This window comes from Peromyscus maniculatus, chromosome 12, assembly GCF_049852395.1.
Source record: "Peromyscus maniculatus bairdii isolate BWxNUB_F1_BW_parent chromosome 12, HU_Pman_BW_mat_3.1, whole genome shotgun sequence".
In the NCBI taxonomy this organism is placed as follows: Eukaryota; Metazoa; Chordata; class Mammalia; order Rodentia; family Cricetidae; genus Peromyscus; species Peromyscus maniculatus.
Window position 1 is genome coordinate 7790906 of NC_134863.1, and position 72089 is coordinate 7862994.

General features: G+C 43.2%; 1 protein-coding gene and 1 pseudogene across 4 annotated transcripts; both read right to left on the minus strand.

Annotated features, from left to right (window-relative positions):
- Positions 1-7866: 7866 nt before the first annotated feature.
- On the minus strand, positions 7867-52660 carry Senp2 (SUMO specific peptidase 2). Of its 4 annotated transcripts, none has more exons than XM_006987727.4 (17): positions 52037-52660; positions 50269-50327; positions 46639-46772; positions 45088-45154; positions 43155-43245; positions 36563-36731; positions 34426-34526; positions 33370-33464; positions 32819-32870; positions 29988-30048; positions 27768-27941; positions 26178-26309; positions 24208-24411; positions 23374-23453; positions 13332-13416; positions 11549-11644; positions 7867-9139 (listed from the first exon to the last, which is right to left on the minus strand). In XM_006987727.4, the coding sequence occupies exons 1-17, from the start codon at positions 52135-52137 to the stop codon at positions 9077-9079; spliced, it is 1764 nt and encodes a 587-aa protein (XP_006987789.1). In that variant the 5' UTR covers positions 52138-52660; the 3' UTR covers positions 7867-9076. The 4 variants fall into 4 exon arrangements, with proteins under 4 accessions (XP_006987789.1, XP_015861749.1, XP_076404652.1 ...); XM_016006263.3 differs by lacking the exon at positions 52037-52660 and adding an exon at positions 51661-52011; XM_076548537.1 differs by lacking the exon at positions 52037-52660 and adding an exon at positions 51817-51997.
- Positions 52661-62980: 10320 nt separating this feature from the next.
- Positions 62981-63093, minus strand: LOC121821854 (U6 spliceosomal RNA; annotated as a pseudogene).
- Positions 63094-72089: the final 8996 nt, after the last annotated feature.

Genomic DNA, 72089 nt, shown 5'->3' on the forward strand with positions numbered 1-72089 from the left:
CTCCCACAAGAACCATTGGCAGCCTGACCTAAGAGCCGCTCTTTCCTCGGGGGTTTCCAGGGACAAGTGGCTTGCCCACCTCCCTGGTACTCGCCATGGGGCCTGGGCACAGCAGGGTGAGCCGCCTTGTGAAATGGTATTTCTAGTTATGGAGGGAGTGGACAGCTGTCCCTCTGTCTGTGGGCAGGTGTGTTTGGCTGGCCAGGCCAACTTTCAGAAAGTGTCTCCTCCCACCATGGGTTCCAGGGATCAGACCATCAGGCTTGAGTGACAAGCACTTGTTAATCCACTGAGCCACCACAACCATTCTGGTCTCGGATGAAGGCACAGGAAACATACATATCAAATCTGTGTATGTCAGAGAACCCAGGCTGCCTGTGCCCAGCAAAGGACCCAGAGGGGATTGTAGGCCCATGCAATCCCGCTTGGGTTCATGTAGAGAGCACCAGGTCACACAAAGATCCACCATGCCGTGTTGGCCATCTCCCTGGGTAGTGAGGCCTTCCCATACTCTTACGGTACTTGGCTGGGCTGTGAGGTGCCCAGTGAGCATGACAGTACGCACGTGTTCTTTTCTAGTACCCAGAGCAGGAGACTGTGAATCTCTTCATCCCAACCCAGGCTGTGGGTGCTATCATCGGGAAAAAGGGGGTGCACATCAAACAGCTGGCTCGATTTGCTAGTGCCTCTATCAAGGTAAGATCATTGCTGCCAGCTGCCTGTCCTCTTGGTCTCCTGGTCAGTGCCAAACAGTTCTTACACCACCCAGAGACAGAATCTGCAGAATGTATTTCCAGGACCCTTCCTGTCTGCTCCCATTCTTCATCATAGTCCTTTCCAGTTCCACCAAACAACTACGTTAGAAGAAAGATACTAGTACTGACCATGGACCCGGTTTGGTCAGTACTAGTATCTTTCTTCTCAAGAGGATAAAAGAAGGCTGAAGATTCCCCCTGCCCCCAGCTGAGGGGATGCGCTCGAGTGGAAGGAGCATTTGTGCTAGCACTCAGCACACCGGTGCGTCATTAGTCCATGCTTCAAGGACTTACAGACTATGAGAAAACAAATTGAATGAAGACCTTTCTGGAAGGTGCTGATAAAATCATAGGCAGACAAGAGCTGATGACATCACCTATTAAGAGGCCAGGACTGAGCAGAAGGCTAGGGACGTCCTCTTTGCTTGCCTCTCTCGGTTGTCAAGGATTGTTTGCCGTGGGCCTGCTTCAAGCCCGGCTGTCAGCTCTGCTGAGATGCTGAACACTGCCGGGAACACTTCCCACTGCTGTGGAAGACAATTTGCTACCATGAGACAACCCCAAATTATGAAACCGAGTCTCATGACTTGGAGAGAAAGAATACTTACACTTTCTCCCTAAGAGCTGGAGTTTCTCCCGCAGCAAGTACGACAGAGAAAAAAATAAACAAACAAACAGGAAAAACCAGAACATTCTGAATTGTGCAGAATGAGGACTGCAGTGCCATTGGCAAAGAACTGCACCTTGCTGCACCCTCAGCCTGCATCTGTCTGCTTGCAGTCAGAGACTCGCACTCACACAGGGTGAAGCCTAGACCGGGCGGCTGTGATGCGGACATGTGGTCCTCTATGCCCAGTGGCCTGACACAGGTAGCATCCTGGCCTAGACAGTGGAGAAAGCGGGTTAAGGTCTTTGATCTGTTGGGAGTTTGTTTTTGTGCAAGGTGATAGATACAGATCTAATGTGTACTGTATGTGGACATCATTTTCCTAGCACCATTTGTTGAAGATGCTTTCTTGTTTCCAAGGTTATTTTTTTGTTTTGTTTTTGTTTTTGAGTCTTCATCAAATAATAAATGGCTGAATTATGTGTGCTCATGTTTGGATCTTTAATTTTGTTCCTTTGGTCTACATGTCTGGATTTTTGCCAATACACATTGTTTTTATTACTATGTCTCTGTAATATACCTTATGATCTGGAATTGTAATCCCTCCAGCATTAATTATTCTTTTTGCTGAGGATTGTTTTGTCTATCCATGGTCTTTCGTGGTTTCATATGAATTTTAGGATACCCTTTTCTATTTCTGTGAAGAATGAGGTACAGATTTTGATTGGGATTGAACTTATAAATAGCGTTTGGTAGAATGGTCATTTTTACAATGTTAATTCTACTAATCCACAGACATGGGTGTCTTTCCATTTTCTTGTGTCTCTATCTCTTTCTTCAGCAGATTTAAGTTTTCATGTAGAAGTCCCTCCCTTCCTTGGTTAGGTGTACCACTAGATACTGTATTTTCTTTGAGGCTACTGTGAATGAGTGTGTGTCTATAACCACCTTCTCTGTATATGTTATTGATATAGAATACCAATAGAAAAGCTACTGATTTGTGCAATTTGATTTTTTTTCTTTTTTTCTTTCTTTTTCTTTTCTTTTTTTTTTTTTGCCATTTGATTCTTTATCCTACCACATTGCTGCATTTATTGTCTCCAAAAGTTTTCTGGTAGGATTTTGGGGATCTCTCATATATAGTGTGTCATCTGCAAATGGATAGTTTGACTTCTCTATTTGTGTCCCTTTAATTTCCTTCTCTTGCCTTATTGCTGCAGCTAGTGCTTCAAGCACTATGTTGAGAAGGAGATGGATAGTGGACACCCTGTCTTGTTCCTGACTTCAGTGGGATTGCTTCAAGCTTTTCTCCATCGGGAAGGATGTTGGCTGTGGGTTACTTGTATATAGCTTTTACTCCCTCTAGCTTTCTCTTCGCTAGTACTTTTATCATGAATGTTGGATTCTGTCAAGTATTTTTTCTGCATCTATTGAGATGATCATGTGATTTTTGCTTTTAAGTCCACTTATGTCATTTATTTATCAACTTGCATGTGTTGAGCCATCCGGGCTTTCCAGGGATAATTCCAACTTGATGGGTAATCTTTTTGATGTTATGTCTGTATTCTGTTTGCAAGTATTTATTATTTTGAGTCTATGTTCATCAGGGATATTGGCCTGTAGTTTTCTTTTTGTGTTTTGCCTTTACCTGGTTTAGGTATCAGAGTGATACTGACTTCTTAGGAGGAGTTGGAGCACTCTTTTGAATGGTTTAAGAAGGATCTTCTTTGAATGTCTAGAATTCTGCTGTAAATCTATCTGGTCCTGGACTTTTGGGGTTTTTTTGTTTTGTTTTTTGAAACAGGGTTTCTCTGTGTGACAGCCCTGACTGTCCTGGAACTCACTTTGTAGACCAAGCTGGCTTCAAACTTGTCTCTGCCTCCCAAATGCTGGGATTAGAGGCATACACCACCACTGCCCAGTATCAATTTTTAAGTTTTATTGCTTTTTTAGGATACAAGAAGTTATTTCAATCTTTTTGAATTTGTAATCATTTGTGTCCCAGGATGTGGCCTATTTTCAGAAAAGCTTCCATGTGCTGTTTAGTAGAATGCATATTCTTTGGTGTTTGGATAGACTAGTCTGTAGATATGTTAAGTCCATTTAACGTATGATGTCAATTAATTCAGATGTTTATTTTTTGTCCAGATGATCTACTGGAGAAAGTGAGCCAGTGAAATTGCCTACTATGAATGGGTTAGTGTATGGTGTGGGGTGATGCAGGCAGGGCAAAGGGTCTTGTGAATGGATGTAGGTAGGGCAGGTCTTAGTGGACATCTAGAGGTTGACTTCAGAAGAGGAGATGGTGGTGGGACTCGCTGTGGGACCCTGGAAGATGTGGGAAGTCTGGGTTTGGAGTGGGGTGGTAGGTGGCCAGAATTTTTATTCTTTACCTGAGATTATAAAAGGTGTCAGATACTTAGGAATCACACTTTGACTGCCATACGTGTGTATAACATGTTTGACATATGACATGTGTGTGTCTGCAGAAGGGGTGGTAGAACTTTTCTTTATATATTTGAATTGCATACCCCCAAGAACTCTGTAGTTCTAACAGTTTCATGTAAACAGTTCCATAGGAGTCTTGGAGACAAGGACTCAATATCTACACTTGAAAGATGCTAGGCTAAGACATTTAGCTAGGCGTAGTTGTGCGTGTCTGTAATCCCAGCACTCAGGAGGCAGTAGGTTTGAGGACAGTCTGGACTTTAAAGTGAGTTCCAGGCCAGCCTGAGTTATAGAGACCTTTCTCAAAACAAAATAAAAACAAAGACATAATTTGTTAATGTAAAACATTCGTGTGTTGGCTATGCATGTTCAGAAAGAAGACACACTCCTCACATTCACTCAGCCAGACTCCTTTGTGTTTCTAAATCTGAATGTGTGTGTGTGTGTGTGTGTGTGTGTGTGTGTGTGTGTGTGTGTGTGTGTTGGCGTTGCATATGGAGGTCTGAGAACAGCTTTTGGATGGTGGTTCTCTCCTTCCCCCGCAGGTTCTAGGGAGTGAACTCAGCTGCTTGTTGGGCCATCCTGTCAATCCCAGATTCTGTCTTATCACCTATGTAGAGAAGGAACAGGACTTCTACTGGAAATGCCAATGTACAAACCAGAGTGATTACCCTACAGATTTCCATTAAGGATCTGGAAGCTTCTAGCCTGTTTGCCTAGGTTTAGATGGATCATTCAAATCAGCCTGTGCCTCTTTCACCCTCTTTCCCTCCCTCCCTCTTTGCCCATTTCCTGTCTTTAAAAACCTTTCATTTTTGCTTTCCCGTCATTAAGAGCAGTGTTTTCAACTATGGCTGGTGAGTCTATTCTGTGATAGCAAACTTGCCCAGCACACCAAAGCCCCTGGATTTGCCCCCAGTGCTTCGAAATGAAAAAAACTTAAAAAGAAAATTTAGAGCTAGACATCCTGGTGCATGCTTTTCATCCCAGCACTGGTGAGGAAGAGGTGGGCAGACCTCTGTGGATTCGAGGCCAGCCTGATTTATATATTATAGCACAGGTGGGGCCCTGTCTCAAAATATTTATTTTTAATTATCTGTGTGTGGGGTTTGTGCATGGGTGCCAAAGGAGGCCAGAAGAGAGCACTGGATCCCCAGGCTCGAAGCAGGTGCTCTTTAAGAACTGAGCCACCTCTCCAGCTGGTCCGACTGTGTGTTTGTCTATGTGAGTGTGTACCATGTATGATTGTGCAGGGCCCAGAGAGGGTGGTGGATTCCCTGGAGTCAGAATTGCAGGCCCTTCTGAGCTGCCCAGTGTGGAGGCTGGGATTTAAGTTTATGGTCCTCTAGAAAAACAGCAAGGGCTCTAACTGTTGAGCCCCCTCTACAGCCCGAAAAAGCAAGCGTTTCACAAAATAATTGTGTACATGCATCATATATTGACTAGAAGATAAAATATATTGCATTTCAATACAAAAATCTAAAAAGCCACTTAATAATTTACTCATAAATTAGTATCTATTCCAACACATCCAAAATCATCCGAGCGTGCGCATGTGTGTGTGGGTTTTTTTTTTTTTTTTGGTTGGTTTGTTTGTTTTTGATTTATCGAGACAGGGTTTCTCTGTGTAGTTTTGGTGTCTGTCCTGGATCTCACTCTGTAGACCAGGCTGGCCTCAAACTCACAGAGATCTGCCTGGCTCTGCCTACCGAGTGCTGGGATTAAAGGCATGGGCCACTGACACCTGGCTATCCCTGTGTATATTAATTAAAACAATAAGTTAGCAAGCCAACTGTATCTCTACCTTACAAATAAGTTCTAAAAACTTATTTGATATGGAGGTCTTCTCAAAATTAGTTCACAAAGCCATTTAAATAATGTGGCTTGACTGTGGTTGATATATTGTGCACCCCAATAAACTTATTTGGGGGTCAGAGAACAGAACAGCCATAATATTAAACATAGAGGTTAGGCAGTGGTAGCACATTCCTTTAATCCTAGCATTCCAGAGGCAGAGATCCATCTGGATCTCTGTGAGTTCAAAGCCACATTGGAAACAGCCAGGCATGGTGACTCACACCTTAATCTCAGGAAGTGATGGCAGGAAGCAGAAAGGTATATAAGGTGTGAGGACCAGGAACTAGCCTGGTCAAGCTTTTAGGCTTTTAGCAGCCATTCAGCTGAGATTCATTTTGGTTGAAGACTCAGAGGCTTCCAGCCTGAGGAAACAGGATCAGCTGAAGAACTGGCAAGGTGAGGTGGCTGTGGCTTGTTCTGTTTCTCTGATCATTCAGCATTGATACCTGGCTCTAGGTTTGTTTTTATTAATAAGAACTTTTAAGATTTGTGCTACAGGTTGACTACAGTATTTTACGTTGTTTATGTATTTGGGGTTTACTGTATCTTCAGGAAGACCACACACACACACACACACACACACACACACACACACACACACACACACACAAAGGCCCCAGCATATGCATCTTCTCGGTGTAGGTGAACACCCAGCATCCCCTCAGCAGTCCCCACGTTGTGTCCAGGACTCGGAAGAGGAGTGAGGGTTCTAACAGCCTTAACCAACTTGGGTAGGATACAAAATCTGCAGGGGTGGTTGGACAGCTTTCCTCCACCCCAACTCCAGGTCAAGCACAAGCATAAAGCAGTCGACTGCAGAAAGAGAAGTCACCAACACTGTGAACTTCTTAAAATTTACTCATTTTCAGAGACTGTGGGCTAAACAGAACAATGCAACACTTTTTCAGGTCCCAAAATTGAAATTTCACACACACACACAAATCCCTGGCTTTAGTTTTGCTGACTCACTAGTTATACCAATAGCTGTTTTATCACCTATTTTTATTTCATAATCTGTTTGACTGTAACACTTCTATTACCCACACACTTCTCACAGAACCATGGGTTGTGGTGCCTTAGCCTGGATTCCGGAATTCAGGCAGAGCAGTGCAGCTGCAGCTTCACATCTGTACTCACTACTTTGCTGTTGTGTAAAGATTCACTGTGTGTCTGCACGAGTGTGGTGTGTGCACATGCCTGCAGATGTGTGCACGAGGCGGCCGGAAGAGGGGTCAGTGTCCTCCATCACTCCTCCTGCTCCTCAGGGTCTGGTCCTCCTGCCCCTATTCCCTCAGAACTGGGATTACAGATGTGAGCAGCTGCCCAGCTTATGACATGGGTGCTGGGCTGAGACTGGGAGTGAATTCTCTCTAGCTTCCTGTTCTGAATTAAGAATAGCTCTCAGGGGCACACATGGGTGAGAAGCTCAGAGGATGCCCCTCAAACACCACATCAACCACAGCACCACTCACCTGAGTGGAGAACAAATCACCATCCAAGAGAACAAAGCCAACAGAAACAAACCTTATCCAAGGCCCTCAATTCCTTTTAAAATCTACTTATTACTATTATGGTGCACCTGTTGGTGTGTGCCAGTGTGCAGGTTAAAGGACAATTTGGAGAGTCAGTTTTTCCTTCCATGGTGGGTGCAGGGGATTAAACTCAGGTCAGGCAGCCATCTTGGTATGTCTGTGCCATAAACTCTCAGGTAGAATTCTAGCATCCAATTTTCAGCAGTGTAGACACAGTCAACGTCTGAGCTCCTTTGGTTATAGCTGGATCCCGGCATCACTGGCACAGCTCCTGGGGGGGGGGGGGGGGCAGGAAAAGGGTCTAGGCTAAAGGAAGGGATCTCTGTACAGTCTGTCCTATGGAGGAAGAAGCACAAACAGTTCACCCATGAACCACTGGACCACATGCTCTCAGGTCTGGACAGGCCACCAGGTCTCATTGGGTAGGCTCAGTCATTTGGTCTACATCACAGGCCCAGCTTCCATACCAAGGCCACTTCAAGTCTCAGAAAAAGCAGATTTCAACTGTTACAAACTCTAAGCAGCTTGCCCAGGATTCTCAAGAGCAGATATGTGCATCTGTATCTAACATGCGTGCAACTTTTCCGAGTTTATCTCTTCTTTTTGTTTATTTCCAGAACAAGTTTGGAAAGTTGAAGCCAACAAAAGAGGAGAAGTTATCAGCATATTCTAGGTTCTGCCAGACAGTCTTTTATTACATGATAAAAGCAACACTAGGCACTAGATCTTGTAAAATATGCTCTGACCAACTTTCTGAAATTAAAAATGCATAACCACATCTGTAGGATTTTTAATGAACAAAAAAGTTAAATACAAACTTTCATATGCAAAATAGATGACTGTAAAGATGACCTCAGAGCCAGGTACTAAATCTCTCTCCGGAGGCTCAGTGGGACTGGAGTAGGGCATGCTAATGAGCCAAGAACTTAATTTCAGCTTTATATATATTTATATATTAAAAAAAAAAAAACTCTGAGGAAAAATAGGCTTAAATTGAGGAGCATCTTCTGAAATAGACGGTTCAGGCCAGCCCTTTACCATTGTGAGGGTCATACTCAACCACACCTAGGATGAAACATTTATGGTCACAGTTACTTTGAATCCAGTTTCGAGAGGAAGCCAAGCTACTTCAGTTCTAAAAAAGAAAGTCTCTAAGATGAGCACGCACTGCTCTGAGGACGCAGAGACTGAGGTCCTTGGCCACATTTCCATGAACTGTGCCTGTGTCAGAGCGGCAGAGCCTCTAAGAGGCAGCCAGATCCCCACAACACAGCAGCATCATTTCTTCTGGCATTTTCAAGCCTCAAAAGGGAGAACGTTAACTTCATGTCGGCAGTTCCTACTCCAGCATTAGAGAAGCTAGTCAACACCCCCTCCCTCCCCCTGCTGAGGCCCCTCTGCAGCAGGGGGTGGCAGTTTGATTACATTCTTTTCAGAAATAAATAGTCCAAACAAATTATTATAGTTAATTATAAAAGAGCAGTGAGAAAAGGGCACTGCCCAGTGTTTGCAAATGAGTGAGTGAATGAATGCATGGGAACAAATACACAGAAAAAACAATTCATAGAACAAAGCCTGCATTTCCCACATTCATATGGAAATAACTTTAAAACAAACAACATTAATTAGCATTTGTTCTTGTTTGGGGTGAACAGTCCAGGGCTCTGGGCAGGCACAGCCTTGCAAACAGGGCTGCAAGCAGCCCCTCCACACCTCAAGTCAGGGCTACTGTGGAGAGGCCTTCATGCACTCTTGATAGCCCAGTACCTGTGAAAGAACAGAAATGATACGGGGACTTTTAACCCATAATGCATGAGGTATATGGAAACATCCATGAAAGAACCACCAGCAGCTAGAAGACCCAGGGCAGGGCATTGTCACAGCAACTGCTGGTGGAGGATTTCCCACACCATCTTCTTCCGGAAGAGAGGCATCTGGTGCTGAAAGGAATCCCACAAACAACAGTATTACACACTTCTGCACACAATATCACAGCATGACAGCCTTTAGGTGTCATCACATACATAAGATAGGATGCACATGTCTATCAATTAGCTTTACATCATGTATAAATTTCTGAAGCACAATAGGATTTAGTTTTAGCCAAGAAGGCTTTCTTGTCCTAATCTTCCCACCTATACCTCCAGTGTTGGGATTATAAGGCATGTGTTGCCATGTTTGACAAAGGTTCTTGTTTTATTTTGTTTGTTTGCTTGAGAAGGGTCTTGCTAAACAGCCTAAGCTGCTATGGTCAAGAGTTTCTCCTGCCTCAGCCTCCCCAGTTCTGGGATTATAAGTGTCCCACACCCGGCCTATATACATACATTATGTGTGATTACACATACATATATATGCACTTACAAGTTAGAAAAACCAAAGCTGAATATAGAATTATATACTACAGGGACAATAATAAAAATAGCAGAAAGAAGGAGAAGAAGAAGAAGAAGAAGAAGAAGAAGAAGAAGAAGAAGAAGAAGGAGAAGGAGAAGGAGAAGGAGAAGGAGAAGGAGAAGGAGAAGGAGAAGGAGAAGGAGAAGGAGAAGGAGAAGGAGAAGGAGAAGGAGAAGGAGAAGGAGAAGGAGAAGGAGAAGGAGAAGGAGAAGGAGAAGGAGAAGGAGAAGGAGAAGGAGGAGAAGGAGAAGAAAGCACCAAATGGGAATGTCTAAGCAGTGGCACAATAGGAAACTTTTCTACATTCTAAGTAAACATCACTTTAAAAAAATAACTCGTGCCAGGCAGTGGTGGCGCACGCCTTTAATCCCAGCACTCAGGAGGCAGAGCCAGGTGGATCTCTGTGAGTTTGAGGCCAGCCTGGTCTACAGAGCAAGATCCAGGACAGGCACCAAAACAACACAGAGAAACCCAGTCTCGAGGGGAAAAAAAAATCACTTTTATATTAAAAAAATGACCTTAGGGCATGATGGTATGGCTCCCTAGGAGAGGTCTTGCCTAGTATTTTTGAGGCCCTGGTTTCAATTTAAATGACCTTTATTTAAAAAGCAGGAAAAAGACAGGTGGTGGTGGTGCACCCCTTTAATCCCAGCACTCCAGAGGCAGAGGCAGGTGGATCTCTGTGAGTTCAAGGCCAGCCTGGACTACAGAGTGAGTTCCAAGATAGCCAGGGCCACACAGAGAAATCCTCTCTCAAAAAATTAAAACAAACAAACCAACCCCAAATAAATAGAGGGTCTCACCTTTGGCCTATTTGCGGTGCATCATTATACGTAGGGGGAGCTAGCTCTCTATCACACACTACTGGGTTTCCGGAGGATGCGTGTGGCAAAAGTCTTAATACATGATCATACTTTTTTTTTTTTTTTTGGAGACAAGGTCTTTCATTATGTAGCTCTGGCTGGCCTGGCATTCACTATGTAAACCAGACTGGCCTGAAACTCACAGAGACCCTCAGGTCTCTGCCTCCCTAGTGCTGAGATTAGAGGTATGTACCATATGCCCAGCCTTAACATGATTCTTAAGTTATTTTAAATAGTTCAAGACATCCAAGGGCTCAGCAGACTATATGCCTAATATGCACAGTGGTGCACACTTATAATCATAGCAATCAGGAGACAGAGGCAGGAGGATGAGAAGTACCAAGGTCATCCTTGGCTACATAGTGATTTCCAGGCCAGCCTGTGCTTTGGGAGACCCTGTGTCTCTCAAAAAAAAAAAAAAAAAAAAAACCTCACGTAAAACATTACTAAACATTACTTTATTCCTAGTAAAGCTGAGAGTGTATTCTCTGAGATCAGAAAGATATGAATTCAGCAGGGCAGCCCTGGTTACTTCATGTTCCTCCAAAGCATTTAGTTCTACTAGTCAATGAACAGTTTGTTTGGCATACAGGAGCTATCCAACAGAGGTCTATGGATGAGAAATATTTCTGATTGGGGTTCACTCTGGCTGTAGAAAGATTGAGAGTCCACTATCAAACAGGAACTTAAGGGTTCCTGATGTACTTGAATTTCCTCTCAAGTCTGACGTCTTTCAGAAAGGAAAGCACGTTCATTTATGCTTCCATCTTAGACCTGGGGCTGAAGTCCTCACAAGGCGGGGCTTCTCCTCGCTGTCATCTATCCTCACATGCCTCCCTTTAGCTAAAAACAGTAACACACTGGAACCAATCAAAAATGGAGTTCAAGGATAAGCAAATTATACCACCCGTCATCAAGAATTCTTGGTCAAGTCCAGGAATACAGCCCATGACGAGCATGCACATCACTGATTCTGAGTGGGGCCTCACCTAAGGTTCCTAGGACAGTCTGTCTGTGAGAAGAGCCTGTCGTGGGCCAGGCACTGCGAAAGGACAGGAACAAGCAAGGACATGAGAAGCAGCTTGGACTCACCTGAGTAAATGTGATAGGTTTGTCCCTAGAAATATAATCTGCATATTTACAAGTAAACATTCCACAATCACTCCCATTCAACTGTTGAGGAATCTCCTAAAACAAAACAAACAGAAAGGAGGAAGAGGTAAAATATTACATACATACCCTTAGTCTCTCTCTAAACATCACTGTGGAAAAACAGTACGACAAAGGTGGATAAATCTGGTGTTGCACACACACAGATGCACACACAAACACAATCACTCTTACTCTTTGTGGTATAAAAACCCTAATCATGACAGCATATGAGGCCCCATAGAAACATCTGACAGAAAAAAGAAGTAAAGCAAGTGAGAGTTCTAAGTTCTGCGGACTAACACTACTGGGACCGGGCCTCACCATTACAATAACCAGGAAAAGTCACAAACTTTACCCTGTGGGAGACCAATCAGAATTGAGACAAACAAGCACTAAATGCTCTAGAACATGAAGGACAGCTTACACAATCTGTCTATAGATTGCCAGTTTCCTTGCAGCAAATGCCAGTACCAGTCACTGTTTGATACAACTGAGCGCAACGCTCTCCCTGGTCCAATAGCTGTGTCGGAACGGATGGGAAGTCCAAGCTCGAGCTTGCAATAAAGGTTCTTTGCTTTTGCATGTGAACTCTGACTCCTGGTGGTCTCTGGGGGCTCATGACACAGGCATAACAAATACTGCAGAGGTTACACGGTTTTAACAACCAGGACAACTGCCTGTTGCTTAGGATCCCTAAAGTTTCAAGTGAGATGAGAAAACCATCTCAGAGGTTTTAACCAACTAGGATCACTCCTTGAGTTATGTCCCTGAGGCAGAAACAACTAGGAGCAAGCAGCTCTAAGAACATCAGAAGATAAACTCATATGGAAAAAGCTGTGTGCCCAGGTCTGTATCATCCCCATCTTGGCTTGACATGACTGTGGCCATCTTGAAATGTGACCCTAACTGAGCCTGAGTTGAACCTGGTCAGTATTCTCAGCATATAGTTTCCTAGTATACTGTGGCAGGTAAAACCATTGAAGTGGTATGTATGGGAGCTGCAGGACCAGACTTTGACACTGAGAATACACAGAATGTGCCTTTAGTCTCTAATATTAGTTCAAGAAAAAAAAACAGAAAATTATTGTTAGATGGGGCCATTTCTATTGTGACCTAACCTTCTGAGCCAATCAGAGGTAGCCACTGGGCCTGCTGCCACTTTGTGCCATGCTTCTGTCCACATGGACTATAAGCTGCAGTCTGTAGTCAGGGGTCTGCCTGCCTTTGATCTCACAGTACCCTGGGTCCCATTTTCAGACACGAGACTGGACTTTCCCAAAACAGTTTATATTTAAAGCAAGATAAAAGACAAGAAGCAACTATCTTGGCTATACTGAATGGCTATAGGTTCAGAAATAGGCCACTTAAATATAAGCTGGGGCTGGAAAGATGGCTCAGCAGTTAGGAGCACTGACTTCCAGAGGACCCAGGTTCAATTCCCAGCATCCACATGACATTTCACAACTGTCTGTAACTCCAGTTCCAGGAGACCTGACACCCTCACACAGACATACAGGCAGGCAAAACACCAATGCACATATTAAATTATTATTTAAATATATAAACCTTAGGACTGAGATTGTATCCACAGAGCCTAAATTTAATCTTTAGTGTCACACACACAGAGACACACAGACACACACACACCCCAACCACACTTCTGGAAATTGTGTGCTTACAGAATGAGTGAAACAAGAAAGAAACACAGACAAGTGTCACTTACATGTGGCTTCATGCTGTAGTGGGTCCACTCTAAGAGATTGAGATCTGTATTTCTTTTGGTCTTACTTTCATCCTGCAAATACTGACTAAAGAAAACAAAAACAAATAATGAATGTATCACTGAAGGCCCAGGAGACCACTCTCTGTGATTAAAAAGGACTTGGTGATGTTCAGCAGGGATGTCATTCTCAAATCTGGATCTACTGGCCTTTTAGAAATGTAATATTTTGATTTTGAGTTTTAGGTTTTCCTTTCCTGCTAGTAAAAATTAATTAAATAAAAAAAATTAAGTAAGTAAGCAAAGAAATAACACCAGATGTGTAAACCCCAATGCATTAATGAGGAACAGAAAAAAAAAATCAAGACAGCAGAACTCCTCTAGAAATGATTAACCATACGGTAATGGTATCTAGTGAGAGTGAGCTACATGAAATCCCAGAAAATTCAAGAGAATGATAACAAACGTCTTCAAGAACACAAACAGATGAATAAAATAAAGGTGATGGATGTTATGAAAGAAAAAGAAAATCAACAAAGAGACACTGAAGAAAGCCAAACAGAAATGCTGGCAAGTCAAAATTTAAAACTGTGGGAGTCTCAGCAACAGAACAAGTCAAGGAGAGGACAGAAGAGAAATGAAACAATCCCACAAGGCTAAAGATCAAACAATAAAAAGGTACTGGTGGGAAGTACAAGATATATGTGACATTCTGAAAAGATCTAATTTATGGGTTATAAGCATAAAAGGAGAAATCTCATTCTAAAGACACAGAGGCCATTTTCAAAAGAATCACAACAGAAAATTTCCTAGCGTTAGGAAAACAAATGCCAACCTCGATACAGGAGGCATATAGCATTGAACAAACCAGAAAAGTCCCTCCCTGGTCACGTTACAGTTAGAACGCTACAGACATAGACAGGAAGTATACTGAAGGTGGGCGGCAAGAGGGAACACCAAGCCGCAGCCCATCTGAGTAACTGTGGGAGCCCACAGAGGCTTCCTTAGTGAGAACTTACTCAGGATCAGAGAGTCTGAGCTGCTTCACCCAGCAGGGCTGCATGATGGGATGATTTCACCACGGGTGTGATTACACTTGGCTGGACGGTGTGCTTTGATCTTGCAAGCAGGTGGTCTTTTGCTTGGCCCATGGCATGTTATAAAAGCCCTTTTCAATGAAGGACAAGGCTGGTGGGTATTGACCAGGCCCTCCCGAAGCTATCCTGTGTTTCTGTCTTTCTTCTTGTCATCTAGGTCTCTCTTTCCTTAATTCCTCTCTCCTCTACCTAAGAACCCTTCAAAAGGTAGGAGCTGGACCCCCCCAAATAATATCGATTAATCAACAAATTTTAAAATCCAGAAAGGCTTGGGATATTTTATCAAGTTCTGAAAGTTAACTGCCAGTGTGGAATAATATACACAGGCAAAGTTACTTGACATCATTGAAGGAAAAATAAAAAATTCTGATAAAGATAAAAGTAATTTATGACTATACCAAGCCAACTCTGCAGGTGATAGTTAAAGGGATCCTGACTAAAGAGAGAAAAAAAATCTACCCATGAGGCTCAGGCCAGATGAACCATGCTAGAATTAAATACTAAGGAAGGACAACCCCAACCAGTACAAAACAAATAAAATGGCAGGAATTCGATACCCTGGTTTAGTCTTAACAAACCTAGGAAAACAGAAGTAATTCCTTGTATCCTATTCATCACAATGGAATATGTCTACAGGTGAACATCAAGAGAAACCCTAAGGCACACACAACTGATGTTGATGAAGCCAGTGGAATATGTCTACAGGTGAACATCAAGAGAAACCCTAAGGCACACACAAACTGATGTTGATGAAGCAACAGACTATTGAACAATGAATGGGTCCTGGAACTAAATGACAGTGAAAACAATGTCTCAGAACCTCTGGGACACAATGAAAGCAGTCCTACAGGGACCTTTACAGCTCTACATGTTGATGAAGAAATCAGAGACATTGCAAATACTATGAATGATATACCTTAAAGGATTTTCGTAAAAAGGGAAAAAAAAAGAATAAGCCAAACCTCAAGTAAGTAAATGAAAAGAAATCTTTATGATCAGTCTAGAAATTAATAAAATAGAAATGAAAAGAAAAACATAATCATTGAAACTAAGAGTGGGTTCATTGAAAAGATAAATAAGATTGACAAACCAAACTAACCAAAAGAAAGAAGACACCAACTTATACAATTACAGGTGAAAAGGGAACCATCACACCAGATACCAGTGAAATGAAAAACATCAGGTCTGGAGGTTAGAGACAGCTCACTGGGTAAAAGCACTGGTTGCTTTTCCAGAGGACCTGGGTTCAATTCCCAGCACCCACATAGTAGTTCACAGCTGGTCTATAAGTCTAGTCCCAGGGATCTGATGGCCTCTTCTAGCCTCCTTGGGCACTGCAAAATATGATGCACAGACATACATTCAGGCAAAACACCCATACACATCAAACTAAAACATATAAACAAAAACATAACTTATACAAAACACCAGGTCATGTGTTGAAAATATATATTCCACTAAGTCAGAAAATCAAAAAGAAATGGATGAATTTCTAGACAATGTGACTAACCAAAATTGAACCAAGATGAAATGAAAAGCTTAAAAAGATCTATAACATGCAATGGGATTTAAGCAGTGATTAAAGCTCTCCCAACAAAAAGCAGTCCAGGCCCAGATGGAGTCATGGTGATGTTTATGAAGCCCTCCAATGCTTCTCAAGCCACTCCATAGAAATGGAAGAAACACTTCCAAACCAAAGGCAGATAAAGACATGGAGTGAGAGAATCAACAAACTAATTCCCATGATGAACTTAAACTAAATACTTGCAAATACATCAAAAAGATCATTCACCATGATGAAGCTGGTGGTGCTACTTGATCAGAGATACAGGAACGCAACAGGTGTGAGCCAATAAATGTTCTAAGTCACACAAATGGAGCAGAGGACAGAAACCCCATGGACATCTGGACAGATGTAGAAAAAGCGCAGACAAAACCTTCCATTCCTTTATGGTAAAGGTTCTAACTTGGATTAGGAAAAAAAATCATAATATAATAAAGCCTACATATGACAGCCTACAGCCAACATGATATTAAATGGGTGGAAAACCCTCAAAGCATTTCCACTAAAATAAGGAACGAGACAAAGGTGTCCAACTTTTCCACTCTTCTTCAGTACAGTCCTAGAAGCCTTAGCTAGAGCAAGACAAGGGGAGCACATAAAAGGATACAAACAGCAAAGGAAAGATGCCAAAGGCCCCTATCTGCATCTGCTATGATTGTATACACGAGCCCCTAAAGACTAACCAGAAAACTATTAGAACTGATACACACGTTCAGTGGCAGGACACAAAAGCAACACACAAATCCTTCCTATATATCAATGACAAAGAAACTGAAATCTTGGAAGTAATCCGATTTTTTTTTTTTTTTGGTTTTTCAAAACTGGGTTTCTCTGTGTAACAACCTTGGCTGTCCTGGAACTCACTCTGTAGACCAGGCTGGAGTCGAATTCATAGAGATCTGCCTGCCTCTGCCTCCCGAGTGCTAGGATTAAAGGCATGTGCCACCACTGCCCAGCAGTGATCCAATTTTTAACAGCCTCAAAAAAAAAAAAAAAAAAAAAAAAGTACCTTGGAATAAACCTAATTTCAGCATTTGGGAGGCAGAGGCCAGCCTGCTCCACGGAGTGAGTTCCAGAACAGCCAGGACTATTACACAGAGAAACCCTGTCTTGAAAAAAAGAAATGTGACACACTGCCCCCCACCCCCCACCCCCCCATCCACCCCACCCCACCCCACCCCCACCAAAAAAAAAAAAAGCATTTTAAAGTCTATATGGAAACACAAGAGACCCTGGAGAGGCAAAGCAATCCTAAGCAAAAATCAAGCCATTGAAGTTATCACCATACCTGATTTGAAGTTATATTACAGATCCATATTAATAAAAACAGCGTGGTACTGATATAAAAACAGATTCAATGAGTAAATGGGATACAATAGGGAACCCAAACATAAGACCATGCAACTTCAGCCACTGGAGTTTTGACAAAGATGCCCAAAATACATAGAGAAAAGACAGCATGTTCAACAAATGGTACTGGGAAAACTGGCTATCTACCCACAAAAAAAGAAAAGAAAATCAACTAAACTAAAAAATCAATTCCAAGTGGATCTAGGGCCTCAAGCTAAGCCCTGAAACTGCCAGGGGTAAAAGGAGTACACTGAAATATAGGCATGGGTAAGGACTATCTAAACAGTACTCTGACTGCTCAGGAAATAAGGCCAATCATCCACAAGTGTGGTCTCATGAAATTAAAAAGCTTTTGACAACAAAGAAAGCTGTCAATTAAGTGAAGAAACAGTCTACAGAATGAGAGAACAATCTTCAGAGGATTCTAGAAAACACAAGGAATCCAAGGACTACACATTGAGGAAAGCCAGTTATTAGAATGGGACTGGACAGAGAATTCTCAAAGGAGGACAAACGGCTAGTATGCACTGAAGAAGTAAGTGTTCAACATGATTAAAACTACTCTGAAACCTCACCGTAGTCAGAACGGCTATGGTGAGAAACAAATGCTGGTGTGCACGCAAGGAAAGAAGGCCTGATATACTGTTGGTGGGAATGTAAATGGTATAGCCACCATGGAGTTTCTCAAACTGCTAAAAACAGAACTTCCATGTGTCCCAGCTAGACCACTCTTGGATGCACCCTAACGACTCCATATCCTCAGAGAAACTTGCACATTCGTGTTCATTGCTGCTCTCTTCACAATAGCCAGGAAGCAGAATCAGCCTAGATGTCTATAAACTGATGATGATGATGATGTGCTACACATACACAATGGAGTTTTATTCAACTGTAAGGACAAATGAAATTGTGAAATTGACAAGCAAATGGATGGGACTAGACTCACCTAGACTCAAAAAGACAAACACTGTATATCCTTTTTCACATGTGGATACTAGCTTTTAATTTTTATATCTGTGTATTATATAATCAGGAAACTTGAAAGGGCCTAGGAGAAGGGCAGGGGCTGTGAAGTGGGGTATGTTGGGAATGCCTGAGAGAAATGCCTAAGACGGGAGAGTGGGCGATGGATATGATCAAGATAAATTATTTACATTTGTAAATTAAAATTGTAAATCAACACTGAACTAAATCGCTGTTACAGTGTGCCTTTCCTCACTTCAAATTAAGAAACAAAGTGGACTGGACTAAAAAAGTCATCGTCATAAAATACAAAACAAGGCAAGAAGACAGTTTTCAATTCAAAGAGGCTAAAGGGACAGTAAGTACACGTCTGAACTCTGACTGGCTCGGGGCCTGTGGGGAGAACATCTAGAAATGTGTGATAAGGGCATATGTGCCTATAATCCCAACACCAGGAAGAAAAGACAGGAGGACCCATGGGTTTTGCTGTTCAGTTAGTCTAGCCTAATTGGAGATCGTGTCTCAAAGCAGGCAGAAGGTGCTCCTAAGGACAACACCCAGGGTTGTCCTCTGTCTGCCACACAAACCCAAGTACCTACACGTAGCCATCCATACATACATGAACTTGCACACACATACACTAAAAAAAGACTTTACTGATAATTAACTTCCTAAGCATGGTTAACACCACTGCAGTTATAGAAAAGAATTCCTTACAAGGCTGGCCTTGAACTCACAGATCCCTGTGCTTCTGCCTCCCAAGTGCTGGGATTAAGGTATGCCCACCACAACAAGCTATAGAGATATATTCTTTGAAAAAGGATTTGTGTATGAGTTTTTCCCTGTAGTTATGTGTACCATATTCATGACTGATACTATTGAGGCCAGAAGAGGGCAATAGATTCCCCAAAACTAGAGTTAGAGAGAGTTGTGGGCCACCAAGCAGATGCTGGGAACTGAATCAGGGAACCTTTGCAAGAACAACAAGTGATTTTAACCACTGAGCCATCTCTCTACCTCAGGAGATATATTCTTAAATACTATGAGTAACTCATTTTAACCTCAATTTTAATTTTAATCTCAAGGTCCTCAAATTCAACAAGCTGGACCACCTACATGGAATACAGTAAAAACTGTGCAAGACTAGAATGTACATTCTCAACTGGAGAAACACTGTCCCCAGCAGGGCTAAAATTGGCTTTCGGGAGGTAAACATTTTAGGTATCTTAAATGTTTTATAGCCTTCTAAAGTTGAACCTAACAAAAAAGTCTTTCCCTATTTGTACAGAAGTCCAGACTGGCCTCTAATCCAAGATGCTCCTGTCTCAGACTCCCAAGCTGGGATCAAAGGCATGAGCCACCATGTCCGGCCACAAATAAGTCTTTTTCTTAGTTTTTTTTTTTTTCTAGACAGGGTTTCTCTGTGTAGCTCTGGCTGTCCTGGAACTCACTCTGTAGACCAGGCTGGCCTTGAACTCACAGAGATCTGTCTCCTCTGCCTCCCAGGCGTGCACCACCATGCCCAGCTCACAAGTAAGTCTTAATCCTTAGTATTACTTGTTCTTATAATGCAGAATTAATTTTTTCTCCTAATGGAAAGTGATGAGTATCATAAAGGAAAGTGAATTCTGCAGCTGAAAAGAGGCAGCTGAGTGGATTAGAGCATTTGCTCTTACAAGCGCAGACTGCTCTTTCAGAGAACCCAGGTTCAATTCCCAGGATAGACACAGCAGCTCACAGCTGTCTACAACTCTAGTCCCAAGGGGATTCGTGGCCCTTCTGGCTTTCATGGCCACCAGAAGGTACATGATGAGCAGACATATGTGGAGGCAAAACGCCAATACACATAAAATAAAAATAACTAAATCTTTGGGGGCTAGAATGATGGCTCAGTGGTTACAAGAGCATTTGCTCCTACAGAGGACCCAGGTTCAGTTCCTAGTCCCCAAATGGCAGCTCACAACCATCTGTAACTCCATTTCCAGTGACTCTGATATCCTTTTCTAGCCTCAGTGGGCACAAGGTATATACAGATATGCTGGCAAAAACACTCATACACACAAAATAAAACTAAATAGTGTGTGTTGCACTGAGGGATTAGCTACATCCAGGAACCTTTCAAAGACAGTAAGAAGAGTAAAAATATAATAAAAGTATTAGCAAGCAGCACAGAACAGCATACTGTGTGATTTTACTAGGAAATCTCTATGCAGGGGACAATACATGTATATACACACATATCTACATCTAATACTTTTACACAATAAATACTATAAGGATCATAAACAATTTAGTATCTTCTGAGTATTAAATATTTCTTCTCTATACGTTTGTCTAAGTTAACCATCAGTAAAAAAGATCTACACTAAAATATTGAGGAAAAAGTAAAATAAACTATTATTAATAATTTCTCTGTATTAGTTCTTAGAGAATTTTGTACTATTCTGATCATACTCCCATCCCTCCTCCAGTCCTCCCAGATCCATCCTCCCTTCCCTACTCTTCCAACTGTGTGTCCCCTTTTATTAAAATAAACAAAACCATCATGTCCAGTTTGTGCTGCCCACAACTTTTGAATGCATGGTTTTCTTCTGGAACCGTTAAGAAAACTGATTATCTCAATAACTGTTCTTTGTAAAATGAATGTTGCATTTCTGTTCATCCTTACTCAAGTTAAAAGCAGGAGCTGTTGTTGCCAAAGTTTAAAAGACTATGGAGTTGTCACTAATGTGACAAAACACCATGACTAAATTAACTTGGGGAGAAAAGGGTTTATTAGGCTTACACTTCCACATGTAGTCCATCACTGAAGGAAGTCAGGTCAGGAGCTCAGAGGCAGGAGCTAATGCAGTGGCCACAGAAGGGTGCTGCTTACAGGCTTGCTCCACATGGCTTGTTCAGCCTGCTTTCTTATAGAACCAGGACCACCAGCCCAGGGATGGCACCATCTACAACTGGCTGGGCCCTCCCCCATCAACTGGGCTTGCCTACAGCCCCATCTTAGGGAGGCACTTTCTCAAATGAGGTTACTTCCTCACTGAACTTTAGCTTGTATCAAGCTGACATAAAACTCCAGTACATTGAGCTTATTGATGCACTTTAAATACACAACCAATCAGGACAACGAAGAAGTACCTATGCTTTTAAGGGAGGTTTCTAGCAATTACTAATGGAGTCCCCCTTCTCCAAGGTTTTACTTTCTATGGTTTCAGTTATCTCAGTCCAAGAATATGAAATAGAAAATTCTAGGAAGAAGCATTTCATAATTTTTAAACTGCACACTACTCTAAGTAGCATGAGGAAATCTGGTACTGCCTGCTTTACGCACAACATTCACAATATACACCCAGGAGCTTCTGAAGTGTGGGTCATACCATGATATAGGGTCATGTGACTAAAGATGGCAGCCACAAAACTATGGCAACAGCAGGTCTCCGAATGTTCACCAACCAGTACCAAATGTTGTTTGGTTTAATGATATTATGAACTAAGGAGGTGTTGGGGCAGCAGTGGCCCATGCTGCATCAGCAGCACCAGCCATTTCACTACAGCCGTGGTTCTCAAGACACAGCATGTGTCCTGTGCACTGCCTGTACCGTCACACACTAACCAGAGCTGACCCAAATGCCTCACCTCAGCCTGGAGACTACTGCACATTATGAATGCCAAGTTTTTTACTGTACACAGATTCCCGCTCCTATAGAAACAAATCTGTCTAATTATACTATTTTTCTATCCAGCATAAAAGCATCAAATGAATATATCTCTGGGTTGTATTCAATGTTAGAATGTCTGATTTTAAAAACTGCTGTTTGTGTCAGGCTGTGGTGATGCACACCTTCAATCCCACCACTCAGGAGGCAGAGGCGGGCAGATCTCTGAGTTGGAGGCCAGCCTGGGCTACAGAGTGAGTTGGGGGTGGGGGGGAGTCAGCAAGACGGCTCAGCTGGTAAGGGGCTTGCTGCCAACGCTTGCCATTAAGTTCACTTCCTAGGCCCATCTCTTATTAGAAAATGTTTGACTGTATGAACACTATTTTATGTGCCTGTGTGCCTAGGGACACACAGAAATTTCTCAGGTGGAAAGAGAAGTGGGCAATGTTTAAGAAGCCCTGCTCTATACCATCATTCTATACATAATTGCAACTGTTCGATTAGCAGATCTACTATCAGGACAGCAGAATATCTGTGTCCAAGTAGCAATTATTTTACTTAATAATGGCTCCTAAAGGCAAAAATAGCAACACAAAGGGGGTTCCTGAAACACGGGAAAACAGATGAACTTCCATACTTTGAGACAAAGCAGTCCACACAGGTTGGTTCTTCACTGCTGTAGTTGTAGATGCTCACCTGGAATATACACCTAACAACACTGGGTGGGGACTACTGTACTTGGAATACTTGCCTGCACAAACCACACACTTTATTTAAAAAACATCCCTGAGGGGGGCTGGAGAGATGGCTCAGTGGTTAAGAGCACCAACTGCTCTTCCAGAGGTCCTGAGTTCAATTCCCAGCAACTACATGGTGCCTCACAACCACTTGTAATGAGATCTGGTACCCTCTTCTGGCCTGCAGGGACACATGCAGGCAGAATACTGTATACATAATAAATAAATAAATCTTTAAAAAAAAAGTAGGTTTGGGTTAGCACATGCCTTTAAAAAAAAAAAAAAATCCCTGAGTTCTATGAAATGAGCCACAGAGATACAAGGTGACTTTAGGATTACAGGCCAAGACTCCCTGGCTAACAGTTTTTCAGAACACCTAGAATTCCAATTTCAAGGAAATCTAATTCCAATCGGGATTCTAGAGAATGCCTTCCATGGAAACACCTGCAAAGTTGCCGTCCATGATTTAGCAAACAGAAACTCTCAGCTGTGATCAGCTCCTACGTTAGTTTTAGACAAACAGGTGGATTTAACGAAGCCCTGAAGAAGCACTTCCTATCATTAGGTGTTACTCATACTACACATTAAGACAGCCACTCAGAGCGTCCTAGGATTAAGCAGAAGAGAGGCCATCCAATGGAGGAAAACAGCACAGAAGTAAGACTTGCAGATTTTACTTACAGAAGAACCTCACAGATCCTGTGGCCTTTTTGTCCCATAGAATCCAGATATTTAAGACACTTTTTTCTTAGGTCCATTACCTATGTGGAAAAAGACAAAAATCCTTAGACATCCTTTTTTGCTGTTTGAACCCAGCCTGGGTGAACACCAGCTCCTCCTCCCTCAGCCTCCTAAGTACTGGGATCCCGGCATGTGCTATCATACCATGCCAGAAACATCATAAACACTCATAGCAGTATGATTTTATTTCTAAAAATAATACCATTTTAAAATTTTTAACACATGTAACAATATGAACAGATTTATGAACTTCTAGTTCATAAACAGATGGTTTGAGATTAACAAGACATACTTCAATTCCTCTACAAAGGCCTAGAAGCTGTTCATCAGGCATCAATAATCCTCCTAGTAAGGGATTTTCCCCCGCATCTTTCTGATAAAAGTCAAAGCTCCTCCTCAACGCATGCCTTGCAGCTTTTGAAGCTGAACAAATCAACACTTAGAGAAAGGACTCTGCAGAGCTTGCCTTTCAGACACTGTTGGCCTTATTTCCTTCACTGGAGAGTGAAACAGCCTTCATTGTTGAGGACAATCATCTACACTAGGGCTGCAATCAGCAGGAGAATCCTTTCTTAGCTTGTACGAGGTTCAGGGATTGATCCCCAAGACAAGAAAGGAAAGAAGTGTGGACAGAGGAAAAGGGGGACAGGAGAGGGAAGGAGGAAGGTGAGAAGAGAAGGTCAGGGAAAGAAGGGAAGTAAGGGAGGGAGAAGAGAGAAGGGAAGGGGAGAGGAGTCTATAACCAAGTGCCAACAATTAACCCTCTCAACTCACCACCAGGCTCCAATGCACCTTCCGATGAATAGGTACCAGAACAAGTTCTTGTTCAAAGAGATTTACCCCTTTGGTCCATCTTTTCACTGCTTGGTAACCCCCAGACTTTAATTTAGGATAGAAGAATGTACTGAATGCATGAAGTGCTGGATAGCCTTGCTTTTTACTCCTTTCCACTAAAAGATTCATGTAAAAATTAATGACCTGTAAAATACCAAGAGATTAAAATTTGGAACATGGCAGATACATTACAAAATTAAATTCCTATCTGAATCAGAAAGTGAGATGCTTAGGGAAAGGGCACTCCATGCAAGAAGTCAGAAAACTGTTCAGTACAAACGAGCAAGACAAAGAAGGATAAAGGGCTACAGACTGAGCTCAACGGTACAGTGCTTGTGTAATGCATACAAAACCCTGGATTCAATTCCCAGTACTAGACCATCTCCCTAAATGAAATGCAGCAAGTCATGTGACTATAATTTTGAAGCACATGAATCACATTTCTATTCAATAATGAGAAGGTATATGCAACTGTTATGCAGAAAAATGAACTATTAGCTATATCATTATATCTAAAATTAACCTCAATTCCGATATATTTCCCGGAAAAAGAAATGTCAAGATATGTATGAAGCTTTTGAACAATAATTTCTTCAAATATAAAGTATTTTTCAAAAATTTTACAACAAGCATATTTACAATTACATTTACAAATGACAGTACTTTCATATAACTAGGCTTGTGACACAGGAAGACGGAGCAAATGAGAGAAAATCAAGGACAGAGCAGTTGGCTAACTGAAAAAGTAGTAAGAAATAAGCCAGCCTTTGCAGAATATGTACTGACGCAGACAATACATTGAGTGACTTTTTATATTTATCGTTTGCTATGGCTTGAACACATATCAATCAAAAATTCTTTAAGATTTATTTTTAACTATGTATATACATGTGGGTATATGCACATTGAATGCAGGGTCCCATGGAGCCAGAGACATAAGATCCTTTATAGCTGTTAAGCCAGGGGACGTGGGTGCTGGGAACCAAACGAGGGTCCGCAGAAGAGCAGCAAGCACTCTTAACTGCTGCATCATCTCTCTTGTCCTTTCTCTAGACTTACACAGAAACCTAATACTCAACTCGGTGTGATGGTGTAGGCAATGACTCACTCATGAGCACTCTACCCATGGAGAGACTACCTTATAAAGCAGCTGAAGGCAGAACGAGCCACGGTCCCCTTTCCTTCCCGTGTGGGGGGCCCAAGCACCACTCCCCACCACTGTACCAGCAGCAGACAGTGAAGCTGCAGGCATCGAGACTGGGCTGTGTGGAACCAGAACTGTGTGCAATGCCTGCCTTTGGTGGCAGAGGACAAGGTCTCACTATGTAGCCCCGGCTGGCTTCAAACTCAAGAAATCTGCCTGCCTCTGCCTCCTGAGTTCTACTGGATGTAATGCATGTGCCACCACAGCCACCTCACTACATTTTTAAGGAGATGTTTTGCACTAATGAGGTGGTGCACAACTCAGTGGGAGAGGGCTTGCACAAGATCCTAGGTTCAATTTCCAGCATGAAAAGAACAGCAAAACAACAAACAATCCCTGGGGCTGGTGGGAAAGCCTACGACCCAGTTATTCAGGAGGATATGGTGAGGCAGGAGGATCACAACAGGGTTCAAGGCCTGTCTGAACTATGTAAGATAAGGCCAGCCTGGACAACTTAGTGGAAGCTTGTCTCAAAGTAGGAGATAAAAGGAAAAACAAAGGGCAGAGGACGCAGCTGAGTGCAGACCACTTGCTTGCCTAGCGTGGGAGACCCCTGGTTCTAGTGACCCCTGTCACTAGACAAAAGGCAGCAAACAGAAACTGAAGTCACTCCCCAGGCCCTTGTAACTGGGCAGAAGTCACTTTGACAACAGACAGTGGATGACTACACAGAATGACAGTCACAGGACAAACAGACGGAACTCACCTCATCATTGAGCCACTGATAGTTCTTTAAGGTCTGGATATCTCCTCGGGTAATTCGCAATTTGAAAGCGCTGCTTAGGATCTCATCTGGTGGTCCATGGCCCAGGGCATTACTGATTTCCTTTTCCATGTCCTGAATTAGAAGATCCAGAGGATGTGACTTTAGCATAGAACCACTATCAGGTATCAAAAGCCTCAGAATGAAAAAAAAAAGCCTTTCATCTCAGCAACACCTGGTGATCTTTGAGAAAATCCACTATTCAAGAGCTACAAAACTGCAGTGTAAGAACATTCAAATTTTCAACTATTAAACAATCTTAATAAGCTAGGTGGTGGTAGCACATGCCTTTAGTCCCAGGAGGCAGAGGCAGAGGCAGGTGAATCTCTGTGAGTTTGAGGTCAGCCTGTCTACAGAGTGAGTTCTAGGTCAGCCAGAGAAATCCTGTCTCAGGAAAAAAAAAACCAAACCAAGCCAAAACAGTAAAGTAATAATGGCTATCCTTCCTTGAATTATTTTAGTGAATTATGCAACTAAATGTATATTTAGCTTATGAACCCAATCAAAATTATTTCCACTATTGTTTTTTATCTTTCCGCATAATTTTGTAATTAAGACTTGATATCTCTACCTCTGTCATGGTTAGCTTTAATGTTCATCTCGACAGGACCTAGAGAAGAGAATTATAGCTAGTGATCACCTACATTTAGTTGCCCTGTGGGCATGTCTGTGGAGGACTGTTAAGTCAATTTGACTGTTAAGTCAATTGATGTGGAGGAACCCAGCAGAATGGAGAAACAGGGCTGAGTGGTCATGCATCTAGACACTCACTCTTTGCTCCTGACTGTTGGTGTGATACATCTAGCTAAAATACACGCGCTCAAACCTGGAAGGGAGAGCAAAAATAAACCCTTCTCCCCCCAAACCACTCTGATCCACGTTATGGCAGTAGAGATGAACTACAAGAACTCCTGTGCAGAGATCACTCTTAAGTGAACTCCTCCACACAAATACCAAGACAACAGGGGAGGAAGAGCCAGTATGAGGAATCCCCTTTAAAATAAGAATTTTAACTACTTTCATTTCCAATTTTTTTTAATAAACTTTCATTATATTCAAGTACGGTAATCAATTAAAAAAAGGATGTTTTAGAAAACCATAATTTTAAAAATGTTCAATACATTCATTTGATACCATATTTTAAAACTCAAAACATTTGAAGGGTAGAAAAACAATCAATTACGGGCAGGTATGATAGCACATGCTCACATTCCAGCATTTCGGAGGCTAGCAGCAAGAGGACAGCCATGAGTTCCAGACCACCCTGGGCTAAGTAACAACCATGACCCAGTTTCAGAAGAGAAAAGAACCAAAACTAAGTATACTTGTCCATCAAGCCACCTTCCCACAGACCACAGATGATCAACACAGCAGCACAAGCTGACCCAGAGTCCAGCTCTTGTTTCGTTTTTATAACTTCATACATTCAGTCCATATCTGGAGAAACTCCTCAGAACACAGCATGCATGTAAGTCTAGAGAAACTGGCTGGACTAAAGCAGCCACCTTTCTCTGGCCCACACAGGAATTATACCTCTGTAAGTTCAGAGAGTTCTGCTCTTCTCTCCTTCTCTCTGCTAGGGAAGCTCTTCTCCTTTGCCTCGAGCACTGACATTCTCCTCCTGAGTAAGCCATTGCTTCCGCTTCCAAGGCGAAGCCGGGCAGAGACTTCTTCGGACAGGTCGGGCTCCAGTTGGTGTCCCCTTGTCTGACCAAAAGAGTTCCAACGTTGACATGCTTCATCTTGCACATACACACTACTACACACTACATATGGAATATAAAGTGCTGTACAAGTTATGAAAGAAGATACAGAGCTAACTGTTTTCTAGTTTTACCTCTCATGGATTTTCATTTTGGGTGGTGAATAAGTGCATAAAAATATATTTGATAGTGAAAGTGTAAACTCCAATGTGAAGCCACACAGCCTCTGTTCCAAGTGGCCTTTGTAAAACTGTACATACAGTTCACGAAGATGTACAGACTTTGGGTCTGCTTAGTTTTGGTGTATGGTGTTTATAAAATTAATAAAAAGTGTAAAACTCTGACATTAACTTAAGAGAGAGAATATGAGAACTGGCATCTCTCCAGACAGCAGGACAGACTCAGCCTGTCTGTCTGCTCTGGCAAGGGTGGGCAGAAGCTTCAGAGTTAAACAAAGGCCCACAGGGCATATCAACTGAAAACTGAAACCCTCGCCATCCCTCAGGGAGTAGGAAGGAAATCATGTTCAGTTCCTATCCCAATCTAAAATGTGGTTAAAAGGTGTTTATGAATTCTAGAAAGGCACAAACTATGGCCTGCAGAGCATCATACAGAGAAATCGACTTCTGTCCTTATTCAGGGTCAGCCTGTGTTAGTTAAACCTGCTTCAATTTACTTCTTCCTCTTTCTGTATTGGGGTTGTAACCTAAGACCTTTAACACGCTAGACAAACACTACCACTGAACTACAGTCTAGTCCTCTATTTTGCCCCCATATATAAAACCCACACCTTACAAGAGTTAGGAAATGGATTTAGAGATAACTCTGGAGTAGAGTCACTGTAGTCTCAAGATACCACTGAGCATTCTTCCTTCTTGCTGACTGCCAGGCAGTCCCCATCCCCTCCTCCATTATATAGAATGAACAGCTCTCACTGTACTGTCCAGACTTGTCCTCCCCAAGTGCTAAGACTATGAGCACTCTTTGTTTCGCTAAATCCATGATAAATGATAATTAAACACAAAGAGCGATCTAGAATCACTAGAAACAGAGAACATTAGATAAGGGAATGTTTTGAGACTTAAACTCTTTTGTAATTCGATGTAACTAAAATGTGAGTAACGTAAAGATTCAGTTGCACCGGGCGGTGGTGGCGCACGCCTTTAATCCCAGCACTCGGGAGGCAGAGGCAGAGGCAGGTGGATCTCTGTGAGTTCGAGGCCAGCCTGGTCTACAAAGTGAGTGCCAGGAAAGGCGCAAAGCTACACAGAGAAAAAAAGATTCAGTTGCATTTAATCAAGAAATCTTTTCCTGTGTGGGGTGTGGCAGTGCACACCTGTAATCCTAGCAGAGGGATTAATTAATTAGTTAATCAATCAGGGGACAGAGGGAAGTGGATCTCTACAAGTTTGAGGCCAATCTGGTCTATACAGTAAGCTCTAGGCCAGCCAAGGCTACACAGTGAGACCCTGACTCAAAAGGTAGGTAGACAGACAGACAGACAGACAGAGAGAGAGAGAGAGAGAGAGAGAGAGAGAGAGAGAGAGAGAGAGAGAAATATACTTCTGCCAGATACTAAATTTTTAGCAAAATACTTTGTTATTAAAAACCTGAGTATGAAGGCTGGAGAGATGGCTCTTCCAAATGACCTTGGTTCAATTCCCAGCATCTACGTGTCAGCTCACAACTGTAACTCCAGTTCCAGCAGACCCTACATCCTTACACAGACATACATGCATGCAAAACACCAATGCCCATAAAATAAAAAGAAAGTTAAAACAAGACAAAACAAAACAAAAACCCTGAGTGTGTATATAGAGATCACTGAAACACTGACTCTAATACTTGCACTGAAAATAGACCAGGCGGTGGTGGCGCACACCTTTAATCCTAGCATTCGGGAGGCAGAGGCAGGTGAATCTCTGAGTTTGAGGCCAGCCTGGGCTACAGAGTGAGTTCCAGGACAGACTCCAAGGCTACACAGAGAAACCCTGTCTGGAAAAACAAAACCAAACAACCAAACCAACCTTTACCAAGGACTTCTACTTACACCTTCCTTTTCTAGGCGGAGCCCCACCATCTTGTCTGTATCAGCTTTTCCCTTTGAGTACCTGAGAAGGAAACCGTCAGATTTACACTTCTGCTGTTTAACGTAGTGCGTATTAGTTCCAGAAGTAAGATTTACTAGTAGTGCACATCTGTAATCCCAGAACTCAGGGAACTGGAGGCAGGAAGATCAGTTGCTCAAGGCTAAACAATGAGTTTGAGGCTAGCCTGGGCTAAACTGAGATCCTGTCTCAAATTCTTTCTTTGATTTTAATTAGGATTTACTAATCTCTGAACAAAGGTGGTCTGGAGGGCTGGCCTGGCCTGTCCGACTCCTGGCCTGCCGCAGATAAACCGTGCCACTCTTTCTAATGCTTCCCTCACCATGATGGCTGGCCTCTACAACTGTGAGTTAAATCAACCGTCCCTCAAGTCGTCCGTCGGGCACTTTCACAGCAGTGGTGGAAATAACATGAAGGACTGGTGTCAGGGAAGTGTGGCTGCTGCTGTAACTAGACCTCTCTGTGGATCTCACAGTTCTACAACTAGTCTGAAGGAAGGACACAGGGAAAATGGAGATACAGGAGAGAGCACTACTCTAGAATGCTAAAAGCAGAGCTGAACGGAGATTCTGACAGGTGCTGAGAAAACCACCATGCCGAAAGAAATGCAGACAATGGACTGCACTCATGAGGTTCAGACGGGGACCCTGGGACTACAAGTTGAAGAATAGCTCGATTTTCTCTGCAACCCAGAAGCTTATCTCAGGGTGATTTTAAAGAGGATGGGGTATAGGAAGAGGTGGTATATGCCTGTAACCTCTGCACTCAGTGGGCAGAGGCAGGAGGATCATGAGTTTGAGGTCAGCCTTACTTACGCAGTAAGACCCTATCTCAAAAGACTGGAAAAAGGGGCTGAAGACATGGATGAGTTGGTAAAACACTGAGTCTAAGTCCAGCACCCATGTAAAAGCTGGGTGTTACAGCACATGCTTATCATCCCAGCTCTAGAGAGGAGGGGACAGGAGGCTAAGGCTTGCTGGCCAGCCAGTTTAGCCAGATCAACGAGCACCAGGTTCAGTGAGAGACCGTGTCTAAAAAAGAGTAGAAAATGACTGAGGAAGACATCTAATGTCTCCACCTCTGACCTCTGCACACATACACACACGTGCCCTCCCTGCCCCTTCTCTTGAAAAAAGGTGGGTGGGGGAGCAGTGACCAACTGAAGAAACACAGCTCAGCAGTCAGGATGTGGCATGGCCAAGCTTACAGAAGACTTGAACCAAAGGATGACAGTGATGAACGAGGAGGATGTAATTATTAAAAAGGATTGGTACTGCTAACTCACCCCAGCCGCCCTGTCCCCCAAAAAACACTCAGCAACTCTTCCCTAGACTAAACAACTGGCCCCATGATTAAAGCACAAAACTGTGACCCTGCCTTATTGACTGCTTTATTGTTATCAGAGCAGTTTCTTTGTTTGGTTTGCTTTTTGTTTCTGGAACTCTTACACTTATGTATTTATTGGAGGGGGTGAAAAGTTCAGTGATACACAAGTAAAACAGAAGGCAACCTCAGAAGGTTGGTTCTCTCTACCATGTGGGTTCTGGGAATCAAACTCAGGTCTTCAGACTTGGTGGTAAGCTCCTGAGCCATCTTGCCAGCCCTGTAATGTCGTTTTGAAGGCTGCCTCAAGAAGAAAGGTACCTTCCTTGCAGAGAGTTGCCTACGGCCATCCACCTAAACACTCAGAGGCCATGGCAGTTGTGGTCCAAGGGAGCTCAGCTATTGTCAAGCTGGTAAGACATGCTGTCCATGTGGTGAACTTGCAATGGTAATCATGACTGGATTCAGAGTCACCTAGTAGACAGGATATGTCTATGAGGGCTCACCGTTCCAGACTGGAAGCTGGGAGGAGACTGGTGACAAGCAAGCATTCCCTTCCTCCGCTTCCTGATCTACCACTACCTTGCCGTGCTTACCCATCACAATGGGCTGAACCCTGAGTCAAAATCAATCCTCTACAACACTGGTTCTGTCAGAACTCGGCTCACAGAATAGACAGTAACACCTACTCAACTGATCTGAGACGGTAATCCAACAAGCCTTTGAAAAGTTGTAAACTTCAACAAACTTTTCAAACTGTCCTATACGATTTCTGTTTGGATATTGATATACCAATTTCTTTCTACTCTTATGAAGTACCTAAGATTCACAGCATGTGAGTGATAGTTACTACGTGTAGTGAACTATGCACAATAATTACCCCACTGTGAGTTCTCTGAGGATACATTTATGTCTTTCTGGAACCTATCCTGGCATTTAATTTATAAATAATAAACACATGTTTCCTTAAAATGGCTTTGAGTTTATATAGTCCTCTAAACCAATGGTCAACACATCTTTCTGAAAAGGACCCAGAAATAAAATTTCAGGCTTTGTAGCTTGGTTCACACTTCCTTCCCTCTGTGATTTACCTAACAAGAACAGATGGGCCAGATTTGGACCCTTGGCCACTCCTGGCAAAGTCTGCTAATAAAATAACCATCCAAAGTCCTAAGGAGAGCAGGACTACGTTCACTGTTCCTACGCTTGGGACAGTAGCCACTGGAGATGCCACCCACCCATACTCCTAAGAAACACCTACTTCCTCAAACCCCGATGGCTAAGAGATGAGGGCAGCCTAGAAGTGTGTGACTTAAGAACTATTTATCTACTTACAGTGCTGACTAGTTAGCCGCCTGAGGAGATCCAAAGTTCCTCATGGTTATTCATAAATGTAACTTGTGAGAAGACTTACTCTAAATGAAATCTTAGAATTAAATGGGCCACATACCTCTTCTCACTTCTCATTGAACAGAGAGGTCCCCTTGTTTCAACAACTCTGTCTGTAGGAATAAAAAGAAAGATCTTTACTAGCCAGTCACAGGTTGGAAATTCAACTCTCAGATTCAAAGTATCAGGACATTTGTTTGCACTGATGCTAATGTGAACTCCAAATCCACGGCTGCCTCACATACAAGCACCTAAAATACATGTAACTTTCTCTTTCTTCAATATACTCTTGAGCACAAATTGACACCAGATCATCTGATAAGCTAGTCATTCAGTGAACAATTCTTGGAGAAATTTAAGGAAGTTAATATGAAGTCAGTTAATTTTAGTCTCACAAAATATACTACTATACAGACATTTCGCAATTCAACTTAATCTTAAAGCAATTTTCTTTTTTAAAATAAAACTTCAGGTCTGCTAGCCAATGCCTTACAGCCTGACAATACTTACAGCGTGGTATACCATCTTTGAGTAGTGTGCCAATTTTAAACAAGCATGCTCTTACATGAACTACGGTCAATATCTTAAGATAGAGCTAAATCTAGAACTCACACTGTTTTGGAACAAAGTGGGTTGTTCTGACTCCATGACTCTGCTCCTCCACCCAGCCTTTGGTCTTTAATGTATCCATCTGACTTCTCTGAGAACTTAGGAAGACAAAAGGAAGAACATCAGCTCAGGCACAAAAGGAAAGACCTCAGTCACAGTGGAGAAAGGACTAACATTCCGACCCACAACACCAGGACGACAACGAAAACCCATATGATATGCAATAACCAAAGTTAAAACTCCCAAATAATAATTTATTTTTTCTGTATTCAGTAAGCTAGACAATTCTGTAACTCAACTTGATAGTTCTATACTTCGTGGGACTCGGTGTATTTGCAATCACTTGTTAGGATTACCAGGTGAACTGAAATCCTGAATTTATACCTTCCTGCCCATTCCTCCAGATAAATGTAAGACTAGACATCACTTCCTTTTGCTGCTGTTATCTACCTGTTCAAATCGCTGGCATATTTAATTAACAAGCAATCACATAAACAAAGTTCTTATGACCCAGTTAACTTTAATTTTATTTCTAAGTAGAGGATGCTAAAATGCAATCACTAGATACCTCAGAGACTGTATGTGTGTGTGCGTGCAGTAAGAAAAATGAAATACAGAAGGAGAGGCTGTGAGGGAATAAAGAGAAAAAAGGAGAGAAGGGACAGAAAGATGAGCAGAAGAAAGGAGCTAGGACAAAGGCAGAGAGACAGAAACTGTGGGAAATGCTCGTGTGGAGGAGGTTGGGCAGTGATTCCCTTTCTGTACATGAATAAGAGTTCATGTGAGTTAGATATGGTTTCCAATGCATATAATCTCAGCATGTGGGAGGCTGGGGCAGGAGAATTTCAAGTTCTAGGCTAGCCTGTGCTAGATAGTGAGATCACACTCTCAACCACAACAACCACAAAAAAAAGGGTTTGTGTAGGCAAAGGACTCTAAAGCTAACAGGAAATCCCATTTTGTAAGACAAACGATGCAGCCGGTTCTCTTCACACCAGCACCTCTCTAAAAACAGGACAAGGACACATGCTACAAAGCGTCCATCCTGTCAACTCTCACCTGTGATGTGAAGCGACAGGAGGCAGAGTGCTTCCATGACCACCTTCTTTAAGTCGCTCCAACAGCTTTCGATATTTTTCTCTTTCATCCTTTTGGACACCCTGAATAAAAAAGTATGCATGGTCAATAGTCGCACATAAAGCCTAAACTCAAATCTAACCATACATTGGCCAGTGAGATGCAGTCCACAGATGGACTGTATTTGGGGCACACTGTTCTTAAGTTGCTTTCATTAAATACCAACTTTATAAAAAATTTTAAAAATCCCAAATCCTGACCTCTTTAGAAAAAAATGAATTAACCTGGAGCTATGCCCTTTAGGTAGGCCATTTGCTTTTCATCCTACTTTAGTCATTACATTGTCTGCTGGAGCACCAGTTCTCAACCTGCAGGTACCGACCCCAGAGGGTTGAACACCCTTTCATAGCGGTGCCTAAGACCATCTGCATATCAAATGTTCACATTATAATTCATAACAGTAGCAAAAGTTACAGTTATGAAGTAGCAACAAAAATAATTTATGGTTGGGGTGGGGGTCACCACAACATGAGGAAGTGTATTCAAGGGTCACAGTATTAGGAAGGTTGAGAACCGCTGTGCTTGATCTTGGAGGCATTTACGTCTTTGACAGAACTTTTTTTGTTGAACAAAATTGAGTTGACCAGAAATTAACAGAAATAATCCACTTGATAATCCAAGTCCACATCACCAATGGCCTTGCAGCCACATTAATGTGTAGTCTCAGGCTTTATGGTCCATGGTCACCCTCAGCACCTCACCCAGCTGACCTCGCCTGGCCTTCCTGGACAGTAAACTCTGATTTTTTCTCCAGTCTCCACTGCCCATTACTCTCGTTCTGCTTGCCATAAATGCTGACGGCTCTGCCCACATCTCATCTCACACTCCATTCTTCCCCTGAAAAATCTTATCAGCTCCCTTGAATTAAATTACATCAATATGTAGAAAATTCAGAAACGTGTCTCTAACCCTGCCTTCTTCTCAAAATTCCCATCACCTATATCCAAGAGTCTACAGGAGAGGTCTTCTTGCGTGTTTCACAGGCACTTTAAACAATGTCCAAAACTGAAGTCAGCATCTTCCCCCTAAACACACAGGGTATCTTGGTCAGTGACATATATTTATCCAGAACTGAAATCTGGGCCTCAGGTTTTCCCTGGATGCCATGTGTGATTATTCTCAATTAACAAACGTGTCCTTGCTAAGACTGAGACCCACTGTCCTGGAATCTATCTGCTTAGTCCTGTCTCAGATCTCCTAAAACACTCAGGCTTCTCTTCTGAAAACCCACAGAGGGCCTCTGGCCCACTGTTCCTTGGCCTGTTTGCTGAACTCTAAGTTATGTAAAACTCCTGAAGGCAGGGGCCAAATCTAGTATACACATCCCCAATTCCTGAAAACTAGTGCAGTGTCTGGGATTTGAATAAATATTTCGATGAGCCAAGCAAATAGCTCCCAAACCATCTACCAAATTAAAACAGCGGATGGTATTGGGAAATGCCAGAGACAGAAATCCTCCTCAACATTCCTGGACTAAGTGAAGCTCTCCAGAGAGAAATGAAGGACTATCTCTTCATTACACTACGCGCTCTGAGAGGGGAGGAAAAGCAGAGTGACACATCAACATCATTTAGCACCTTCACTTCATCACAGTTACTGAAGTTATAAAACTAAGTTAGGCAGGGCATGACGGTGCATGTGTCTAATCCCAGCACTCAAGAGGCAAAGGCAGGCAAATTTCTGTGAGTTAGAGGCCAGCCTGGGCTACAGAGTGAGTTGCAGGCCAGCTCGGGCTATGTGGAGACCCTACCTTCAAAATTAAAATAGAAAAAGCAATCTCTTTCTAACAGGATTCTCTCCTTCTTCTAGGTGGACCTAACATCTGAAACTAACTCAAACTATGCGTGTCTAGAGTAGCTCTGGGTCGATAACTGTGCAGCAAGAGTACTTACTACGAGTCAACGCAGGCTGGGGAGGCCAGCAAGGGACGGGATGCTGGGACACTCAGGGTCACTGTACCCCTCCAGTACCTTTTGAATTGTATGCCACAGTACACAAATTATTACCCAAATTATAAAGCCACTAAAAACATTTAAGGTATCAGGCTGAAAGGACTTACCTCCTCCACAGTGCAATGGGGCCGCCTCACACCCTTGCCACCCTCTTCAGAGATCATCTCTGTTACACCCTGCTCCTGAGGTTTCCATGTTAAGGAACTCTCTGGATTGCTTTTGCTATGGCGACGGCCACTTGGTCTTCTATTATAGCCTTCTGATCTCAATGTAAAACTGGAGAATAAAAGAAAAAAAGAGAGAGAGAACATATCATTGAATTGGGATTTATTATTCTTCTGTTCTAACTTAAGACTGCTAGTTTTTAAACAATCATCATTTGCAAAGTTAGATACCCCAGCATTTCACTATGGAATGTCTGTCACATGAAAGCCCTCCTCCTCCCAGCCAGGACTCCAACCCTAACTCCAGATTTAGTTCCCTACTGCACACACCTCTCCCCTAACAGTGCACTTCCCTTTACTCAGTGTGCACCACTGAGATGTCAGCTAATGTCAGCAAATTCTATGCTGGGATGTGCAGCCATCACTATCGCAACCATTCAGAGGCTGAGGCTTAAAAACTGCTCCAAGCCAAGACTCTAAAACCAACTGGGCAAGGACAAGACCCATCTCAATTGTTAAAAGGTGTGTGTCAGGAGTGGCTAGGGGGGCATACATCAGTGGTAGTGTTCATCTAATATGCAAGGCCCTGGGTTCAATCCCTAAAACTTGAAAGGAAGAAAAGGGAGGTGGAAGGGGGAGGGAAGGAAGAGGGGAAAGATGGGAAAGGAAGGGAAGGGAAGAGAGAACGAAATGGGAAAGAAAAGGATGAAGAGGGAAGGAAGAGGTTAATGATTAATAAAGAAACAAAACACGGCAATAAAGCTGTGTCACTGCTGGTAGTGATACCACCTGCATCTCTCCTTGCTATTGCCAACAGCACAAACTGCTAGCACAGCTCTTGGTAAGTGCTCTGAAAAGGATAGCGCATGCCCAGATGCTATTTTCACAAAGACATTGTACTATATCTAAAAACATCCACTGTTCCTTAAATGGAAATACTAATGCCTTACAAAGAAAGGTTAAGGAGACATTCAGGATCAAAGCAGATTTTTAAAAGATGAAAAGCAAATAGTATGCAATCCTGAACTGGATCCTGGTCCTGAACAGGGGAAAAGTTACAATGGAAAAATTTAAATAAGACATATTAAAAAAAAAAAAAAGGTGCCAAACTTTATAACCTATAATTATATAAATCAATGTCCTCATCCTTAAGAAATAAACTCAAATATTTAAGAAAAAAAGGCAGGAGTCCAAGTGCTAACTCTCAAATGGTTTAGAAAAAAACTGCATGTACACATGACCAAGGAAGAGAAAGTGGATGCAGCCGAGTACCAGTCAGAGTGGGGTAAGGAAGGGTATCTGCCTGAGTGAACTTCAAATCACGGAAAGGAAACGCAGAGCAAAACTGACAGCATGGAAGAGAAAATCCAAAACTGTAAAAACATCAACACTCTTCAATCACTAGAAAAGAAAACCAGAACTATATAAAGCACCATCAGACAGCGAGACCTAACTGGTATCTATAGACTTTAGTCAGCAGTAGCAGACTACACATTCTGTTGAAGACGATGTGAAGCACCTTCCAAATGGGTAATACTGTAGACAAAAGCTGAAATGTTAAAAAACTTAAAAGTGAAATCAATGCAAAGTATATTCTCTGACCATAAAGGGACTAGCCAGAAATCACTATCAGAAAGATATAAGGACTATTCAAGTCCTTAGAAACTAAACAATGTACTTTGAACCTTGTAAATGAGTAACAGAAATGAGATAAAATTGTAAATGGAAGGGAAACAAGCCAGTCTTTAAGCTTGGTGGATGTCAAATGATGATCACGGGGAAACTGACTGCATAACTACATGTTTAGAGAATCAAGTTCATTTCTAAATACATGTCTCATGAACAAGAATATCCCTCAAAGAGTAAAACTGTCAAGCATGCAACACACACTTTTATTTTCTCCAATGTTACTGAAAATTTCTTTTATAGCATTCTAGGTAGAATCCCATCAGATTCCACATTGCATCCTGTTGCTATCTATCTGTGCTTCCATCTGATAAATCTTTGCCTTAAAGATAGAGTACAAGCCTGTGGTTTTGTAGAATGCATTTTAATTGTAAAACAACTGTATTTACTCACAGGTAAGTTTGGATGATCAGTTTCTACAAGAGCTATGGTGTCTCTTTGTGCTATGACAACCATTTCAATTTGAACTTTTATTAAGGTAGTACCAGGCAGGGTTCTCTATCAAAAGCCACCCCCCCTCTTCATCATTAATAAGGATTGGGGGAGATATTGTATGTCAATGTGAGTATCCTGGGCCTTATCAAATCCCCACTTTAGCTCAACCATGACTCATCCGCAGTCACCATTACTGAGATGGTCACAGATGGCAATCTTTCTCCTCTCTTCTCCACTCAGTCAGCATTTTCCTATAAAGATCCTCCTTTTCCACAATTTACATCCATCCGTTGGTATTTGTGTTCTGAGGTTTATTAATTTTGATGTTTAAATTGCCCTCTATTTGGCCACTGAATACCTATCAAGTTTTTTTCCCAAGTCAGGCTGGCATTTCACCAGTTTTGGGGCCCCTTCATGTTCTAATACAAGATACTCTTATGTCAATTTGTACTTTCCCTCCTGGCTTTACAATGTCTCTTTCATGTAAATTCAGAGGCACCTGGCTTTTAGTTTCTCATTTTTTCTCTCTCTCTCCTCTCCCTCCCCCTCCTCCTCCTCCTCCTCCTCCCCCTCCTCCCTCCCTCCCTCCCTCCCTCCCTCCCTCCCTCCCTCCCTCCCTCCCTCCCTCCCTCCCTCCCTCCCTCCCTCCCTCTCTCTCTCTCTCTCTCTCTCTCTCTCTCTCTCTCGGGTCCCACTGTGTAGCCCTGGCTAGGCTAGAACTGTCTATGTAAACCAAGCGGCCTTGACCTCAAAATCTCCTGCCTCTGCCTCCCAAGTGCTGGAATTAAAGATGTGTGCTGCCACAGCTGGCTTTCACTTAAGATGTTTTAAATTACCATTTTATGCATACATGTTTTGTCTGCATGTGCATCTGAGCACAATGTGCACACAGTACTTGTAGAGGCCAGATGAGGACATGAGAACCCTGGAACTTGAAAGCTACCATCTGAGTGCTGGAAACTGAACATGGATGGGTTCTCTACAAGTGCTCTAAAACACTGAGTCGACTCTCCAGCCACTCACCTTTCACTTGTAATTATAAGTCAATTATTAGCCAGGGATCACCAGATGTGTGCGCTTGTATGTGTTCACTTTTGCACACGTATGCTTGTGCATGTGAAATCAAGAGGCAACATCAAGCATCTACCTCTCCACCTCAATTTTTGAGGAACCTAGGAGCTCATCAATTCTGCTAGACTGGTTGGCCAATAAGCTCCAGCATTTGCCTGCTTCTCCCACTTCTGGCACTTGGATTAAGGATCTGTGTAGCTTTGGGATAGCTTCTACATGAATGCTAGGAATCCAATTTAGGTCCTTGTCTTTGTACAGCAAGAACTTGATTAACTGAACTCTCTCCAGGCCCACAATTTTATTCTTTCTTTTAAACAGGGTTTCTTTGTGTAGCCTTTGCTGTCCCAGAACTCGCTCTGTAGACCATGCGGGCTTTGAACTCAGAGATCCACCTGTCTCTGCTTCCTGAGTGCTGGGATTAAAGGTGTGCACCACCACTGCCCCAGCTCTGGCCCAGAATTTTTAATAAAGAATCTAACTTGAAAGATACAACTAAAATAAACCAAGGCAGGCTTAAGGAGAGCCCTGGGGACTAATGGAACAGAAAAAGCAGGGTCAAAGAAATTTAAAAATAATAAACAGTTTTTGAGGTAAGAAAAGGCACTGCACATTTATAACTGGAGCAAAATACTTAAGAAAAAAATTCATGCAAAGTGGAGAGGACTTTTAGAATTTAAAACCATGAGAGCTTAAAAAAAAAACAGAAGGCTAAAACAGAAAAATTGAGAGTTGGACTATACAAAGAGTTCAGGACAGCCTGAGTAACATAATAAATTCCAGTCTGGCATGGACTATGTGGTTGAGAGCCTATCTCAAACAACAACAATAACAAAACCTAAAAAACAATCAAATCCACAAGCAATAACAAGAGAAATCAATAAAACATGCCATGGGGGGGGGGGTTGTTTTTTGAGACAGAGTCTCTTTACACAGCCCTGGCTGTCCTGGAACTCACTCTGTAGACCAGGCTGGCTTTGAACTCAGAGATCTGCCTGCCTCTGCCTCTTAGTGCTGGGATTAAAGATCTCAGCCATCACACCTGACAAAACATGGCTTTATAATAAAAAGGTAAAAGAAGAAACTATGAACTTAGACATCCACGCAACAGCAATTCTAAAGAGTGACAATAAACATGGGACAGCTCCATGGGCAGAGGGGCTTGCTGCCAGGACTCATGGTGACCTCCAGTCAATCCCTGGGGCCCACGTGATGCAAAGAGAGAACCAACTCTCACAAACTGTCTTTGAACTCACACACACACACATACACACACACACACACTCACACAATTTAAAAGAAAGTGAACATTAATTCTTTTTAAAATGGCTTTCAGGGAGGCTGGAGCGATTGCTCAGGAGGTAAGAGCTCTTGCAATTCTTGCAGAGGACCAGGGTTCAGTTCCTAGCACCCACTGAATGTTTAATAACTCTGTAACTCCAATTCCAGGCATTCTAATGCCTTCTTCTGGCCTCCAAGGGCACTGCATGCACATGATACACACAGGCACAAAAGGCAAAACACTCATACACATAAAATAAAAACAGATATTGTATTTTCATTTTCACTTAATTCTAGGATGGTTTTTATTTCCCTTTTGGTTTCTCTCTTAACCCAGCTGCCATTCAGCAGTTTAGTTCCACAAGTCTGGGCAATTACTGCTGTTTCTACAGTTGTTGATATCCAGCTTTATTCTCTGGTGGCCAGATAGGATGCAGGATGTTATTTCAATCTTCCTACATTTATACTGAGAGTTGTCTTGTGTTCTACTATGTGGTCGTTTTTGGAGAAAATTACAATAGCTACTGAGAAGAACGTGCATTCCCTAACTAGACACCACACACTACCAAATAAAAGAGGAATGGGTTACCTCTTTTTTGAGTTGCTGGCTAACAGGGTCCCATAGACCAACCCCCTAAACATTGGTTACCCTTCAGAATTTGATGAGAATACCCTATTGCTGAAAAACACCACACACTTGAGTCAGGGCACAGAGAGAAATCTAGCTGGTACTTACTCACTGAAAGCTTAAATCATATTGGCTAGCTTTCACGGTGCTGGAAGGTACTATGCATACCCACCACAGAGGAAAAGTAATCACCAAACCCACCCAGCTATGAACCCAGCAAGCTACAACAATGGTGCAATAATAGCCCAAATGTTATGGGAGTAGCCAACCACATCATGAGATGGAACCCATTCCTGACACTAAGGCCAAGAACCTGTGACTGGATAGGGCATGGGCTCTAAGGGGAAATTTTAACTACTATTATTCTAATGGATATAGCAATAAAAATGACTCTTAATGGCTCATGTCTATAACCATCGACCAGTGTGCCCCTCAATCCTCATCAGACAAGCTTCTCCTGGGTATGGCTGTTAACACAGAAACCCACAATGGACCAATGTGCAGAGAATAAGAGACTTGAATGATCAGTCCTAAATGTGTGTCTAGACCACATTTCTTCCCTCAAGGTTCAGGGATCTATGCAGAAGAGCAGGAAGGAATGTAAGGGCCAGAGGTAGTAGATAATTTCAAGTGTTTTCCATACACAACAGGCAGATGCATTTGTGAACTCACAATGAGACTGTGACAACATGCACAAAAGCTCTGTAAGCTCAAGCCAGACAAAATCCTAGCATGGTGGTAGGTACAAAGTCCTATCCCTAGCTTAGGAGCTATTGGTATTTGGCTGCTTCTGGGAAAGTCAGTTTTCTTCAATGGAGTGACACCAGGTACATGTATCATGTTCCAAGGCAGGTCCCATACTCAGAAGTAGCTAGCAACACAAACTGGACTTGATGAGAGAGCGGGGAGCGGGGAAGGGGGAGGGGACACGACACATGAAGTTGAGTGGGCAGAGAGGAAGGGGAGGATCTGGCTGGGAGAAGTCGGAAAGGGGGGATGAACATGATCAAAATACACTGTGTGAAATTCTCAAAAAATAACTAAAAACATTATTTAAAAAAATAAAATAGGGGTCTACAGAGATGGCTCAGTGATTAAGAGTACTAGCTGCTCTTCCAGAGGACCAGAGCTGGGGGTTCAACGCCCTGTTCTGGCCTCCTCAGACACCAGCTATAAACACACAGATACCTATTCAGAGAAAGCACACATAGAATTATTAAAAGTAAAAATCTTAAAATGGTTTTCAAAACCCAATCATACTATGGACATGTAATACAGTTGGAAAGGAAACACTCAAATTCAAATCTAACTAGTCATATGATATTCAGCAAGTTATTACCCTCAGAGTGCCTACTTAATATTATTTTACAGAACAAAAGTGGAAATGCCTAAGCAGCAGTGAGTTCCACTTACAGAAAAGCAGACTTGAACACTTACCCAAAAGAAGGCAGGACTCTGCGTGGCTGATCTCGGGTCACTGTCACTCTGATCTTTGGATAGTCACTAATTCCATTAGGAGATTTATTACCTTTAAGAACATATTTGTAGTGAGAGGAAAAAATATTACCGTGAACAGCCTGCATCAGGACAGGAAATTTGTGTGGTAGAACCAACCATCTTATCTCTTTAAAAGCACAGGACTCCAGCATGAAGTTACAAAAGTTAAGGGAAAGCAATGGCGGATTAGGAAGATAGCTCTGTGGTACAGTATTACCAAAGATGGATGAGACCCTAAGCTCAGTTTTCACTACCACAAAACCACAACAGCCATCAAGTAACTGATACGAAAGCAATGTCTAAGTCAGATTCAGTTGGCATAAACTTTAAAACCAGGAGCTACAATAAACCTCCCTCCCCACGTTGTTCTCAGCTATTCTGGCCCCAGCAATGTCAAGGAACCAATACACAGGGGTACAAGTTTACTCACCTTTGCACGTCTGCGCCACAAGCGGTACCCTAACTCACAAGTGTGAGGAGCATAACTACAAAGCATCATTTCTCAGCCTCTTCTACTTGTGGCTTCTGAACCTAAACTTCTGTAACACTCATTTTCACTAACGTCCTCCTTTGTCTCTCAAACTACAAGTCTACCTACACGGCAAACACTACAACCGTATCCAGAACTCTGGCTTCTTCTGAGCTTTTCCCACAATCCTATTTTGTACAGTACATACAATTACAATCCCCCTTCAGGGTGTAATGACAATATGCAAGTCTATACAAGTGCAGGAATCAGGAATTAGGGTTGCTCATTAAATATATGATGAACTTCAAGCAAGAACAAGGTCTCCTGATGTTTCTGACAGTGTTGACTCAGTGCCTGGCACATAGTAAGCTCTCGACGATATTTTTTTTAAGATTTATTTTGTTTTTAATTATGTGTGGATGTGTGTGTGTGTGTGTGTGTGTGTGTGTGTGTGTGTGTGTGTGTGTGTCCGTGTCCAGAAGAGTGTACCATATCCTCTGGAGCTGGAGTTACAGGAAGTTGTGAGCTGCCTGATATGGGTGCTGGAATCTATACCCAGGTCCTCTACAAGAGCAGTACACACTCTTAACTACCCAGCCATCTCTCCAGCCCTTTCTTGTTTTTTAATCAATGAGACTTGATCTGAAGTCACAATAATATATATAAACAGAAAGCACAGTAGTCAACTCAAGACAAGAATGCTAAAATTAAGCTCCAGGTTGAACATCCTTATGTGAAAACCTGGGTGCTGATACTGAGGTTTCCAGTTTCAGATTTCAGATCAGGGATGCTCAACTGGTGAGGACCATGCAAATATCCCGAAAATCTGAGACACTGTAAACCAGAGATATTTCTGGTCCCAAGGATTTAAGGTAAAACCTACACTTGTTTTGTTATGGTTGTTCTTGCTTTTTTTTTTTTAAACCACGTCTATGTAGCCCTGGCTATCCTGGAACTCACTCTGTAGACTAGGCTAGCCTCAAACTCAGAGATCTGTCTGCCTTTGCTGCAGGAGTACTGGGATTAAATGTGTGCACCACCATCTGAATGGCACCCAAGGAACAACATCAAAGGTTATCCTTCAACTAAAATACTCACAGTGTTCAAGACTTCCAACTTACTCTTACTTACTTGCGATTTGATTAAAAAAAAAAACAAACCACAACTGTGAGTTAATGTCCCCTTCGCCAGATGAGAAACTGAGACACAGACATTAAGGAACCTTTTAGAGTTCCACGTCTGGTAAAAGGTAGACCTTAGCCCTACTTGTTTTGATGGACAGTAAAGAGACTACACCTTTATTCTTCTCCTAATCCAAAGTGGTGCTTTCCTCTCACACTCTTCTGACTTAGGGGACACAGGCAGAAAGAAGTACAGCTTAGCGAGAGCAGCTGAGCACCTCACCCAGTTTCAGCATGCTGTTGCAGGATCCAGAACCCGTCAGTTCACAAGACGAAGAGTTCGAAAATACCTAAAAGAAAGCAGTCACTCCTGTAGCACCTAAGCTTGCAAATTTAAAATCGTTTCTAACTTAAAAGCTCATTCTATTCATGATTATTTTCAAGTTAGAACACAGAAATAACATCATTAAGAAAAAAAAGTTGTCAAAATTGACAAAACTGTTAAAAAGATAATTACATTTTCTCCACAAATAGTTAAATAAGCAAAAAACAAATTTCCTTTTTCAAGACGGAGACTCGCTGTCCAGATCAGGATGACCTCACACTCACCCTACTCTGTTCTTCTGTTTTTTAAGACAGTGTTTGACTCTGTAGCCCAGGTTGGCCTGAGACTTACTATGTAGCCAGGCTGGTCTCAAGCTCATAATGATTCTTCTATCTCAACCTCCTATGAATTACAGGCATTAATCACTGTACCTGGCCTTTTCTTTCTTCTTTTTTTTTTAGGCAAGGGTCTCACTGGGTTGTCACAAATGGTCCTGAATGTCCAAGGTCAGCCAACTCTCGTGCAGCAGACTTGTGAACACTAGGATCACAAGAGTGTGCCATCAAGCTAGGTAAGCCAATATTCTTTTTATAAAAAGTACTGCATTCTTGTGTGTGTGTGTATGCATGTGTGCGTGCGTGCGTGTGTGTGTGTGTGTGTGTGTGTGTGTGTGTGTGTGTGTGTGTATGCATGTGCCTGTGCATGTGTGTCTGCGTGTGCGTGCATGGACGGAGGGCAGAGGACAACTTGTGGGCATTAGCTCTCTTTCTACAGTGTGGGTCCTGGGGATTGAACTAAGTTCATCAGGCTTAGCAGCAATCCTCAGTTTGCTTTAGTCTTTACTCACTGAGCCATAAATATTTTTATGATACTTAAATTTTTAACCTTTAATTTCTTGACCTTCATATCAGAGCTAATAAATGCATGTTCATTTCTGGAAATAAGTCAACCTATATGTAATTCCCCAAAAGACTAGAATATTTTTTAAATTCAATTTACAAACATTACAGTGTGTAGGGACTCAGTAATAGACTCATGCTTAAGACATACAAGACCTGGGGGCTGGAGAGATGGCTCAATGGTTAAGAGCACTCACTGCTCTTCCAGAGGTCCTGAGTTCAATTCCCAGCAACCACATGGTGGCTCACAGCCACCTGTAATGAGATCTGGTGCCCTCTTCTGGCCTGCAAGGACACATGCAGGCAGAATACTGTATACATAACAAATAAGTAAATCTTAATAAAATAAAATAAGATATACAAGACCCATATCCCACACACCTATAATCACAGCACTCAGGAGACAGAGGCAAGTGGATCTCTAAGTTCAAGACCAGCCTAGTTTACACAGTGGGTTCCAGGATAGCCATGGCTATGAAAAGAGACTGTCTCAAAAACAAACAGACAAACAAACAAAGGATTTACGAGGTCCCGGGTTCCATCTCTACACAGAAAATCAAAAAGGGAAAGGAAAAAAAAAGACCAGTATCCAAGCCCCATCTCCACTGACCTCTCCTGAAGGGGCCACATTCCGTGTTCCATTACACGCAGAAGACACCATGGGTTTTGTGGTCAGCTGTAACGGCAATCTAAACAAACTCGCAACATTGTAGAAATTGTTTTTCACGTGGTGAATGAAGCAATCTAGAAAGTACCAACAAATTATAAAAATGGAGCACTAATTGCAGAAAAAAAATCATTATGTTTTGAAAAGAACCTATCTTAGTTTTTAATAAAATCTCATGTTTGAACACTGAAACAAAACTGTATCTATAAAAGTATTTTGGGCCATCAGGATGGCTTAGTGAGTAACACTGCTTGCTATGTGAGCCCAGCAACCTGAGTTTGATTTCCAGAACCCATGTAAAGACTGAGGGGACTGACTCCACAAAGTTGTCCTCTGACCTCCACAGGAATGCCACGGCACAACTCCACTCACACCTGTGCATCATACACACATGAATAATAAATACCTTTTCCAACCAAACAAATGGAATTCTTCTAACACATGAATTTTGTTTTAATCAACTATCACAGCTGTGATTCACCAAGAAATGATCTGAAATAGCAGCTTTTGAGCAGTAAGCTTTGTAGAACACATAAAATGAAACTTCGCAGAGATGAGGTAAGTGAACAAGGGACATACATACTGATGGGCGTGGAAAGCCTGGAGAGAGCACTGACATCACTGTCAGTCTGCCCTTGCTTCCCGGGCAGGCAACAACAGGACTGCCTTAAACAAAGCCCCTCCTAAACCCGGAGTGAGTGAAGTACAACACATACGGTTCTTGAGCATCTAGGACAAAGAAAAACTGTCCCACCACTGAACCTGACTCGTTGGACAATCTCAAGCTCACTTCTCCCTGGTACCAAAGATTACAAAATAGAGAAGTAAACAAATGTGGGGGGAAGAGGGGGGATGGATTTCAGTGCTCCTCCACTTCCTTTTTTTATAATACTACCTCCTTACTTCCTTCACATCTATGTTTCCTAGTTTCCCTTGTACTCACTAATTATAGTGTAAAGAACTAGTTTCTACTTCTGAGAAAAATAGCCTAAATTGATGGCTTTAATCAAGAGTTTCAATATAGATAAAATATGAAATAAATACTCTCTAGAAAGGGGAACAGCTCAAATAAGCGAGGAAATGTGTTGGTCAGGTGGAGCAGAGTCCAACTTGGAAGTAATCCACTTGTTTGCTGACTACGATGGTGCATACTTGTAATTCCAACCTTCAGGAGGCTGAAGCATCCTGTCCTAATTAGGGTTACTATTACTGTGATGAAACACCATGACCAAAGCAACCTGGAGAGGAAAGGGTTTATTTGGCTTACGCTCTATCATCACTGTTCTTCTTCAAAGGGAGTCAGGACAGAACTCACACAGGACGGGAACCTGAGGGCAGGAGCTGATGCAGAGGCCATGGAGGACTGCTGCTTACTGGCTTGCTCCTCATAGCTTGCTCAGCCTGCTTTCTTATAGAACACAGGACAACCAGTCCAGTGGGACCGCAATGGGCTGGGCCCTCCCACATCACTCACTAATTAAGAAAATGTCCTACAGGCTTACTTGCAGCTAGATCTTATGGAGGCATTTTCTCAACTGATGCTCCTTCTCCAATGACTCTGGCTTGAGTCAAATTGACATAAAAATAGCAAGCATACATCCCAAGTTCATGAGGTGAATCCCAAGCTGGAGACCAGCCTGGGCAACATAATGAACTTAAGGATAGCCTGAGCTACATATGGAGACCCTTTCTCAAAAAAGAGAAGTACTAACATTTTCAAATTATTGTTTTTCATTTCAAGAATTGAGAGACAATTCCAGGTTATTTCTACAATAAATTGAGGATCATTTCTACTTGGGTCTATCCCAATACTGTGTTAAATTATCCTGACTCATACAAAGGAAGAGCTCATCTGTAAAGACTCAGACCGCCCTGTGTTCCTGAGACTCTGGCTTTCACTGTAAACTCGTGGGTCTGTTCTGAGGCCCTCCTTCCTTCCTTTTACCTCTGCTGTCTCTGCTCCCCAAGGCCACCTGGTTATCCAATGTAAAAGCCAGAAGCCAGGTGTGGTTACCTAGTACTTCAGTTTAAATTAGTGAAAAGTAAAAATTCAGTTCTTTATTGAGGTGTGATGGCTCACATCTGTACTCCAGAACTTGGGAGGCTAAGGAAAAGCCAATTTGGATTACTTAAACACAGACACAGACAGACAGACAGACAGACACACACACACACACACACACACACACATACACACACACACAAAATTTTTTTAATTAAAACCTTGAAATGTGGAGTTAAACTAGCCACATTTCAAGCACACCACAGTCATTTCCCAAGAAGATCAGATGGTCAGCATGCTGTGCTACCCAGCTTCATCTCCAGTTCAGATTCCTTCCTCTTGGTTTGCAGTAAGGAAAGCAAACACTGTTTTCAACAGAAATGATGGCGTGGGCTGATCTTCAGAAGAGAAGTAAACAATTACCATACACAACCAGTCCTGGAACCTTCTCTAATACCACCAAAGTTTGGTTTTGTTTTGCAGTGCTAGGAACTGATCTTTGGGTATTGCATGTTAGACAATCACTGAGCTTATTCCCACCTCTTATTACTTTACTTTGAAACAGGGTCTCATTAAGTTGTCTAAGCAGGCTCTGAACTTCTGACCTACCTGCTTCAACATCCTCAGTAGCTAAGACTATAGGCCTGTGTTAACCAGGCCCTGGGTACCACCAGTTGTTTTTTGTTTTTATCTTTTTTTTTTTTTTTTGTAATGTTGCTTTATGTATTTTACTACATTTAATTACAAGCTAATATTTATTTATATTCATTTTTTAAAGTAGTTCACTTTTTTCTTAGTTAAAAATGATGGTAGACAGATCAAGTACTCATTTTTTGATTTCCTGTAATTGTGTAAGATCAAGACATACTCAGTATTTACTGGATTTGAATGAAACATCAACAAGTTCCACAGTGAACCAATACATCTGGAACAGACGCAAATTCCCAATCACTGTTGAAAAAAGGAAACATACTGTAGTATTCTACTGTGTCTTTCTCTTCAATTTGTGTGTATTCTCTTCTACCAGTAAGACACAAGAAAGTAGATTTGAGATGGTTTCCTTTGCAAAAGTAAAGAAAAATTAACTTTTTATTATAGAAGACTTCAGAACTTCAAACACACATTCAACACACATATCTGAAAGACACAAGTGGCCACCTCTAGGAAAGACAATGGCACAGGGAAAGGCAGGAAAGGGGCAACTTTTCACTGTCGGAACATATTACCTTTTGAATTTTGTTCCATGCATGTATTGTTCCTACTAAAAGAAATGAAAGCCAGGCGTTGGTGGCACACACCTTTAATCCCAGCACTTGGGAGGCAGAGCCAGGCATATCTCTGTGAGTTCGAGGCCAGCTTGGGCTACCAAGTGAGTTCCAGGAAAGCACAAAGCTACAGAGAAACCGTCTTGAAAAACCCAAAAAAAAAAAAGAAAGAAAAAGAAAGAAAGAGAGAGAGAGAGAGAGAGAGAGAGAGAGAGAGAGAGAGAGAGAAAGAAAGAAAGAAAGAAAGAAAGAAAGAAAGAAAGAAAGAAAGAAAGAAAGAAGAAATGAATTTTTAAAATGTAGTACCTAATCTTGGTCTTTTAGCTGGGACTTCATCAGTGTCCACTGTAGCAGAAAACAGAGTGCTGTAAAGAAAGGAAAAGAAGTGTGTATATACATATGTAATACATGTATTTCTATAAATAAACTTACCCAGAGCTGGAGATGTGACTCAGTTGTACAGCATGTGTTTAATATGTAAAAGACCCTAGGTTCAACATCAAACACCAAAACAAAAACTTTATACCATACTACATTCCTTCTTCCAACTACTAGTCATAGATGAGATGAAACGTATAAAACAGAAAGCTGAACCCAACACTCCCTACAGTGTAACAATGTGTAATCTGGTCAAATTAAACCAATGAATCATTTGCTTTTGAACAATGACCCCAAAGACAGACATTTTTTATTTCAAGTGACAATATTAGCAGCCTTAAGAGGTTAGGTTATTGGAGGGGCTTTTGGGGGAGAGTGCTTAACTGCCCCTCCCCACCCTTACCTCAGTGCTGAGGACTGAAGACAGGACAGGCATGATAGACAAGCACCCCACCACTAAGGCACACTTCTAGTCCCTAAAAGGAGTTGCATTGGTTTGGTTTGGTTTTGTTTGAGGGGGGAGGGTGGGTCAAGACAGGGCTTCTCTGTGTAACAGCCCTGGCTGTCCTGGAACTCGCTCTCTAGACCAGGCTGGTCTTGAACTCACAGAGATCCACCTGCCTCTGCCTCCTAAGTGCTGGGATCAAAAGTGTGGGCCAGCCACCACTGCCCAGCAAGTTTTTTTGTTAGACTCGAGCCCCTAAATATAGTAAGGAACAGCGGTGTAGGCAACTAGAATTCAAGGCTGGCCTGGACCTAAACACACACAAAGGGGCGGGGGACGGTGCAATGAATGACTCTGATGGACCATGAACCAGAATAACTGTGAGATTAACAGTCCCCATTCAATAAAATACGCAGTTTCATGGTACACCAGACCCAGCATTAAACAGTCTGCCCTTACGTAGTCTTATAAACATCACTTTAGGAACTTTATAACAAATTATTCTTCTCTCTGGAATATGTGCTACGGTTTAGCTAACACCCAATTCCATCAGTGACCTACATTCCTAGAATCATCTATGAATCATTTTGTTCTACTTCCCCTAAACCAATCTTTCATCCATTTCTCTTGACCTGGAAACACAAAAATAATAACCATCATCATAATGAATGAAGCAGACACAGCAAAGTAAGGAAAGGAAGGAGAGAAGGATAGGAGAGACTTATGGGGAATATAGAATTTGCACCGTATTTTAATCTCTAGACAAATCCTTAATTAAAGGGGAAGACTGTAAAATAAGTAAAGGAGTAGATGCTAAGTAATAACATTGGCAATTTCCCTCTAATTTTGACCAAGTCTTGGAGTGCGGTACCTACTTTCTTTCTGCTTCTTACACCGATGCTAAAGAACGGGACCATTCTCCTCCCCTCTGGCCCCCCACACACACGGCTGCTGTCAAACAAGACGACTGCTGTTCCTTGGTGCGAGGAGAACAGTACTCGAAGTCAAATGACTGTGGGCAAACTCCTAACCTACTGGCGGGTCCCTCCTTGCGCTGCCCGCCCGCTATGGCATCGGAGACCGGAGCTGGACGGGGCGAGCAGCACAGCGCCTGCCTCCCGCGGCCCCTCGGCTCACAGTTAGAGGGGCGGGCTCGCCCCAGGCCTCCGCGGTCCCGGAGCCGCCGGTTCCCACAGGCCCGCGGCGCCCAACGCCAGCGCGGGGGAGGGGACCGGCGCGCGGCCGCCTTACCTGCTCGAGCGCCGCCTCTTGAGCAGGGCGCGGGCCCCGGGCGCGGGCCGCTCGCACAAGCGGAGAATGGTGCCGAGAACCTTAGCCAGCCATCTGTACATTCCAGGCCTGAGCAGCAGCGGCGGCCGACACACCCCGAGACGCGAACCCCAGAGCTGTCGCCGCCGCCGCTGCCGCCTTCGCTGCTTCGGCCGTAGCCAGGTTCAGGCGCGGGCTTGTGACGCCATCAGACGGCCCGCAGATTCGACGTTTCCCGGGGGCCTATGGGCGGACCCTCTCCGCGCTGCTGACGTCACCCTCTTCCGCCCAACGGGAAAAGCAGCCTCCGCAATCTGCGCACGCGCAGCCTGGCCCCGCTCCTTGTAAAGTCTCGCAACAGGAAGTCGGCCTGGCCGAGCGGGCTCTTGCGCAGACCTGATTGGCAGGATGGTGGGCGGGGCTTTCTCTTCGGCGGAGCCAGTCAGGAGTCGGCCTCGGGACAAGGCCCACAGACCCAGACCACGTGTACCGCTGCTGAGTGGTGAGAGCTACCTGAGCCTCCTAACACAGTGTGGGCGCTCTGTGAAAGAATGCACCCCGTGAAAATAGGTCAGGTTGGCTGTCGGGTGTTTAACGTCTTACTCTCCATTTTGCATGTACATTGGCCTCATACGTTACAGGGATTGTTGCCGTCATGATCACAGCAAGCAAAGCAATAGGGAGTATGCCTGTCATAAAAGCCAAAGGTATATAACAATTAAATCATGTGTCTAAGATAATAAAGCTGTCCACCAGCATTTGAACAAGAGTCCAAGTACTAGGGCCCATTCGACGTTCTTAAGGTCAAGCCTACCGGGAGAGACATTTTCACAGATAATTATAAGTTAGAATACAAGATAATTAGCTGCTGCCATGAATAGGGGTGCAAAGTGCAAAGAAGCCAGAGAAAGGAAGACCACATGCTGAGAAGGGAGGGCAGAAGGACGCATCCTTAGGAAAGTGGTGTGGGATATTTGTACACTGTGTGAAGATGTATTGTTGTGATTGGTGTGATAAAGAGCTAAATGGCCAATAGCTAGACAGGGAGGATAGGCAGGATTGGGGGGGAAGAGGAGAAGGAATCACAGTCGTGAATAATCTGAGAGAAATGCCAATGATACACAGAAGGAGTCAGACATTCAGAATGAAAGAAAGGTAAAAAGCCACATGGTAAAATGTAGATTAATAGAAATGGGTTAATTTAAGTTATAAGAGTTAGTTGGGGAAAAGCCTAACCTAAGGCCAAGCTTTCATAATTAATAAGTCTTCATGTTGTTATTTGTGAGCTAGTGGCCCAGTGAAAAATCTTACTACATGTGGTACCCAACCTGAGGCTTAGGAAGATTCTCAGCCTTTTTGGTTGAGGAAGGAGAGAGGAGGTCACTGGTCACTTCTCTGAAGCTCGCTGATCAATCAAGTTCTATTCCTGATATCTGACTCCCGAGTTTTTATTGATAAAGAATAATTAGATAAACACTTCATCTGACGCCCAATGTGGAGCTGGAATATCCATCCACATAGGGCCCCAGAAAGCAATCTCTGGGGTAGGCTCAGCATACAGAGGCATGGCTTTTTTAAGAGGTCCTGCTGAGCAGCTGAGCACTTGAGCAGCCCGCACTGTGTACACATGCCTCCTGCATCTCAGACTCTGCACCTTCCCAGAGCTGGGGAAGTAAATGCCTCCAGGCCTGGCTGCAGGCAGGAGACTAGCCTCTGACCAACTGGAGGGGGGTAGGGAGTTGGAGCCAGCCACCAGAGCCATGGGGTCATAGCCTCGTCATTTAAGGCTTGGCTCACGTGGTCAGAGAGGGCTACAGATGCACAAGAAGCCAGGTCCAGGTCAAGAAGACCTCTGAACAGATAGAGTATACTTAAAAAATGTGCTTAGAGACCAAAGAAAGGAAAGAAAAATAGATATAGACAGTCATAGAAAAAAAAACTTAAAAATAATAAAGTCTTTAAAAAGAGAGTAAAGTATTAAAAAAAAAAAAAAAAGCCAAGTAAGAATGGAAAATGTTATAACACACAGGGAGTTTGGACCTTATATGGTGCTTTGCTAATTTTGAATATTTTGAATGCTAATAAACAGAGGAATTCTGGGAGATAAAAAGAGAGGCCAGAAGATGCAGAGCAAGCAGGATGTTCAGGAGGAGAGGTAGTAGTCACGAGCCACATGGCAGAACATAGATTAATATAAATGGGTTAATAAGTTAAAGGAGCTAGTTAGGAACAAGCTAAGGCCAAGCTTTCATAATTAATAAGAAGTCTCCGTGTCATTATTTGGGAGCTGGCTGGTACCAGGGAAAGACTGGTTACAGGAAAGCTTCAGAAACAAGGACTGAATGATACCTGCAGCCTCCTAATCAGCTCCTCTGCTCCCCTCAGCTGTCAGGTCGCCATCTCATTATCATCCCTGTGAACGTAGAGCTCCCACTATCAATGATCAACTATGAACAAGTCCCACATTGTTTGGTGGATGGAGATCCACTCTCCTCTCAACAATCCTGAAGATGCGTCAGAGGTTTTTATACCCTACAACCCTTTCCTTGACTGCGCTTCAGTTAAGGCCAACCTCCAGGCTTGCTGGAGTTCAACCCAAGTGTTTTCCATGCAGACCCCTCCTTTCAACAGACTGTGTTCCAGGATTCAGCTGCGAGCTTCCTGCAGGAGTGTTAGTGTTCTGACTTGCCCTTTGGAGACCCACCCAGCATCCCGACATAAAGTCCCCTTTAAAAGGAATACTGCCCCTCTCCCGCTTCTCTCCATTCCCATGAGGTGTGTGTTGTGCCCAGAGAGACCACGGAAGATGAGCTTACCAGGATGCAAAAGCAAGGTTTTATTGGGGAGCAATTCAAGCCTAGGGAGGGACCCCGTCAAGCTATCTAACACAGTAGAGGCTGGAGGAGGTGCCCACCCCTCTGCAAGCTCAGTTTTTAAAGGCAAAAAACACAAGGTTACATCAGTTAGGGGTGCTAGTATGGGTAGAATTCTGATTGGCTCGATTCTAGGGACTTTCCAGAAACCTTATCTTTATCTTACATCTAAGGGGGGTAGATGCCTGTCACCATTCCTCATTGGCTGCCCTCAGGTGGGTACATTTCTGTGGTTAAGCAATCACCATGGAGACTAGGGTTGGGATACTCTGTACTTTGCACTTTCTATTCCTGGAATCTGGGTCGACTGGTTCCAGTAACTCAAGGCCTATACCTAAGATGGAGAACGTTTAGGCCTTATTTTAAAAATGGAGGAGCTTTGGTTCTTCAGTGTGCACCCTTTGAACCCCCTCTTCCTCCTCCCTTCTGTCTCCCTCTTTCCTTATCTTTCTTTTCATTTCTCTATTATAATAAACTCATCTCCTCATGGATGCAGCGCCTGGGTTGTGAATGACGTGCCGCCCGCAGCTACATATGCCCAGCATGTTTTCCCTCATGTATGGGATACCCTGGCCAGCTGGGGGGTCCCCTGCATGCAGTGTCATAACAATGAGGCCACCAGCACTCTGGCCTGAGAGGTGTCTGGAAGAGCCAATTCTAAATGCCCCTCAATTTCCCAAAGAATAACTAAGGCCAAGTTATGTTACTGAAAGTTTGTAAAGGGAAATTAAAATAGATTCTTTATCTTCTGAAAGCTTGATAATTTTAGTCTGTGTAATGTACTAAGAGAAACAACCAAAAAGGAAAAAAAATTTCCTCATATGGAAGCACAGGAGCCACACAGAATTAAGACAGAGTTGAGTTTTGAGCTAACTGAAGGAAAGAGAGCTTGAGCTTCTAGAAGAAGGAAGGTACAGAAAGAAGGCTCTCCCTCATTGAAGAGTGTTGTTAGTATGTGAACCAGTCTGTCAAAGTGGAAGAGAGGATTAAAAACTCACATGAACTGGCTCACCAACTACAGCCTCCAGGAACTGAATCCAATTCCAGATTCTCACTATGGACCTTTCTGGAGCCCTGGCTCTACCCTCCTTGGCCCACTGGTCTCTATCCTTCTCATAACAATAGTTGCTCCATATCTCTTCAGGTTCCTTTGGGAGAGAATTAAAGTGGACTATGGGGGTCTAGCCCCTCAATAGTCCTATCCCAGGGTCCAAGAAGAATCTATGACAAGCGGATAATCTAATCTTTGATGATATTAAATGAATCTATATACACGAAACTCTTTAGTTCATACACTTTATTTTTCTGAGTCAGTTTTCTCTCTACATAGCTTCTTTTCTGTTCTTATACTTAGATCCTCTCTGTCCCTTCTCTTCTTGTCCTCTCATTGTCCTAGTTTCTACTAAGATCTTTCCATCTCAACCTCCTCTTCATCTCTATCCTACAATCTGCAAAAAAGTCTGCCTTGCTGCTTTCTCCTTGAGCTAGTAATCTTGCCTCAATTGCTTCCCTCCACCTGGTATGCAAAAACCCTTTTGTCGTGAGTCAATTGCTCTGGAATGCTACTTGGCCTGTGAGAGGAAAGAGAGTCTGAGCTTCATTTGCACAAGAAATAAAGCTATGCACCTAGCCTGTCTTCAAGGTGGTGTCTCCAGAAGGGTGTTTACCTTAATTCAGGAGACTTTGCTGTTTTGGCCTAAGATGCTTCAGAAGTATTTCAGATAAATACACTGTTAGGAGTTCTTGGAAGCATACATAACATACAAGAAAATCATTGCAGGAACTGGCTAATATATATACAAAAGCTAAAATATCACCAAAACTCCTTAAGCCATGGCTTGACCCCTGGAAAAGTTCTTGACTTCCCAGGTAGTAGCTTTTGTGATAGTGGCTGAATTCCATACATATTCCTTCTGCTTGCAGCAATTAGTGAAATAATCCAAGGGTCAGTAAACCAGATGCTACCATTTAGGGGATGGGGTCGACAGTTGTGGGTCTCTGTGTTAATCACCATCTATTGTAACTAGAAGCTTCTTTAATGAGGGTTAGAGATGCATTAATCTATCTGTATAATGATGTTATTAGAAATTGATTTAATAGTAGGTCAATGTGTCTGGGCATAAGTTTTTGGCCGGATGGGGTCAGGCTTGGGTTTCATCTTGTGGAGGACTTAACCCCAATCATAAAGTAGTTGTTTGGGGCTGGAGAGATGGCTCAACAGTTAAGAGCATTGGCTGCTCTTCTAGAGGTCCCAAGTTCAATTCCCAACAACCACATGGTGGCTCACAACCAGCTATAATAGGATCTAATGCCCTCTTCTGGCATGCAGATATACATGCAGAGCACTCATGCATAGAATATAAATTTAAAAAAGAGAAAGCAGTTGTTTACTCCCATGATATCCATGCTACTATGCATCAGTGGACATGACTTGCCAGGTTGATCATTATCGTGGCTTGCAGGGTTCTCAGCTGGGAAAGACTGATGATTTTACATTTCTCCTCCAGTAGCATGTAGTACCTTCCTACTAGAAACTGTGAAAGCTGGCAAGTAGGGGTGAAGCGTCTGGGTTAGTACTTGCTCAATGTTCCCATGGTCTGTGACTTAAGCACATGATGTCTTCAGCAGCAGAGCATTACCATCAAGTTCTGGAGGGTAATCAAGAGCATCGGCCTGTAATATTTGTGGATCTGTGGAACCTCAATGGAGCCAAAAACTCCAAAAGAAGTAATCATTCCTGACACTGGACTTTTTGGGGGTTTTTTGTTTGTTTTTGTTTTGTTTTGTTTTGTTTGTTTTTCCAGACAAGGTTTCTCTGTGTAGCTTTGTGCCTTTCCTGGAACTCACTCTGTAGCCCAGGCTGGCCTCAAACTCACAGAGATCCGCCTGGCTCTGCCTCCCAAGTGCTGGGATTAAAGGTGTGCGCCACCACGGCCCAGCTGACACTGGGCTTTTTATTTGTTAGTGCATGGTCTCTTGTAGGGGCATTGTTGCCTTGTTATAGAAAAACTGGATTTTAACTCTGAGGAATGTGTGTGTGTGTGTATGTGTGTGTGTGTGTGTGTGTGTGTGTGTGTGTGTGTGTGTGTGTGTTTGTATTTTAGGTTTCCATATGACTTTTTCAAAAGGTCTTTAGTGTTATTTATTCCTCCCCATACTCCTTCTCTACCTTGCCCTCCACTCCTCCAACCCCAATTTAACCCTTTCTGTTCCATTATTCCCTTTTAACCCTTTACACACATATCAATGTGGCATTGGTGTGGAGTTTTGAGAGTGAGGAGCCCAAAAGGACCCCCTTTGCCCAAGGGCTACCAATGCAGGGAAACCTTACTTCTATCTCTACCTCCTCCCCATTCAAGCTGGTCTTCCAAAGTACTTAATGCAAGACCCCGCAGAAGACAACAAGCCTGGACTCTCAGTGAGAATTGGTCTTTGCTGTTGGCAAACTTACAACCTCATCAAGTACTGGGAGTGGTATCTCAGAAGGGAAAGAGCAGCTTCCTTTCAAATAAACCACATATTAGCAAGCTGCTTTTGAATGAGAGCCTCTCTCGCTCAAGGCTGGGTACTAGTACTCAGGATAAAGGTGCATGGGAATATCACAACACTGCCATTCTTTCTCTGTTACTTCAGTAACACATACATGAATACAGTGTTGAACGCTACATATGGTGGCACAGGCCTGTAAGCCCAGGCCTTGGGAGCCTGAGACAGGAGGATCACAAATTTCAGACCAGCCTGTTCTACATAAGGAAACAGCATCCTGGGCTGGAGAGATGGCTCAGCTATTAAAGGGTAAACTTATAACCAAAAATATAAGAAACAGTATCATATTTCATAAAACTCAATCCAAAACACAACTCTTACCTCAAAGGGGATAAAAAAAAAAAATAGTTTGACCTGGAACCAAATATGAATAACTAGGGCTCATCTTGACCCAATTCCATGGTCCAATGTCATGAAAATTTTATAGTAACAGAACAAAGAAAATTACAAATCAAGACACTTTTAAAATACATTGGTGGACCAGCGGTGGTGGTGGTGGTGGTGGTGGTGGTGGTGGTGGTGGTGGTGGTGGTGGTGCACGCCTTTAATCCCAGCACTCAGGAGGCAGAGGCAGGTAGATCTCTGTGAGTTCAAGGCCAGCCTCGGCTACCGAGTGAGTTCCAGGCACAAAGCTACACAGAGAAACCCTGTCTCAAAAAAAAAAAAAAAAAAAAAAAAAAAAAATAGATTGATGGAAACATTATGTAGGCAGTTCCCAGAAGACCAGGAAAATCTCAGCTATAGGCTTCAGATTTTATCTGATGGCATTCTTAGAATTTTGGTTGGTGGGAATTAGGGGTCTGTTTAGATATTCTAAAGGATTCACCTAGTGGTTACAAACGTGTTAGGTCACATATAGAAGAGGGCAATAAATAATAATAATAATAATAATAATAATAATAATAGTAATAATAATAATAGTTTTTTAAAACAAGATTTCTCTGTGTAACAGTCCTGCTGTCCTGGAACTCACTTTGTAGATCAGGCTGGCCCTGAACTCACAGATATCTGCCTGCTTCTCCCTACTAAGTGCCTGGCTAGAAATAATTATTAAGGGCACTAATGATGGCCCAATGTAACTTTTCTCTGGACTTGCAACCTTCAATCAGTCAGCCTTAGTAGTCAAAGCTTCTTTCCAGGAATTCTTGTTCACAAACAAAAAACTGAAATAAAATTATAAGTAAATGCAGTTTGAAAGATTAATTATGCATGTGAAAACTTCCAGAGCTTTGAGATTATAGGTCTCATTCAGAATCCCAAGGCCTCATCAACAAATAATGCCATTTAGCCTGGCCTGAATCCTTAGTTACCCTCAAGAACCAAAACAGACTTCACTCATGTATTAGTTTCTGCCTTTTATCTGTCTACTAGTCGGTGCCTTCGGTGTCTGGTAAACTATAGAACAGACATTGGCCACTGCTTATCCACTGGCCAAAGAATGGAATTACCTTAACAACAACCCCACCACTGCCACAGCCATTTCTGGCCTGGGAGCTTATCAGAGGACAAGAGGAGAATCCCTAGGCCATGTGTAGTAACAAGGACATTGATCCTTCTCCTGGTGGCTTGGCTAAACTGCAGCCTTGTCCCACAAGAGGGGTACTTTTCATTGCCTAAGTTTCACCATAGCCAGGTGTTCTGGACACACACACACACACACACACACACACACACACACACACAATCGATATTTTTTTATATATGGACTTCCATAGGCTTTCTCCATGTATTCTTAGCTTGGCTAACCAGCTCCTTACCCTCTGCTCTCCACACCCCCACTGATGCCCCTTTAGCCTTAGTCTCTGGTATATTTATTCTACCTCTCACTTTGTGTCATCTGTGTTTTATCCCCCTAATTCAATTTTTTCCTAGGGTTGTGTCTTAGTTACTTTTCTGTGGCTGTGATAAAACAGCATGACCAAGGCAACTTATAGAAAAGAGTGTTTACTTGGGGCTTACAATTTCAGAGTCCCTGACCCTCAGTGGGAAGCATGGCAGCAGACAGACATGGCACTGGAGCAGTAGCTAAGATCTTCTATCTTTTTTTTTTTTTGGGTTTTTTGAGACAGGGTTTCTCTGTGTAGCTTTGCGCCTTTCCTGGAGCTCACTTGGTAGCCCAGGCTGGCCTCGAACTCACAGAGATCCGCCTGGCTCTGCCTCCCGAGTGCTGGGATTAAAGGCGTGCGCCACCAACGCCCGGCCAAGAGCTTCTATCTTAATCCATAAGCAGAGAGAGCTAACTGGAAATGGTGTGATTGAAGCCTCAAAGCCCACACCCAGGGATACACCTCCTCCAACAAGGCCACACCCAATCCTTCCCAAAATAGTTCCACCAACTATGGATAAAGTGTTCAACTACATGAGCCTATGGTGGACAGTCTCATTCAAACCACCACATTCCACTTCCCGGCCCACACAGACTCCTACCCTTATCATAATGAAAAATGCATTTAGTCCAATTTCAAAAGTCCCCATAGTCTATCACAGTTTATCTTAACACTGTTTAAAAGTCCAAAGTGTCTTCTCAGATACAAGTAACTCTCTTAATCGTAACCCCCTCTAAAATCAAAAGCAAATTACAGACTTTCAGCATACAGTGGCACAGAATATATATTACCATTTCAAAGGTGAAGAAAGAGGCCATAGTGAGAAAATATTGGGCCAAAACAATACCAAAACCCAGCAGGGCAAACTCCAAATCCTGTAGCTCCACGTCTAATGCCAAAGACCTTCAGATCTCCTACTCCTCTCCGCTTTGCTGACTGCAACACCTCTCTCTCTCTCTCTCTCTCTCTCTCTCTCTCTCTCTCTCTCTCTCTCTCTCTCTCTCTGTCTCTCCCTGTGTGTCTCTCTGTGTGTCTCTCTGTCTCTCTCTCTCTGTCTCTCTCTCTCTGTCTCTCTCTCTCTCTCTCTCTCTCTCTCTCTCTCTCTCTCTGGCTGGTTCTACTGCCTGTCTGCAGCTCTCCTTGGCAGATGTCCCACAGCTCTGGGACCTCTAGCATCTTGGGGTCTCCAACACAACCCAGGTTTCAGTTTTATAGCTTCACACAATGACCTCTCAGGGCCTAAGTGTAGGGACTCCCCTGCCACACGCCTGGCCTCAGTGGCTCTCAACTGCAGAGGAAGATTCCATAACCCCTTTACTCCTGTATCTTTCAGAACTGCCACCTGGCTGACACTGCTTGGGATGGAGCCTGGCCCCCTCCTTGAATTACAAGTGCGTAAGCTTTTCTTTGTTGCATGAAGTATCTGTAACAGGCTTTCTCTTGGGCCACCAACCAGCTCCTAAATCATGACACAGAGACGTATTAGTTATGAACGCTTGGTCTCATCCTATGCGTGTCCCACCAGCTCTTATAACTGAAGTTAACCTGTTTCCCTTCATCTACACTTTGCCTCGGGGCTTTCTACCTTTCTTTCATTCTGTGCATCCTACTTTCACTGCTCGCTGTGTGTCTGGCTGGCTGGCCCCGGGCGTCTCCCTTTTTTTCTCCCTCATTCTCTCCTTTCTCCTCTTCTCTCCTCCTTCTTATTCTCTCTGTCCACCAGCCTCACCTATCCCTCTATTGGCCATTCAGCTTTTCACTAGACACAAAATGTTCATGAAAAATGTTCTCTAGCCTACTTGCTAATATTGTTCCCCTCGGAAGCCTCTTGTGCTGGGCCTCTATAGTCCACATTGCTCTTAGCAGTATTGTTTTCCACGCTACTTACTACTACTACTAAGATGGCCCATTAGGCCCTGCTTATAGCAGTGAACCTCTTTCATAGTCCAGAGCCTTTTCCACATTCTCTCTAAAAACGGCGTGGTCATACCTGCCATAGCAATAGCCCACTTCTGTCTTAGCTGCTTTTATTTTTATTTTTATTTTTTTTTTTTGGTTTTTCGAGACAGGGTCTCTCTGTGTAGCTTTGCACCTTTCCTGGAACTCACTTGGTAGCCCAGGCTGGCCTCGAACTCACAGAGATCCGCCTGGCTCTGCCTCCCGAGTGCTGGGATTAAAGGCGTGCGCCACCACCGCCCGGCTCTTAGCTGCTTTTATATTATGATAAAACACCATGATCAAGACAACTTATAGAAGAAATGGATTAGCAGTGGTTCTCCACCTTCCTAATGCAGCAACCATTTATTATAGTTGCTTGTGCTTTGGTGACGCCCAACCATAAAATTATTTTCGTTACCACTTCGTAACTATAATTTTGCTACTGTTATGAATTGTGAATATATGGTATGTAGATGACCTTAGGTGACCCCGTTGAAAGGGTCATTCGACCCCTGAAAGAGTCATGACCCACAGGTTGAGAACTGCTGATCTAGGGCTTACAGTTTCAGAGGGTAGGAATCCATGACCATCCTGGCAGGGAGCATGGCAGCAGGCAGGCAGGCATGGTGCTGGACCAATAGCTGAGAGCTCATGTCCATAGGCCAAATCCTCAACTGGACTTGGCAGAGGTGTGTGATGGGGGCAGGTAGTTTTTGGCTAGCTACTAGGTCTTTTTTTTTTTTTTTAATATAGATCGCTTCATAAATTTGTGTGTCTGTCATCCTTGTGCAGGGGCCATGCTAATCGTCTCTGTATCATTCCAGTTTTATATATGTGCTGCTGCCAAAAAGAGCACTAGCTACATGGTCTTAAACACCCAACAGGAAAATATAACCAGAGCCTTTTCTTATCTTTCTTTTTCCTTCTTTTTTTTCCCAAGGGACCACCCACTTAGGAAGACAGAGCCACCTTCATTCATGCTAAAAGAAAGAAGAAATAATCATCCCTTCAATGAGATAATGTACTTTTGCCTTCACAGAATTCCTACCCCCTAGTGTGTTGTATGATATTTTGTTTGTGTTCTGACAAATAAAGCTTGCCTGGAGATCAGAGGGCAGAGCTAGCTACTAGTTAACCACAGTGGCCAGGCAGTGGTGGCACACACCTTTAATCCCAGCACATGAGAGGAGGAAGCAGGAAGATCAGGAGTTCAAAGCCATCTTGGGCTACATGAGACCGAACCAGTTTAAAAGAGAAACGGAGCTGGTGGTGGTGAAACATTTTTGATCCCAGCACTTGGGATCTCATGCCTTTAATCCCAGCACAGTCAGGAGATGGAGGCAGGAAAATAAGGTGGGTGGAAGAGACAGGATCTTGGGCCAATTCAGTCTGAGGATTTGTAGGGACAAGAGCCCACCAATTTGGTCTGAGATTTTGTAGAGGTGAGAAAGTCTCTGGTGGCTGCTGCTCTGCTTCTCTGATCCTTCAGCTTTCACCCTCCATATCTGACTCCAGGTTTTTATTGTTAAAACTAATTAGGATCATGCTTCTCTAGTGCAGTCCCTGTGAGCTGCCGTGAGGCTCTGTAGGGCTCTCCTGCCTTAGAACTCAGAAAGGCAGAACTTTGCCTTCTCTTCTTTATTTTATTTTTTTTTTGGGGGCGGGGAGGCTGGCCAGAACCTAGTCATATTTTTTCTGGAACTCTGGGATTCCTTATTTGGGGGGGGGTTGGGGGGGAGGTTGGGGGGGGGGTTCCGAGACAGGGTTTCTCTGTGTAGCTTTGGTGCCTTTCCTACTCACTCTGTAGCCCAGGCTGGCCTCAAACTCACAGAGATCCGCCTGCCTCTGCCTTCGGAGTGCTGGGATTAAAGGCATGCACCCCCACACACACACACCTGGCTGGCAGGATTCCTTATTGTTTCTCTGAAGCATCCCTATCCCGCTCCCACCCCATCCACTTTTGCTACGCAGCTGATTGTCCGCCACATGTGACATGGGTCTCTGTCTCCCTCTTAAATTCACACCTAGGAAACTATAAGACACTTCTCTCTAAACTCACCTTTTGTGGTACATGAGTTTCAGTCTTCAAATTCATGAAACAAGAACCTGAGAGTCTCTGGGTCAGAGTGGTTTTGGTGGTGATCAAGTTTCAGGACCCTGCCTCCCTGAAGGGACTCTGGCCAGCTCCAGTGTGGCGAACATGGCTCTAACAGGCCTTGCCCGTCTCCCCCATACCCTCTACCTTGCTAAAAACTGTTAAATTGCATTTTAAAGCTAGCCCCCAAGGTCTATTCCCTTGTTTAGCCACTCCCTCCTCCTGAGACTACCAAGGTCCACCTGTCAATCAAAAGCCTCCTTTGGCTCACCTAATTAACACGCTTAATCAAAATTAAACACCTCATCCTAACATGGGGTTTCCTGTTGTATCTTTATAAACCACCATTTTCCTATGGGCCACGTCTGTCTCCCCACTATCCGGAGGCGGTCCTTTGTGCCTCTGGAATAAATACCCCTTCCCTCTCCCTTGTTCCTTTTCCCTTCTCCCTCTTCCTCTGTCTCCTGTCTTTGTCCCTTATTCCTGCCCTCTGTCCCTCTGAGGTGAATAAATCTCCTTTGTGCTGAGAACTTGGTCTTGGGGGTCCTCAGCAGATAATTTTCCTTTCACTCCTCAATAAAGACTGTGTTGTTCTTGGAGACATCTAATATAATATCACCGGACATCCCCCGCCCTCAGAGCTGAGGACCAAACCTATGGCCTTGCAGCAAGTGCTCTGCCACTGAGCTAAGTCCCCAACCCCAGCACCCGTACATTTCTACAACAGCTAGAGAAGACAAACAACCTAGATGTCCACCCACTGATAAACAGATAAGGAAAGTGTGGAACGTATTTGGTCCGATGGATCCTCCAGCTCACTCCAGTTTGACCCAGGAAAGCCCCATTCCTCTCCAAATCCCACCCTCTCAGAGAACAACAAAGAAAAGGCACCAAAAAGCCCAGTTCCACATTCTTGGTGGCTACAGCAGCTCCTAGCATGAAGTTGACTGCCACCCAAGCCACCACATAAAGTGTGCAGCTTTTGACCATACGTGGGCACAAACCCAGCTTGTGGCAGGCGCATCATCACCCCTCGCCTACAGGGTATATAAGCTCCTGCTTTAGTCCTCCTGCCTTGATTTCTGGGGGCTGAAGAACTCACCCGGGGGTTGCTTTGCTCAAATAAACCTGTCTTTTTACTTTTCAGTTCGGCTTGATCTGGCTTTCTGCGTTGGCAGAGAAACCTATTATTGCAATAGAGAAAACCTATTAATATTCACAATGGAATTATTATTCAGCTGTAAAGAAAGAAAATGAACCAATGACATTTGCAGGTAAGTGGTAGAATTGGAAAAAATTATACTGTGATGTCACCTAGGCACAGAAAGACAAATGCCACGTCCTCTCATGTGTGGATCTTTGCTTCCAATCTTGTTTTGTATGTTTAACCTGGAGTGCTGTGGAAGCCAGAAAACTGGAAACAGGCCACTGGGGTGGATAATTAAGGGAGAGAGACTGGTAAGATACAGGTAAAAGATAGAGCTGGGAATCCTGCGGGTGGAGAGTCAAGTGTGAAGAGGGTGGGAGGTGTGTAAATGAAGGGTGGGCCGGAAGCTTAACTAAAATGCAGCCTAGGATCCTCCAACCCTAGAAAAACATTTCAGGCCAGGCGGTGGTGGCACACGCTTTTAATCCCAGCACTCGGGAGGCAGAGCCAGGTGGATCTCTATGAGTTCAAGGCCAGCCTGGGCTATAGAGTGAGATCCAGGACAGGCTCCAAAACTACACAGAGAAACCCTGTCTTGAAAAACCAAAAAGAAAAAAGAAAAGAAAAACATTTCAGTGACGGGGACAGAACACAGGTGACATGAAAGAAGAGGGAATACAGTAGGAGTTAAAGGCCTAAGTGGGGATAGAGGGATTGAGGGGAGGAGAGGGTAGGGGGTTGGTTACCCACACTTAGTCTTCAAGAAGAAACCCTTTGGAAACCCACTAGTTTATAAGCTATTAAAAACATACAGTAATTTTAGAAAGGGAGTTTGGGCAGATACTTTTTTAAAAATAACATATTTATTTGTACTTTATGTGCACTGGTGTTTTGCCTGCATGTGTGTCTGTTTCAGCGTTGGATCCCCTGACAAATCGTGAGCTGCCATGTGGGTGCTGGGAATTAAACCTGGGTCCTCTGGAAGAGCCAACAGTACTCTTAACCACTGAGCCATCTATCTGGGGCAGAGACTTTTTAAAAAGGCCTTCTTAATCCCTGCCTTTGCCCCCCCCCCCTTGTAAAGAACAGTGAAGGACATCTTGCACACTTGACCCCCCTTCCCCAACATGAATTTTCTTCTAGGAACCAATTCTTCTGGTACTCAAGAAAACTCTTCTCTTTATCTGTGGCTTTGTTCTCCTTCCATCTACTATGCCCAAGGGGTTGATGTCTTTCTTATCCTGGATTTCATTACAGAACTTGCCCATTGAATGAAAACAAGAAAAAAAAGGAAAAGAATAAGAACACGACTACTCCTAGGTTCGGTGGAGGAGAAGGTTTGTTATAGATAAAAGGGAGGCAGAGGCAGAGACATCTGCGAGAGTCCAGGGTGGACATGACCAGACTGAGCTGGGCCATGTGGAGAAGGCAGGAAGGAGAGAGAAAGGGAAGAGGGGTAACTAGTGCAGCAGCCATGCGGCCAAAGGTACAAACGAGCTGGTAACTATACCGTCGCATTACCAGGGAGGAGCAGCCCAGGCCCCTGGGCTGTAGAGGTTAGTTAAGGGAGTGGGGTATGTAGGGGCTGAGGGATGCGGGAGAACCTGGCGGCCAGGTCCTCTTTGATATGTTAAATAGGCACCTCGGCCGTTTGTCCCGGGTTTGAAACCTAATACTCACGATGCCTGAAGATAGCTCATCCTGCCCCTGTGGAGAAATAATACCTGGCCCTGTCAGCCGGCTCCTAGCGTCTCAGATCTGAGGGCTGATTAACTATTTATGAAGTGAAGGGCCTATGCCGGGCCCAGATGAACATTTGATGTTTCTCTTTCCTCTCTTTTCTTCTCAGGGCTGACTTATCCTTTATCCGGGCTGTTCAGCATCCTGCATTTTTTGTATGCTTGCTCCTTCTTGTTCACAAACCTCTCAGAAGTCCTGTCGTTTAGGACCTAGCCATTCCTCTCGCACTGGAAGCCCTCCCCCTTCCCTTTCCCTGCTGTTTTCAGGATGACTGTCTTTTCTGATCTTTTATTTCTTGCTGTTGGTGTTTTGTTGCGATAAATTTTTATTGTTGGTCCTATTATTGTGAAAGATAAGTTAAGTTTCTGGGTTTTTGTTTTTCACTTTTGTTTTTGAGATTTTGTAACACGGTATTGTGTAGCTCAAACTGTTCTCAAATTCTATGTGTAGCCAGGGTGGCCTGACTATCTCTTCTCCACTTCCCGGGTGCTCGGTTTATAAGTGTATGCCAACATGCTCAGCAAGTTTCTTTTTCTGCTATGGATTTTCTTTAAAGAAAAAAAAAAGATTCACTTATTTTAACTTTATGTATACAGGTGTTTTTCCTGCATGTATGTCTGTGCACTAGGTGCGTGTATACAGTGCTTGCAGAGCCCAGAAGAGGGCCTTAGATCCTCTGGAACTGGAGTCATAGATGGATGTAAGCACTGGGAATTGAACCTGGGTCCTCTGGAAGAACAGCCAATGCTCCTAACCACTGAGCTGTATCTTCAGCTCCCATATTTTTTATTTTTAAGACTTATTTTAATTTTAAAATTATGCATTTGTGCCGGGCGGTGGCGGTGCATGCCTTTAATCCCAGCACTTGGGAGGCAGAGCCAGGTGTATCTCTGAGTTTGAGGCCAGCCTGGCCTACAGAATGAGTTCCAGGACAGGCACCAAAACTACCGAAAAACTCTGTCTTGAAACTCCGCCCCCCCCCAAAAAAAAGAAAGAAAGAAAGAAAAAAGAAAGGAAGAAGGAAGGAAAGAAAGAAGGAAAAATTATGCATTTGTCTATGTCTGCTTATGTATTTGTTTTTGTGCATGGAGGTGTCTGCAGGAGAGGGTGTCAGATTCCCTGGAGCTGGAGTTAATAGGTTGTAAGCCACCTGATGTGGGTGCTAAGGATTGAATTTGACTCCTGGAAGATCAGTAAGTGTTCTTATCCTCTGAACTATCTCTCCAACCCCTACAATTTCTGAATTTCTACAAATGGTTGGATTGACTGCTTCTGCCCCAATGCCTCCATTGGCGTGAGACATCATGGGGCCAGGACCTTCTCTGGGCCTTGGCATGCTTGAGTGCCCAGGACAGTGTAATCATTATATTCACAGTACAGTGTAATCACAGGCAGGTCACACAGAGACCCAGGTTATAATTCTGAACATAGAATGTTATTCTAGAATCATTGCAAAAGTAGTGTCATGGGATGATAATGAACACAAAAGTTAGCATAAACTCATACCTTTACAATAATAAAAGGTAAAAACAAATGAAAATAGTTGGATTGATTTTCACCAAATTTCGGTTTTTCTCAGAGTGGTCAGATTTAAAATATAGATCTGAGGTTACCTTTCAAAGCAGATATGGTGATGCATGCTTGTGATTCCAGCACTCAGAAGCCTGAGGCAGAATTGTTGGTTCAAAAGTCAGTCTGGGGCTGGAGAGATGGCTCAGGGGTTAAGAGTATTACCTGCTCTTCCAGACATCCTGAGTTCAATTCCCAGCAACCACATGGGGGGTCACGACCATCTGTAATGAGATCTGGCCCCCTCTTCTGGAGTGCAGTCATGCATGCATGTAGAATACTGTATGCACGATAAATAAATCTTTTTTTTTAAAAAAAGCTGGGCAGTGGTGGCACACACCAGCACTCGAGAGGCAGAGGCAGGTGGATCTCTGTGAGTTTGAGGCCAGTCTGGTTTACAAAGTGAGATCCTGGACAGCCAGGACTGTAATACAGAGAATCCTGTTTTGAAAAACAAGAACAAAAAAGTCAATCTGGACTAGATAGGATGTTTCAAGCCAATCTGAGCTTCATAGCAGCCCCATACCAAAAGTGTACACACACACACACATACACATACAAAGATACACACACACACACAGAAAGTCAGACACATACACAAACACAGAAAGACACACACACACACACACACACACACACACACACACACACACACACACACACACACGATTTGCTGTCTCTAAGGAAAGTCAGCAAGACAAAGTTGAAAACCAAGGACAATGAAGTGAGGTGTCTCGGAGAGAATATCCAGTGGACCGAGACAGCCCCAGATGGCTCTTGACCATTCCAAATGAGGACCTAGTCGGTCACAGAGGTGACCTTCCAAACTGTGGGACTTTTCCATGGAGTTGCTTCTCACGTGGACAGGCCTGTGCCTGCCTCAGGTATTCCCTGGAGATTGCTGAATGACAATTCTAGATTCTCATGATCAGCCCTGGAGAAGCCAGCTACAGAAACTAAAACAAGCCAGCTACAGAAACTGAAACAAGTCTGGCACTAATAAACATCGCTGTCAGATCCAAAGGAAACCCCATTTCCCCAAATCCGGAAAGGCAGCCCTAGGCTATAGGAGCATTCCTCAGGAACTTGTGAAACTGGTTCCCACTAGCCAAAAAGAGTCATTCTTCTATCACGAAAGGGATATAAGGTTCTGACATTAACGTATGCTTGTGGTCCATGATAGCCTCCAGGCTCTCAGCCCCTACTCACAGATCCTTGTTATACACTTCAAAGCCTCCACTACTCAGCTCACAGGCCCTCCTTCTACCAGGTACGGGTGCCGGCAGCTGCTGCATGGCGCAATAAAAAGTTACTCACACCATGCAGACACAGCATCAGCATGGAAAGTTTTATTATTAAAGGGGGAGAGGAGAGGGAAAAGAGAGAAAGGGAGAGAGAGAGAGAAAAGGAAAGTGGAGGTGCACGCAAGAGAGAGGAGAGAGAGAGAGAGGAAAAAGAAGAAAGAGAAGGGTTTTTTTTCCTCTTACAGGGGCTTTACCTAAGATGACATCAGGATGCTGGGCAGGAGCCCAAGGGGCAGGCCGTTCAGCTAACACCCACTCTCCTTATAACCCTGGAGATTTCTCCTCATCTCCTCTACTCTCTGCTTGGCTGAGAGACAGCCTCGGCAGTTTGGAACAAACTTTTTCCTCTTCCACACACAGAGCTGAAAACCACCCATTTTGGTTTCTTTGCTGCACTCTTTACATTAAGTTTTGACATAACAGTTCAAGATTCAAATGAATCTAAAGTACATGGTACCAAAGACAATTCATCAGATATTAGGCATTCCTCAAACTTCATTAATTTTTGTTTGTTTTAGAACTTTTAATAAGAAAATGCAATTTGTCTCTGCCTTATTTGTTTTCACAGTCCTCAGACTTTCTCTGTAACTCTCCGTAACTTTTCAAAGATCTGGGTATGCACTGTTTTTGTGTATTTATTTTTGAGGTAGAGTCTCTCTCTGTGTAGCCAATGCAGACTTTAAACTCTAGATCCTCCTGCCTTAGGGGTTAAAGGCATGTGCCATCAGATTTTAATTACTACACTGTAAGGAATTCATGCTTTCTTTTTGTTTGTTTTGTTTCTGTTTTTTGAGACAGAGTCTCTCTGTGTAGGCCTGACTATCCTAGAATTCACTCTGTAGACCAGGCTGGCCTGGAACTCAGAGATCCACCTGCCTCTGCCTCCTGAATGCTGGAATTAAAGGCGTGCAACACCACCACACAGCTTGGAATCCATGCTTTCTAAACACATAGCTGGATGCCATGAAAAACGTATTTGTTTTTTGTTTTTGTTTTCCATGAAGTGAGACTCTCCACTCCCTATGTTGACCAGGCTGGGGACTCAGAGTGACTCTGGGTTCAAATTATGCTCCTGTTATAACTAGCATATCTGAAAACAATGATTAGCTTTCTTTGTGGCTGGTATTACAAGAACTTGCCTAAAAGAGACTCCCATCCCCACCCCTACCCCAAGTGTGTGTGTGTGTGTAGCTGGAGTTTTCTCCAGTCCCGCTCAGACCTGTTTACCACTCAGACCCAAGGAACACACAGAGACTTATATTACTTATAAACTGTATGGCTGTGGCAGGCTTCTTGTTATCTAGTTCTTATATCTTAAATTAACCCATTTCTATTAATCTATACCTTGCCATGTGGCTCGTGGCTTACCGGTATCTGTACTTCTTGCTTCTCACGTGGCAGCCGCTGGCAGCGTCTCCTGACTGAGACTTCCTGTTCCTAGAATTTGCCTCTCTGTTAGTCCCGCCTGTACTATACTTCCTGCCTGGCTACTGGCCAATCAGCATTTTATTTATCAACCAAATCAGAGCAACACATTCACAGCATACAGAGCAATCGATATTCACAGCATGTGTGTGGTATTGTAGTCAGATTTTTCTTTGGGTCACCAGCTCACAAATAATGACACAGAGACTTCTTAATTCATTGTGAAAGTTTGGCCTATAGCTTAGGCTTGTTCCTAACCAACTCTTATAACTTAAATTAATTCATTTATATTAATCTATGTTCTATCACATGGTGTTACCTCTCTTCTGTCTTGTGCCTCTTTGATAAGTAAAAAAATCTCCCAGTAGTAACTCTGCCAAAGTAATAATAAGTCCAGGCTTAGTCTGAGCAGAGCATCCCTGGGTGGTCCCAGGGGAAAAGGAGAAACCACGAGGGAAAACCACAAGGGGAAGTCTATAAGCAGGACCTTAAATACCCTCTGGCGGTGGAGCCGCTGCTTGGCAGGCTTTCTCAGGTGTGGGGTCTGGGGAGAGAGAGAGATGGGGCTGAGG

Bases quoted from the DNA above. Each gene is read 5' to 3' on its own strand.
- Senp2 (XM_006987727.4), bottom strand. From the start codon at position 52,137: ATGTACAGATGGCTGGCTAAGGTTCTCGGCACCATTCTCCGCTTGTGC. The intron at 50,328-52,036 runs GTAAGGCGGCCG...CTTTCTTTACAG, and splicing joins AAGAGGCGGCGCTCGAGCAG to CACTCTGTTTTCTGCTACAG. The intron at 36,732-43,154 runs GTAAGTGTTCAA...TTTATTCTCCAG, and splicing joins AGAGTCCTGCCTTCTTTTGG to TTTTACATTGAGATCAGAAG.